The 66,991-nt window shown below is 45.3% G+C and overlaps 10 protein-coding genes across 14 annotated transcripts in view; 3 read left to right on the top strand and 7 right to left on the bottom strand.

Moving 5' to 3' along the window:
* Positions 1 to 646, top strand: part of LOC120654951 (FBD-associated F-box protein At5g56370-like) — a 3,804-nt gene extending 3,158 nt beyond the window's left edge. Inside the window, exons 5-7 of one of the 2 annotated variants that reach the window (XM_039932633.1) lie at positions 10 to 159; positions 254 to 365; positions 487 to 646. The gene's annotated coding sequence lies outside the window, so the exon portion shown is untranslated. Of the gene's footprint in view, positions 1 to 9; positions 160 to 253 lie in introns of both variants that reach the window. The other variant, XM_039932634.1, reaches the window with a different exon arrangement.
* Positions 647 to 1,617: 971 nt separating this feature from the next.
* Positions 1,618 to 2,671, bottom strand: LOC120654953 (putative SERF-like protein). Its single transcript, XM_039932637.1, has 3 exons — positions 2,443 to 2,671; positions 2,218 to 2,317; positions 1,618 to 2,102 (listed from the first exon to the last, which is right to left on the bottom strand). The coding sequence occupies exons 1-3, from the start codon at positions 2,447 to 2,449 to the stop codon at positions 1,994 to 1,996; spliced, it is 216 nt and encodes a 71-aa protein (XP_039788571.1). The 5' UTR covers positions 2,450 to 2,671; the 3' UTR covers positions 1,618 to 1,993.
* A 3,073-nt stretch (positions 2,672 to 5,744) lies between these two features.
* On the bottom strand, positions 5,745 to 8,197 carry LOC120654950 (protein YIF1B-B-like). The gene is made up of 5 exons (XM_039932632.1): positions 8,044 to 8,197; positions 7,118 to 7,293; positions 6,933 to 7,031; positions 6,679 to 6,830; positions 5,745 to 6,523 (listed from the first exon to the last, which is right to left on the bottom strand). Exons 2-5 carry the CDS (start codon positions 7,286 to 7,288, stop codon positions 6,142 to 6,144), a joined length of 804 nt encoding a protein of 267 aa, XP_039788566.1. The 5' UTR covers positions 7,289 to 7,293; positions 8,044 to 8,197; the 3' UTR covers positions 5,745 to 6,141.
* Positions 8,198 to 9,053: 856 nt separating this feature from the next.
* Positions 9,054 to 13,006, bottom strand: LOC120654949 (SWI/SNF complex subunit SWI3B-like). 2 transcript variants are annotated; one of them, XM_039932631.1, is made up of 5 exons: positions 12,716 to 13,006; positions 10,830 to 12,630; positions 10,183 to 10,315; positions 9,687 to 9,787; positions 9,054 to 9,580 (listed from the first exon to the last, which is right to left on the bottom strand). In XM_039932631.1, the coding sequence occupies exons 2-5, from the start codon at positions 10,956 to 10,958 to the stop codon at positions 9,380 to 9,382; spliced, it is 564 nt and encodes a 187-aa protein (XP_039788565.1). In that variant the 5' UTR covers positions 10,959 to 12,630; positions 12,716 to 13,006; the 3' UTR covers positions 9,054 to 9,379. The 2 variants fall into 2 exon arrangements, with proteins under 2 accessions (XP_039788565.1, XP_039788564.1); XM_039932630.1 differs by lacking the exon at positions 12,716 to 13,006 and having other exon boundaries at positions 10,830 to 11,210; positions 11,658 to 12,133.
* Positions 12,063 to 12,956, bottom strand: LOC120653249 (SWI/SNF complex subunit SWI3B-like). The gene is made up of 3 exons (XM_039931026.1): positions 12,716 to 12,956; positions 12,227 to 12,630; positions 12,063 to 12,068 (listed from the first exon to the last, which is right to left on the bottom strand). Exons 1-3 carry the CDS (start codon positions 12,954 to 12,956, stop codon positions 12,063 to 12,065), a joined length of 651 nt encoding a protein of 216 aa, XP_039786960.1.
* Positions 13,007 to 13,252: 246 nt separating the features above from the next.
* On the top strand, positions 13,253 to 16,017 carry LOC120654948 (bZIP transcription factor 50-like). Its single transcript, XM_039932629.1, has 3 exons — positions 13,253 to 13,730; positions 14,684 to 14,904; positions 15,456 to 16,017. Exons 1-3 carry the CDS (start codon positions 13,342 to 13,344, stop codon positions 15,728 to 15,730), a joined length of 885 nt encoding a protein of 294 aa, XP_039788563.1. The 5' UTR covers positions 13,253 to 13,341; the 3' UTR covers positions 15,731 to 16,017.
* Positions 16,018 to 16,273: 256 nt separating this feature from the next.
* LOC120654947 (mediator of RNA polymerase II transcription subunit 18-like) lies at positions 16,274 to 19,871 on the bottom strand. Its single transcript, XM_039932628.1, has 6 exons — positions 19,496 to 19,871; positions 19,231 to 19,284; positions 17,526 to 17,625; positions 17,394 to 17,451; positions 16,966 to 17,322; positions 16,274 to 16,862 (listed from the first exon to the last, which is right to left on the bottom strand). The coding sequence occupies exons 1-6, from the start codon at positions 19,868 to 19,870 to the stop codon at positions 16,760 to 16,762; spliced, it is 1,047 nt and encodes a 348-aa protein (XP_039788562.1). The 5' UTR covers position 19,871; the 3' UTR covers positions 16,274 to 16,759.
* Positions 19,872 to 27,755: 7,884 nt separating this feature from the next.
* LOC120654946 (brefeldin A-inhibited guanine nucleotide-exchange protein 1-like) lies at positions 27,756 to 35,872 on the top strand. 3 transcript variants are annotated; one of them, XM_039932625.1, is made up of 12 exons: positions 27,756 to 28,858; positions 29,941 to 30,258; positions 30,458 to 30,803; positions 30,902 to 31,324; positions 31,392 to 31,684; positions 31,767 to 32,040; positions 32,196 to 32,695; positions 32,791 to 33,112; positions 33,265 to 33,613; positions 33,728 to 34,386; positions 34,619 to 35,403; positions 35,497 to 35,820. In XM_039932625.1, exons 1-11 carry the CDS (start codon positions 27,861 to 27,863, stop codon positions 35,228 to 35,230), a joined length of 5,094 nt encoding a protein of 1,697 aa, XP_039788559.1. In that variant the 5' UTR covers positions 27,756 to 27,860; the 3' UTR covers positions 35,231 to 35,403; positions 35,497 to 35,820. The 3 variants fall into 3 exon arrangements, with proteins under 3 accessions (XP_039788559.1, XP_039788560.1, XP_039788561.1); XM_039932626.1 differs by lacking the exon at positions 27,756 to 28,858 and adding an exon at positions 29,040 to 29,208 and having other exon boundaries at positions 35,497 to 35,872; XM_039932627.1 differs by lacking the exon at positions 27,756 to 28,858 and having other exon boundaries at positions 30,085 to 30,258; positions 30,448 to 30,803; positions 35,497 to 35,872.
* A 426-nt stretch (positions 35,873 to 36,298) lies between these two features.
* On the bottom strand, positions 36,299 to 36,882 carry LOC120653926. The gene has a single exon (XM_039931592.1). It carries the CDS (start codon positions 36,865 to 36,867, stop codon positions 36,559 to 36,561), a length of 309 nt encoding a protein of 102 aa, XP_039787526.1. The 5' UTR covers positions 36,868 to 36,882; the 3' UTR covers positions 36,299 to 36,558.
* Positions 36,883 to 38,752: 1,870 nt separating this feature from the next.
* Positions 38,753 to 41,699, bottom strand: LOC120654945 (mitotic spindle checkpoint protein BUBR1-like). The gene is made up of 11 exons (XM_039932624.1): positions 41,361 to 41,699; positions 41,153 to 41,212; positions 40,892 to 41,036; positions 40,632 to 40,789; positions 40,031 to 40,112; positions 39,890 to 39,956; positions 39,758 to 39,809; positions 39,495 to 39,663; positions 39,312 to 39,397; positions 39,132 to 39,212; positions 38,753 to 39,045 (listed from the first exon to the last, which is right to left on the bottom strand). Exons 1-11 carry the CDS (start codon positions 41,597 to 41,599, stop codon positions 38,985 to 38,987), a joined length of 1,200 nt encoding a protein of 399 aa, XP_039788558.1. The 5' UTR covers positions 41,600 to 41,699; the 3' UTR covers positions 38,753 to 38,984.
* Positions 41,700 to 66,991: the final 25,292 nt, after the last annotated feature.

Here is a 66,991-nt window from a genome sequence, read left to right as displayed (position 1 = left end):
TTGGTGAAGGATATGGTGGAAAATTCAGACAATCAAGGACTACCATTCTACAGCAGCTGGATACCAGTTTCTACAGCATATTTGCTTATATATTTCCTTTGGTTTGCTCCTAATCCGGGCCTATCTTAATTTGGCCGGTGGACTTTGCACCAATGGAATGTAATTTCTTTTGTATATACTTTCGACCAGTGGAGTAGCTTGTTAAGTCAGGACCGATGAGAATGACTGATCAGATTTTTTTTATCTTATGCAGCCTCCTGAAAGAGGGTTCATCTCTGATGATGATGATGATGAGCACATCAAAAAACAAACTTAGTGGTGGCAAGCTGAGGAATCTGGTGTCAGGTCTTGACCGAGATGTTGAGGTGTTTCGTATCAGGCTCTCCAAGGAACAAGATGGCATCAAAGAGTTTCACAATCTGTGAGGCTTCTTGAAGAAGATAAAAGCTAAAGAGGTGGTAGTGTGGTTTTAGACTTTTGACTGAGTGCCATTTGCTCTTCCACAGCACGTTGTCCAGTTGTTCATATATTTCTCCAGATCAGAGCCTGAAACTGTTTTCGTTGCTGCCAGTTCTTCTGCCACAACAGTATTGTGCTCAATTATACTTTATTTTATTGAGGGTATCAATTGTCACTTGTCAGTTAACCTTTTTGCCAATTTGTTTTGTTTGTAGCTGTGTTGAATTTAAATAATCTTGCAATTCTACCTGTGGTTCTGTTTGAATTTCTGTCTACGCATTTAGAATTTCCCGTAGAGAGAAATGTGCTGTCGCAGTATCCTACAAGGTTCACTATTCTAGATCTATTTCGTATTCATTTGTTCCTTACAACCGTACTCTAATTCAGGAACTGAAGAGTTCCATGTGAAATCCCCATTTGTACCGTGAAGATGCCTATGTTGGAGGAAATTTCACATATGCAAATAGCCACATAGGCAAATTCGAAAGACGAAACCAAGTAATGAATTGTAAGGGAACTGATAATAATAGAAAGATGCGTACATCTTCAGTTTTCTGAGCTAGATTGCTTGACCTGCAATGCCAATCAAGCAAGCCGGTCACATCCAGTAGCTACCTCAGCTCCATGATCGGGGACCGGGGTGGGTATGATCTCGTCGTGACACTTTGCAATGCTCAGCAATTTGACGGGCTTACAGCTGAAACAGAAACAAAAGAAAATGTCTTGTCTGACACTACCTTTCAGTTGCTATTTGCTAAGATCAGCAACTCAATTAGAATTATATGGTAAGATATGTCATCAAGCTAGCGTCAGAATGCCTTTTGGTACATTAGAACCGTGGTGAACTAAATTCTGTTCTGTTCTTGACAAGCATAAGCTATTTAAGCAGCTAGATACTCCCGTTCTTTTTTATATGACACTATTGACTTTTTTCTTCAACTTTGACCAACAATTATTTAATTAATCAGTTAGTTAAATGAAGTGAAATGAGTACTTTTACGTCTATTATCAAGAGTCTCTTGAATCTAACTTGTAGATTTGACTATTTGCATAAATATTTATAAAAAAGACGAATAGTCAAACGAAGAAAAAAAGTCAATAGTGTCATATATTTAAAAACGGAGGGAGTATACTCACAGCATTAAATTACGCATAGGGTTGACAGTACGCAAAACAACAACATAATCTACTTTCCAGTTTCAACATGCTAGTAGACTGTTGTTTACAGGCATGCTAGTAGACTGTTGTTTACAGATGGCAAGAGTTCAGTAGCTCATGCGCCCTGTATGCTAGTTATGATACTCAAAAGATCCATCAACAGCAAAGTCACACAGATCACGGAACACAAAAGCAACAAAACATGACCTACAAAACCAGATCACCACTTATTATTGTCATCACCAACTCATGATGTATCAGGTAGCTAAAAGCTCGCAGACAACGAGTTTATGACCCAACAAACATCGCATCTACGAAGATGCGAAGGTAAGCATCGATAATCGTACAGAGGTTGCGCCGCGCCTGTTGGTGGCGCCTACTTCTTGCCGCCACCCTTGTTCTTGTTGTCCGTGGAGGTACCGGCGGCGCCGGCCGCCGCCTGCTGCGCCTTCTTGGCCGCCTTCTCCTCCAGCGCTTTCTTGTCCCTGTCAGCGAAGATCCAACAAGCCGGATCGGAAAAGGGTCAGCAGGAACCAACCGAGATTCGATCGTATCGGACACAGAACAAATCAAGTAAGAAACGTAATCGACGAGACCCACCTCTCGCGGCGCTGCTCCGGGGTGAGCCCGTCCTGGGACCCCTTGGCGTTGGGCTTCCGCGCCGCCGCGCGCTCGCGGTCGCGCTCCCTCTGGCTGCCGCGTTCGCAAACGCGAGTCAAGGACGAAACAAGATAGCAAGAACAGAATCCACACAACAACAGATCAAACAAGCAGCAAATATAAGAAAAGAAAATGCGCAGATCTAATCGGGGTTGGCAAGGATATGAGTCATCTCGGCGCCCTTGCCTCCTGGAGGCGTCGATGTCGGGCTCGGGGCGCAGGGCGGCGGCCTACTGGACGGCCTCCTCGCGGGGCGCCGGGCGGAGACCTGGATGGGGCCAGGCGCGCGGCGGCCTGCGGACGAGGGCTGGTGGACGTCGGCGAGTGGAGATTTGGGAGAGGTGGGAGCTGGTGGGAGGGGGGCGTGGGGAGCGTGGATTGTGCACGACCGTCCGATCCGGGACGGCAACTATACCACCTGCGCCGGGAATCGTAAGTTGGTCCCACCACCATCATCTGGGGCCCGCAATTTGCCTGGCGCTGATGCCTGGCGACGGAGTTCCAGAGGGGCAGCCGGGCACAGGTTCTGTGTTTGGTATACCGTACGTCCACCCTCGTGGCTTCTTCGTCCGGAGGTCTATTTCTCGCACCTGCTATGGAAATAAATCCCATGGCAGAAGGGCGACGGTGCTCCGCCCCACCATGGCTCCCCCGCCTCCCAGGCTCCGGCGCCGCCCTCGCCACCTCCGCCGCCGCCCTCCTTAACCGAGCTCGTCGTCGCGCGCCATCGTCTTCTCCTTGCCCCCGCCGCCGGCACCGCCCACCGGGTGTCCAGCCCCGCCCGGCCGGCGCGCTGCCGCGCCCGCCGCCGGCCGAACCGCCGCCACCGAGCCCTCCTCTATGGTCGGCGGCCATGGAGCCGCCCCACCTCAGCAACCCGGGATCATAAGGCCGCCGCCGCCCTCCACCACCCTGGCCGGCGAGGTCACCGGCGGCAGCTCCACCCACCAACCACACCTTCCCGACCCCCTCCCCTAGCTGGCTAGCTCACCGGCTGCCGCGCGCCCCTCCCGGGCTCCCCTGCCTGAGGTAGAAGATGAACAGGGCAGGCGCGGCTGCGATAGGACGGAGGAAAATTGCGCGCGTGATAAATAGAAATTTTGTCTTCCTCTATTTAGTTCGCGAAATTTTTTGGGTTTGGATACTGTAGCACTTTCGTTTTAATTTGGTAATTAGTGTTCAATCATGAATTAATTAGGCTCAGAAGATTCATCTCAACATTTACAGCTAAACTGTATAATTGGTTATTTTTTAAAGCTATATTTAATGTTCCATGCATGTGGCCAAAAATTCGATATGACAGGGAATCTTGAAAAATTTTGGGAACTAAACATGGCCCTAGTCGAGTTGCTCCTTGTAGACCAGTGAATCACGGAAGGGATGTCGACTAGCGGAGATGAGTATAGTTGTCCATGCAGTCCGCAGCCTGTTGGCCCGGCCCAAGCACGGCCCGGCCCGCTCTTCACCGTGCTCGGGCTAGCTCGCCCCCGTCAACCGTGCTCGGGCTTGGGCTGTCACCCCAGCCCGTGGGCTGGCACGGCCCTCCCCGAAGTTAGCAGGCCGGCCCGATGTTGGCCCGCATACCCCAACAGTCGGGAGCTCATAATGTAATCCCCCAAGGCCCCAATCCCTCGGCCCAGCCCAGCCGCCTAGCAGCCTCCACCTCCCTTCCTCTGACCCGCCCCCCCCCCCCCCCAACTCTCCTCATTTCCTCGACCACCATCGCCGCTCGCCCGCTCGACGCTCCCCCTCCTAGTCTACGCCGCCGCTCCCACTACTCTCCTCCACCTCCGGCGCCGCTCGGCCGCTCCCCTCCCACAGTGGACCGAGCCGCCTCCTCCCTAGCTCCCTCCCTTGCGGAGGTTGCCTCCCCTCCGCGGCTCCGCCCAAGCCTCACTTTCCTAGTCTTCACCGCCGTCGGTGCCCCTCCCCCTCCTCTCCTACAGATCTCCACCGACGGTGTCGTTCCCCCCTCCTCTTCTCCACCTCCGGTGCCGCTCGGATGCTCCCCTCCCATAGTGGACCGAGCCTCCGCCTCCCCTCCGCCCGAGCCTTCCTCCATAGATCCCAGGGGCCGGCTCCTCCAGACCTCGGCGGCTGGCGCTTCCATAGATCCGAGCGACCGGCTCCTCCATAAACACCGACGGCCGGTGCTTCGGCCAGATCCCGGCGGCGCCTCCACTGCTCCATCGGGCCTAGACTGGCACGGGACTCGCTGGGCTGGCACGGCACGAAATGGGCCCGTGGGCCCGTGCCTGGGCCGTTGCTGCAACCCGTGGGCAAGCACGGCCCGTCCCGATGGATTATAGTGCTAGGGCCGGGCTGGGCCGCCCGTTTGGACATCTATAGAGAGGAGCAAGATGCCCTTGTGAGGTCTATCCTTCCAGCAATGACGGCCGGAGAAGAGGGAACAGACGGAGATGATGAGCCCATCAAAAACAAACTTAGTAGTGATAAGCTGAGGAATCTGGAATCTGGTGAAGATGTTGAGGTATTTCCACTGGCGGAGCTTAGTGCATTTGAAAGGGGGCCATTGCCCCCTGACTTCTGAAAATCTGCACTAAATGAACAGTAAACCAGCTACTGTTTATTGATTTTCAAGACAAAGTACTATAGCTAGCCCCCCTGATTACTCGCTCGAGTCCGCCACTGGGTGTTTCGTATCAAACTCTCCAAAGAACAAGATGGCACCAAAGAGTTTCACAATCTGTGAGGCTTCTTGGAGGAGAAGATAAAAGCTAAAGAGGTGGCAGTGGTGTGGTTTTAGGCTTTTGACTGAGTGCCATTTGCTCTTCCACATCACCTTGTCCAGTTGCTCATATATTTCTCCAGATCAGAGCCTGAAACTGTTTTTGGTGCTACCCGCAGGGAAAAAAAACTGTTTTCGTTGCTGCCAGTTCTTCTGCCACAACAGCACTGTGTTCAATTATACTATATTTTATTGAGGGTTTCAATTGTCACTTGTCAGCTAACCTTTTTGCCAATTTGTTTTGTTTGTAGCTTTGTTGAACTTAAGTAATCTTGCGATTCTACCTGTAGTTTTGTTCGAATTTCTGTATACGCATTTAGAATTTCCCTAGAGAGAAATGTGCTAACTCAAAACGCAATATCCTACAAGCTTCACTATTTTAGATCTATTTTGTATTCATCTGTTTCTTACTACCGAATTATTATTCATGAACTGAAGAGTTCCTTGTGAAATCCCCCTTGTATGCCTACATTGGAGGAAATTTGATATATGCACATAGCCACATATAGGCAAATTCGGAAGACGAAACCAAATGATGAATATTGTACGGAAACTGATAATAGAAACCAAGTGACTCTTTGCAATGCTCAGCAATTTGATATGATTCAATTAGATTCTCAGGTGAAAACCTCTTCCTTTTCAGTGAAAAACTACCAGACAACATTTACGACAAATCGTTTAACAGACATCAGGTTTGAAATTCCAGAATGCGACACAATTAGATCATCAAACAACACGCAACTCAATCTGATCACAAAACAAATCCATCCTAAACAAATTTAATTGAAACTGAAAATCATGCAGTACGGTCATTAAAATCAAGTCAGGATTCAAGCATCGTGACACATGGTAAATAGATCCAAAGAGCATACACGAAGCAGTTCACCTTGATCCTATCCCAAGCGTCATGGTTACAGTCACCTCCCACTGTTCCACAGGAACAAAAAGAGGTACTCAGCACGTCCGTTCATCTGCTTACCCATAACTATAGCTAACAGTTCTGTACCATCTCCACAATAGCCCAAGATTCATCAGCAAGCAAGAAGTGCCACAGGTCTATTCTGCTTAACAGCCTCTCAAAAATGATTCTTGTGCCCTGACCATAGGATCAAAGATCAGCCGCTGATCCTGCCGAGCCAGAACAGCATAGGGAACTGCACAACTGCCAGGAAGAGTAGGAAGTAGTGGTTCCGGCTAGGGTGCCTCTCATAGCTCCTTGGCCCACCCAGAAGAACCCTCTTCATGGTCTTCACAAGGAAGACTCCCGTGCAGATGCAGAACCATGGCATGATAAAGTAGTACAGGTAACTCCAGAAGATGCGGGCCAGCATTGCGAGGGATGTACCAGCGAAACCATATCCAGCATACGCCACGATATCCAGCAATGGTGCCTCACCGCTGCCCAGGGAGTACAGCAGACCTTTGATGAGGATAACTTGCAGAAACCAACCAAGTATCCCTTTAGAGAACTGTAGGGTCAGCGCTTCAGGGGTAAACCTGCATCACAAAGCAATAGCCCCAATATGAATCACCAAATCATGTAAAGTGCAGTGGTTCATATATTTATTTGCTTTCCTGTTTGTGCTGCTAGTAAAATGGTCTTCTGTAATTCTAGATAAACTCAAGAAGTGTTCCGTGTAAAGCGTATGAACCTGCCAAGAACTCCCAAGGCATAGCCAGCAACAACAATGTAGGTGCCAAATGCCATCAGAGGGATGTACAGATCAGGTGCATTAATATCCTGGACTGGAGGTTTGTAGGATAGCCTTCCTCCTACTGGTTCAGTTATTCTTGTCCAGTGACCCTTAAGTAAGGCAATAAAGGCCAGACACATGTTATAAAACTTCACAAAGTCACAAAATGCAACAAAAAAAACAGAGATAAATGAAAGATAGCCAGCTCTTACTCTGTGCAAAAAGGGGAACAAGATGACCTTCAGTTTGTTCCGCACATACTGGCTGTTAACTTGAAAGTAGTACTGTGGGTCGGACAAATATTGTGTAATCTGACAACAAGAGAATGATGTTTAGCCTTTCTAATTATGAGGCAGTTACATTGATCTCTAAACAAGAAACCTGTGAACAAACTTACATTGCTTTGCATAAACTCAGAACTTGAATCTAAAATCCTCCCTCCATATGCTTCTAGTCCAGTACGGATCAGTCCTGATCCGGTACCATGCAGGGCACCTCCAAAAGGGTTTGCTTGTGGATTTGTAGGCCTACCACCTAGGCCTCCCAAATCACTATTCATCGCTGCCATGGTACCTAAATAAATAGCAGTCAGAGAAGAAATCATTTGACAGACACAAAGTACGGCCCACATTTTACATCTCATCTTGAACTGTATAACCTACTTCTACAATATGATTTTGTGTCAATCAAACTTCTATTGGCCAAAAAGAACAATTGGACCTGCATCAATTAACAGATTGCTGATTTCAGATTGCATAATCTGGAGCAATCCTAAATAAATAACAAATTTAGCATCTTCCCAATGCAATTGAAAATTATTACTGGCATTGCCGATCAGTATTCAGAACATATTATAAAAACCTACCGAGGAACCAATGGTAATTAGATATGCAAAGAAATGGCAATCTAAAGCCTAATCAGATTTCAGAAATTGGAAATTGTATTTATTCTAACGATCAGGCCATCTTACAACTCTTTTTGGGATGATACACACTTAATGATTCAGTGATAAAAGAGCCAGAACTACAACCCTGCATTGCATTTCTGAATCTCAACTAAACGCTACAGAAATTTGCATCTTCCAGCCCTGTGTGGCTGCCTATCATATCTACCTCTTTGCTTAGCCATATCATCATCAAATGTAGGAGCGGACCCGGCATAGGACACGGGTGTACACATGTACACCCGATAATTTTTGCAAACGAAGTCTAAGTTAGCAGGTAATACATTGTAACTGGATTCAGATCCGAATACAATAGTTTTGTTAGGGTTTGGGGGTGCTCCGTCTCGCACAGCAGAAGGAAAGGGAAGGGGCGGGCATACCTGGAGGATGCTCGTCGCCGGCAAAGCGCTGGGCGAAGAGGTGGCAAATGGCGCCGCCGCTCGCCCAGTCGTCGCCGCCAGGGAAGGAAGAGCAAGGAGGAGAGAGTTCGATAGAAGGGAAAGGCTTAAGAAACAGATCGCGAGCCGAGGTCAGGAGCCGAGCGGGAGGGCTGTCGATGAGCCGAGCTCGAGCGAGTCAGCCACCTCAAGCTGGAGCATCCCAAGCCGAGGTCCATGTGAGCCGAGATGTTCTTACCTTTTCGGAGATCACGGCACAGCAACTCCATAGCAGCACCATTACTATACTCGGTGATAGACGATAAGACGCATATATAAGAAATGTATTTAATTTGATAAATAAATACAAAAAGCATATCTGGATATTTAGTTTTATTATTTTATACCTATTTTAACTTATACGATACAACTGCTCGCTAGCTAAAGGAAGGCTCTAACCTTTAGCTACATTATCTTAATTTTCGATTATTGGATATTTAATATCGAATAGCTTTCGCGAGCTCCAGATTAGGCCCAATTTCAGATTGATTCCTAGTATAGCTCAGCTTGACGAGTTTTTAGCAAGTCAAATTTGAGGAACTATAAAACTAAATTACTCTGTGTAATATTACATGTTACGAGAATATTTTGCATCATTAACAACGTATGCTCTTAACTCTGATACCTGTAGAGGGGCTATTTCTTAATGCCCTACATTTTTTGAAAATTGTACTTACTCGTCACCCGTAAAATACATGATGTTATCTTTGGACCATGCGTATTTACACCCAAGGTTGTTACGCATGAAAGTTACTCAAAACAAATGATGTTCAATGACTTATAGCTACAAACTATATTAACATTCTCTTAGGCTAGTTAAAGCGCGACAAACAATTTGGCACATATTTGCTCTAGATAATTGGGTATCTAAATATCCCGACTAGCTGAATTGCTGAAGAACAAAAAAGCCCAGTATATGGAATGATTACTGATTAGTTGACGCAAACACCATCACGACTGAGGCCGATTCAAACCATTACCACTTCATCAATTTACAACTGCTGATCCATGCTACTTTAGGTCTTCTTTTGTGCAATAAGATTTGAGGAAAGGAAATCAATCATTCTCATTAGCTAGATTGTAAAGAATTGTCATCGCCCTTGCTTCCTATAACATCTGAGGCGAACGCACATGGATTGAACATACAACTAGAGTCAGGCAACCGAAGGGGGAAATAAGTTAGCTAAATGGTGCAGACCTATGTCCAATTCTCACAACTGTCGTTCCAGTCAGGCTGAGGAACCATTTCCAGTTTCGATAAAAAAACCCTCTATTTGAATCAACTTATGTTAATCATGGGTTTTGGCTCCTCGTCATATTTGCTCTCTGCGGCTACAGCTTGGGGCTTGCGTTGATGTTGCATGATCGCCAGTTGATCTGTGAAAAGCAAATCCCTAAGGCAGCGAAGCTGCTGTCGCTCTTTCTCCATCAGCATCTCCTTATGCTCGAAACGGCATATTTTATCTTGGATTTCCTTCATCTGAGAAAAGTATTACAACAAAAAGAAGATAGAAACAAAGAAGTCAGTACAGAAATCAATTTCTACTAGTTATCATTTTACAGTCCTAGTGTTGCCATGTTGGTACCTGGACGTCCACTATATCGGATAAAGATTGCTCTATGCCATTCCTTTCTTTTTCAAGTTGTGCCCTTGCATTAGCGGCAGCCTCTTTCAGCAAATCATTGCCTGAAAGCCCATTTGTGTCAGATGATACTGAAGAGGACAATAATGTTAGTAGTATGTATGAATCAGGCAAGAAGCAATATTTTGAAAATGGATACCGTTCATTGTTTAAGTGTCTATGCGTGAATAATTCAGGTATAAGTGCGTTTACTACAATTTACACATGGCACAATGCTATAATAAGTGTTATGACTGAGCTTATAGCTCCCAGTTGAATGTTCTTATTATGTACAAACTGAAGCCATCCACACAACAACACAAGATTCAAACTTGCACCAACCATCATTGTCAGCATTGCATTTTGCACATTGATGTGCAAATCAGTATGTACAACATCAATATGCCAGAAATTGCAAAAGAAAAGACAAAGGCATGGTTTCGGAGAGCAGAGCTGATACCTTCTTCCCTGGTGCTATTTATTGAAGAATCAATCTCTTCATCATTTAGATCAATACGGGATTGTGCAGAAATAGCTGCTTGAGCAGCAGCTGAGGCAGCATCAGAACCCACAATGGCCGATAAGAATGCAACCTGGGAAAACACTTCAGTTACTCAGTTTTCTTCCTCAGTTCTCCATATTCAAAGTAAACAACAATACGGTACAAGGCAGCTTATGAAACATGCCTGCCACCAGCATGCACATAGGAGGTAGTGTAACACGTTTGTGCAGTGTGCACACCTAAGTCAGGGATCACTTTCTAAAATGTTATGCCAGAGGTTGTTTAAACATTATTGCAATGTTTCAATAAGTTTCATGATTTTTTTCCTGAAGTAAAGAATTATAAATGCGAGGAACCAAAGGCTACCTGAGTAAATGGTTTGTACATCTAATAATGACACTGAAACAAGTGCAGTTTCCAGGTTGCATTCTTAAACACATGAATCGACTCAGAAGTTAAAACTCACAAAAATGGTTGCTCCTAGCCAAGTATTGGCAAATATCATTGCCGTCTTTGCACAATGCTCATATAGCCTAAGCAAATGGAATACTGCTTAAAAGTACTCTAGCAGCTACCACATCAGGGTAAAAAGCAATGATACAGACCTGAGCCAAAATCGGATTGCTTGCATCTGCCAGTGGACTGAGGCGTAGCCGTTTTGAGACATCTGTTCCAGGTTCATCAGTAGTATCATCATCATTTTCAAACCCCATTCTATCCTCCTTGGGTCCCATGAACTGTTCTCCAAAAGGTAGACGGATGAATCTTGCAATGCAGTCTTTTTCTGATCGACTACCAACATGTTCAGACACCTTCTTCCAGTCTTCACCATAATGCAAGACAGCCTCAAGCAAGTGAAGAGTTTCTTTGTCTGTCCAATCAGACTTTGAATCTTCAGTAATTTCAACTTTGTTGAAGTTTGCAGCAGTCAGACCTGGCCGGAAGTTATTACGGAAAAAGCATCTAGCACAGAGACTTATATCCGCCTGATCACACGCAAAAGGTTAAGATAAACAACTTAGTAAGTCTTCGAATTAGAATATCCAAGAAGTCAACAAAAAAGTTTCAGCCAACATGGTAAGAATGGTATGCGATCAGCCGATCATAATAGTTGAAATGATATTGGTTGCTCACTTCAACTGACATGAATTTGTTCTGTATTGTTGACAGTCCTCATAGCATGCCCATGCCACTTTTATGGTGCATAGAGCGTCTAACTTCAATGTTCATTCTAATGTAATGATGTTTTGACCACAATCACACTCTCAGTAAAGAAGCAATGAACCATTGCGGCTACTACAAAAGCTGAAGCAGCGCACAAATGCCTTAATCACTTTTTATGTGCCTACATGAGAAATATTGTTCTAAAATAGGGCTACTGGGCTAAGTACAACAAAGAAACAAAATTTAGGAATTCCTGAAACAACACCCACCATTTATCAACAAGACAACAAGCTTGTTTGCCCACCAGTTTTAAAGACCTTTCTTGACAACAATAAGAAAGATAAATACTTCAATGTTAGTAGGTAATTCTGTGCACAAAAGTTTCACCATGCCCTCAGTTTAAAATTCATAAGCAACTAAATATAACAATGATCAAAGAAACATATGCTTATGTACACCATGGATTTTGTCAAAAAGGCTGCTCGCTCACTTATCCTAATACCCTTTGCAGGAGACATGTCAATGGAGATAACATGGACCAACCAGGAACACATCCAACCCCCGCCAAATGAATTTCTTGATACATGGCTGAACTCATAACTACAGAACTATTTTGCTCCTTCTATTACATATCAAGAGAAACAAAAGATGCGGGTTTTGCAGCCCAATTTATCTTAATGCTGCCAGCCAAGAAAAAAAGTGATTTTGTACTGCAGTGTAGCTAATTGGTGGTCCATCCCAAATATCCGTAACAGAAAAATTATGCCATGTTACACATATGTATATCCGTAACGGAAAATTCATATATATACCAAGTCCACAATTCAAAAACACTCACCTTGTCGCAGGCAAAGTAAGCAAGCCCGCACACAGTGCGGCACCCGGTACAAAGCTTCCTGGGTGCTGTTGCCCCAGAAGAAATCGAATGTGGTGCAGCCTCTTCCCTCTTCTCTTTCGCCTGCTTTGAGCCTGACGGCAAAGCACCGTAGTTGATGAGCCCCCATTCCTCAAGGAAGTCGAATACGCGGCGGATGGAGCCGACGTCGCCGACCAGTCCCCGCCTGGACTCCGTGAGCGTGAGCCGTCGACCCGGCCGCGCCCGGAATCTCCGTATCAGACTGTCGCGGTAGTACTTGTACGCGCCCGGGCCCCGGCATCCGGACGCCGCCGCGGCCTCCCCCTCGAAGAACTCCGGCAGGAGGCGGCGCTCAGTGTCGTGGATGGAGTCGAACGAGAACCACGCTGCGAGGGGGATCCCCGGTTAGGGTTCCAAGTTTTAGCTTCCACGATGTAGGCGCCCCCGTGCCAAGGCACGGGCCTGGTTTACCTGAATAACTCGGGATGGTGATGATGTAGGATGGATCCTCCGGTCCGGATGCGGCGGCAGCGGGGGCGGCGGCGGAGGTAGTGGACGAGGGGGCCGGAGGGGCCTCCGACTTGACGGGACCCAAGGTGGAGGGGGCCCGGGGAGCGGGTGGCACGACGGGCCGAGGATGCGGAGCCGCTGGTGTCGCTACGAAGTTGGCGTTGGCCGCCCGCGCCGTCACCGTCGCCGTCGTCGTGGCCATCGGAGGCGGTAGGGGAGAAGGTGCGGCGGAAGCGTGGTCGAATTGGGTTGGGTTTGATAAATGAGTCTGATGCGTGTGTATTGGGCTTATCCGTTGGGCCCCCAGTACTAGATGTGGCCTCATAATAAGTTGCCCACACAAAGCAAACGCAACTCCATCGTCTCAAAAAAAAAAAAAGCAAACGCAACTCCAAGATGACGTGGCATTTTCCGCCCTCCCCATTGGCCGTGCCACGGCATCACTATCAGTAGGTCCACTGGACCGTGTCCTTCCTCAGAAAGCGATAGCCCCGCAGAAGAAATGGGTGCGTGTTTATTTTTTTTCATTTTCAGTGAAAAAAGAAGAGAAGACATGCGTGTTCGGCCCTAGCCTGGGCAACATCGCCATGGCCGCGGCGGGGGTTGGGGGAGGAGGGGACTACGACCTTCCCATCGAGGAGGTCGACGCCGTCCTCGCCTCCTTCTGCGGCGACCCCGCCGCCGTCTTCGCCCCGCTGCCGGCACCGGAGGCGGAGGCGGGGGCGTCGTGGGAGCTGTTGGCTGCTGGGGAGGGGCTGGGAGAGGTCGAGAAGTTTCTCATGGAGGACTACGAGGGCGAGGCAGGGGTGGACGGGGTTGATGAGTTCTTGGACGGCGTCCTCGTCGGGGACGGCGAGGACGACGGGAGCCCCAAGTCCACTGTAGAGAGGAGCGCGGATGGTGCGTCCGCAAGGGAGGGTGAGGAGGTGGTGGGTGCGGATGGCGACGATGATCCCGACAGTAAGAAGAAGAATAGGTATTACTCTTTTTTCGTATTTCTAGTTTCTAGTAGAAAAACAATCCGATTCTGAGCAAATTTCGTGTTCTTTTCAAGTAAAAAATATTTTTTCTCATCTGCCTAGGAATATTTTTTCTCATCGTGTTCTTTTCAAGTAAAAAATATTTTTTCTCATCTGCCTAGGAATATTTCTATGCCAAAGTTTGTCAAGGAATATCTGATTTGCCACAAGAATTATGTGCAATATAAACCGAGTAGAGGGTAATTGTGCATCAATTTGTGTGGGAGGAGCTGCTAAATTTTGGTTTTTCATAAGTATCTAGCTCAGTCTGTGTATGTGGAAGTTGAATGAAGCGGATTAATTGCATGGTTAGTTTCTTCATGTGAAAATGCAAATGTAATGTTCTCTAGAACTGACTGTAAAATAGTTATGTTTAGTGTTGGGGAAATATTGAAATAAAGAAGTAATATAATACATAATAGAGTCCCATTGGCCATTGCTCGGTTTGTAAAAGTTTGCAAAAGATAAAATACTTCAGCTCTTTTCCTCTGGCCTCTCGTTGTTGCTTAGTTGAGGTTTCAGACTCATTGGGTTTGTTGTTCAGAAATGGAAGCAGCTACATGCCTCTATCCCTTCATTATTACTTGTGAGTTTGAGGACTTTATGAGCTTCTTTTCAACTCATTTCCTGCATATGGTGATGCCACGGGCTTCTCCAAGCCTCCATCTAATAAAAGCATTGTACACTTAAAACAGAATTAGAAGAAAAAAATGTATGATTGTCTGTGTATATTATGTTGCCTCTTTGTGCACATCCACTACTACTGTAAATATCGGTTGAGAGGTTGTCGTAATCATTATAAATAGGTATTGAAAGATGGGTAGCTAGAGAATCATAAATGATACATTTGTTTGCTTTGTTTGGCAAGGCAATATATAATATTAGTGTCTTTCGTGTTGTGTTTCAACAGACGAATGAGGAATAAGGATTCTGCCATGAAATCAAGGGAGAGGAAGAAGTTGTATGTAAAAGACCTGGAGATGAAGAGTAAGTATCTGGAGGCAGAGTGTTGCCGCTTAAGCTATGCCCTCCAATGCTGCGCTGCCGAGAACATGGCGCTTCGCCAGAGTTTGATGAAGGATAGGCCAGTTGGTGCTCCCACAGCCATGCAGGAGTCTGCTGTACTCACGGGTAAGATCAGACCACATATTTACATTACTTCCCCTCAATGTATCATTCTTGTATGCAGAATGTCTGAACATTTTTCATCATTCTCCAGTGCTATCAGGATGGAGTATGAACTTTGCATCATCCTTTATGCTAGTTTAGTTTTTAGTAGTCCTTGGAATAAATCCTTCTACTGTAAGCATCTTTTTACCTTGTAAGGCCCTGAATTTCTTGGTTATGCCCAATAGCACCACGATAGCTAATCAGCTATTCAGTTCCACATGTTCAAATTGCCAATAAATCTTCGGCTTTATTGTTTTTCCTGATAGGGCATTTTGGCATTCATTGATGTTTATTATTTTTTTACAATTGATGAAATTATAATCCATACTCATTTAATATAAAGTAGGACATGTACATTAATTTCTCCTGGTAATCATGTGAAAGACGAATGTGAGAACTGACCATATTTCGTTCTTTTTTGTGTGAAACAAATACTGATTTTTACAATAGCTAAAGGTTGTTCACTTGTTTGTTATACTATTGTCTCTAATGCAAACATTTCTTGTGTGCAGAAACCCTGCCGCTGGTTTCACTGCTTTGGCTAGTGAGCATCGTGTGTCTATTCCTGACCCCCGGCGTGCCCAACAGAAGCCTAGTGGCTCCAAGCATCCTCGGAAGAGATCTTGTAAAGCTGGCCAGAACATCAACAAACGGTGTAAAGATGTTCCGAATGACAACAAAGGGTGATGATCCAAGGAGTTTGGAACTCGTTCTCCTTGGGAGACGCTGCAGAAGCACAAGGGCAAGGATCAGGTCACCTTTGTTGCCTTTGGTATGCGGTAGCTGATACCGCTGGCCATCGTGCAATCCTTCGCTGAGCTGTTATTAAACATGTTGGCACTTGGAACGCCTGTATGCACATCTGTTAATCTTTGTTCCGCCCTTTTCTTGACACCTTGTTGATGTGCTTTAAGAAAAAGCTGTAGTAGAAACTGGTGTTTAAAGTCCAGATGATCAAAGCAGATAGGTAGAGGGATTAGCAAGCTGGGTGGCAACAGTTGATGTAGCCCTGAACCTTTCAATCTTTCTTGTTGGCTACTTGGCCCATAGCCATAGTTTCTTTTCCCCCACTGACACCCTTGCGAATGGCAATAAATCACCTGTCACTGACTATCGGGCCCAGCTCAGTAGTAACAGGGGTGGCAAAAAAGTTATTTATGCCTCTGGAACTAGATGCGAGGTCGTGATGGATCCTGCCACCAGCAAATAAGATCAATGCAATGTGAGCTCGTGAAGATGATCCTGCCTCCAGGAACGAGGAAATGAGATTGATACAGGCATACAGCCCCCGGTTCGTAGGCCGGTACGGTAGTTCAGAGTTGTGTGCATGTCAGAAAAAAACTGTAACTGCACATATAATAAATACCTCAATTATACAGGGGAGTATCATCGGAAAAATGCCCTATCATATTCTACGTATCAGTCCAACATCACTCCAATTCTTAAAATTAGACAATGGCACCAATAGTCATCTATCTCGTGAACATCACAAAAGATGACCAAGACGGAAAACACTACTCAACGTGCTGCCCCATGATGTCCCATACACCAAGCACTTGCAGCTTCGTTGAGCGTTACTTCAGAACAAGTGCCGCAATGAGATAACGCCAGCTAAATGATTTAGTCAATAAGAATACTAAAATCAACGGGTAATCGGGTATACACGACAGGTAGGTCTCTGAGACCGTGCAGCTACAAGGCACGACATCAGGTCAACCAATTGGGTAGGCATAAAACAGTACCAGCCATAGGCACCGCCAGCCATAAGGCAAAACTGCAGCAGCACGAGACCACCTCAGCATCCAACAAGACCACTTCACAAGGTTTTGCCACCACCACTTGACATTAGCGAGGCAGCAGCGGCACCTGCAGTTGCCACAATTCCAGTCGAATGTCCTGGTTTTGACAGATGTAGCAGCCTGCAGCGTTGTTTGGGTAATGATTATTAACAGAAAACATGCTTGATTCATTCATATTCATCTTCGAATCGGAGTCTATGAATTCAAGCTAAGGGATACTCACGGTGCAAGATATTCACAGAATGCAGTGACGGCTGAAACAACATCATTATAATTGTCCGCAGCGGCAGGAGCTGTGATTTCCACTAGCTGTATGCCAGGAGTGACCGGCACAGCTTCATCAGTTGCATGGAGCCTTGGCATCTTGTTAGCAGATGTAACAGTAACAGTGATCTGGGCACCCCGGTGGAAACGAAATGCAAAACCGATTTTCAAGATTTCATGGTCTAGCTTGTACCCTAAAGTGTAGAAGTAGTGCAAGACATTCTTGCTAGCTTTGCTCTCTACAACTGTACGAACCAGAACTGAGATTTGCTCTGCACCAGCACCTCTCATGGCACCACCAACATGTCTTATGGTCCTACAGTCTTGCCACAATTAATGACAAATATTACAAAAAGGAACTTTTAGCAGCTTAACACAGTTAGTTACCAGGATGGTGTGGCCTGAGCTAAGTCACACAATAAACGAACCTCTGATGGGACAACACCTGTACGATTGGAAGATGTCAGTTAATATACCACTTGTGTTAAAAATGAAAGAGCAGACTAATCACAAACTAACCTAGATTGGGCCCACTTTTAAGACAGAGCTCATGCACCCTAACACGCTCTTTTGGGACACCAGAGAGACCCTGGAGAAGAACCTCAAGAGCCTCAACATGCTGCAAAATGGGTGGATCAATCAAATATTACACTACTATTGGCAGAGCAGTTCCGGAAGAAAAAAAAAGGCAGAGCAGTAAAATGAAGGCTAAATGATATTCGATGCACAACACACCAACTCGATATACAAATGAATTAAGTTCATCTCCACTGTAAAGCACAGTGATAGATCATAAGGATTTCCAAACGCATATATTAGATGTTATTATTATATTAACATGCCAAGCAGAAAAAAAAAACTTTAGGGTACAGAAGTAGTGCTTCAGACTGAGGAAGAAATGATTGACATGTAGTGGTCCACATGATCTATCTATCACATCACTGAAATATAATTGTTTTCATTATTATTTAGTATCAACCTGTGCTGGAGTGAACAGAAAAGTGACCACTAACTAGTCATGGAGGCAGCGAGTCAAAGATAAGCTCTAACAACAATTTTTGTTATTTGTGTACATTAATCTCTAATACCATTCCACACTTACTCAAAAATATGGCTAGTCAATACACTTTCTCAATCTCAGGTACATAGTACAGAGATTCGAACGGTCATTACACTCTATGGTTTGGTTCTCTTTACGAGGTAGGATCACCAAAGTTTGGTTGACTGAATCTAAGATTAGCATACAAATTATTTAAATAGTTTATTACAAGTCCCCATCAGAAAGCAATTGATAAATTAGTGTCTGAAGAAACAAGAAGGCAGTTATCTTTACTACTATATATAAAGCGCTCTGTAGAGCACGTTCTTTTGCCTAACTAATTATATGAAAAGATTGCCCACTGGGAGGGGGCCAACCCTCCTAACCTAAAAATCTGTTACCGAAAAACAATAATTGAAAAAAAAAGAAACAAGATTCCTTTCTAATTTCTGTAACAAACAAATCAAAAAAAAAATCTTACCTAAAAACCCTCTCACAGCAAGAACAGAAAAGATCACCTTGCCAACTAACAGATCGGTTTCTAAAAAGTCAACCCTACCCAGAGAAAGATCCTTCTCTCTCAAACACAAATATGTTTTAGTGAATCCTATCCCCTTCCCATGCTTAATGTTTTCCAATGCACACTACATCCTTTCAGTCTCTCCAATTTTACCAGTCATTGACACAAACAAGATGCTACTTTCTGTGTCAGAGATTGCCAGGATCTAGTGCTGGAGTCAAGGTCAAAGAGTAGGCTGAGCAGTGGAGGAAGTGAGATAACTATACTGGAGAGGGAGCTCAACAAAGCGCACTCAACGCAGCTAATGGAGTGGAGCACACTAAACTCGACATTGTACATCAATACAATTTTTTTTATCAGAATATTGACTGCAATGAGAATTCAATTAGTTATGCTGAAATGTTCAATGACAAAATTAATATTCTAAATCAACTCATATAAACTTCTCTAATGAATATTAACATTCTAGACACCAAGTTTTGAAAATACTTGTCAGACCTAGATGCAATCAGTGAGCGCGAAAGCTTATGCCAGATCAACAACCTTAGAACACAACAGATTAGGCTAGTCAACTGATAAGGAAAGGGCTCCTATGCTTCAAAAGTTCGAATGCGTGAAGAACATTGCATAAACCATCATTGCCGATTTGCATTATGGCACAATACCTGGGTCTCGATGATTCCCTGCACCACGCACTCCATCAGCCTTCTAGTGGTAGACTGAAAAAACAACAAACATCACAATTCCTCCCAGGACGGCGCTTACATGGAGGGATGGGAATTTAGGCGGGCCCATGGGTGTCCACATGTTGACCGATAATTTTTGCAAAAAAAAAGAAAATAAATCCGAATACAGATAGCTTACACTAGGGTTTGGGGTGCTCCGTGTCACACAGCAGGAAGGGAGTAGAAGGAGCGGGCATAAGCATACCTGGTGGTGCCCGTCGCCGGCAAAGGACACCGCCAAGACGTTGCGCGGAGGCGGAGCTCGCCCAGTCGTTGCCGCCAGGGAGGAAGGGAGGGAGGGAGGGAGGGAGGCTGCCGACTGCGGCAGGTGCGGCGGAGACTGAGCAGCGGGGTGTCTGGGCCAGCTGTGGCCGGAGGATGCCGGAGAGCGGCGCCTGGATGAAGCGGGCGACTGCAGCAGGGGCGGCGGAGAGAGAGGGGGAGAACGAGAACGGGATATAGAGGAGGGGACGGCCGGAGGGGGTGAAGCCGTGAAGGACTGAAGGGTGAACGCCCAGCACCAACAGGCGAGCTGCGAGCCCGCTACGCGCTCGGGCCTCGGGCGTCTCGTATTGCTCATTTCATTCGGCAAAGGGAAAATTGCTCTCATACCATTAAAAAGATCGCGATTTTCGTAAAATACCACCGAAAGCGCGAGATCCCGTAAAATACCATTGAAAGTTACATCCATTATCCAAATTTAACATTCTGTTAGATTTCAGGTCTGGATCTGTTAACTTGGGCATATATACCCCCAAACCGTTTTTTCACAGGAAAACAGGCACAACACATGAGAAAGAAGCATAGAGCTAATACTTGCACCATTTCAACATAAAAACATTATCAATGACAACATATGCATTGAAAATTACGAACCATAACTAGTGGTTCTTGTTAACACATCTAAAAGCCAACAAATTCGCACAAACAAGTGGTCTGGTTCCATATATCTTACACAAGGGATCCCCTTACACAAACAGGAAGCACCTAGTCCAATTTCAGCACACTAATTGTTTTAGATCAGGAATACACCACACACAAATTTTGTACTAACAATACAGTACAGCAGCCATGTTTAGTTTATGATACGCCTCCTAGCAATGCCTCCTGGTGATATGTCTAGTTGTGCAACTATGCTTCTGGTCATGGGCCCTGGACTCAATGGTGAAGCGGAAGGTCTTGTTGGAGTAGAAGTAGAAGCTGCCATCCGTCTTGTTATTGGTTCTGGACTATCTGGTGCTTCAGAGACTAAGATAGTGGAGGGGGTTGATGCTGCTTGAGCCACTGAAGTAGTGTTGCTTGATGTACCAGCCTTCTTGGACTTTTTGGAAGTCTTCTTGGATGTTGAAGTACTAGGCTCTCCTTTTCTCTTCCTACACAACAACAATTTAGTCAAGCCATTATGCAGCCATATAGAGATTTCATAGTAACAAAATTGAAGGGAGTTTCAGCTTACTTAGATTTAGCAGGAAGTGAAGGTGGTAATTCGGCACCAAGTTCAGTAGGGGGCTCACGACATCCCTTCTCAATATGACCAAACTGGAAGCATCTTTTGCATTGGTAAGATCCCCTTTTACCTGGCTCACCTCGACTCTTGATCCTTTTCACTCTTGGCCTACCAGCAGACCTTTCTAGCTTTGGAGGCAACATCTCAAAACCGGGAGTACCCACACGCCATTCTGATTTGTCAACCATTGGATTAACCACAAATTGATATTTAGCCTTGAAATGCTCAAGTGAGTAGTAATCATGCACATAATTCTCTAGTTTAACCCTTCTAAGAGAACCTATGAATGAGATAGCATGGGTGCAAGGTTTACCAGAAATCTGCCACTGACCACATGAGCATGTTTTCATATCAAGATCCACAGCATGCCTCGAAGGGTAGTTGTCCTTAGTCAATCCAGATACCTCGTCCTTTAGCCCACCACTCGCCTTAATCGTGTACTTCAAATTTCTACTCTTCATCTCGAGCTCATTGATAATACTAGGAAGAATTAGCCCTTCAAGTCTCTCAGCTATATGTTGCCTAATTGCTATCTTTTCCTTGATCACCCCCCTGATTGTGTCCATAAGAACATCCACAGGCAAACCTTTAGTCTCCCTAATCCAGCTGTTGAAGCATTCTGATATGTTGTTGTTGACATAATCAACCTTGTATTCTCCTGAGAACTTAGCACGTGACCAGATCTGTTTGTGCTCTGCTTCTAAGTAAGGAACAGCATCTGGACAATTCTCTACAATTTTGTCCCAAAGCCTCTTATGCCTTTTAGCTGAACATGTCCAAGCACATGGCCACATGTATTTCAACACATCTCCTTCAAAATGCTTTCTAAAATTTTGCATGAGGTGTCTAAAACACTCTCTATGCTCAACTTTATCTTGGAAGACTTTGTGGACTGCTGTCTCTAAACCTTTGCAGGCATCAGTGTGGATGGTCAGTCCATGAGGTATTCCAATTGATCTCTTCAATTGCATCAAGAACCAAGTCCAATCAGCCTTTGTCTCTTTGTAAAAAATCTCATATGCCACCGGATACATCCAATTACGACCATCAATTGCTGTTGCTGCAGCTAGCTGTCCATTATATTTACCGTTGAGATGAGTGGAGTCAACTCCAAGATACGGCCTGCATCCAGTAAGGAATCCATCCACACATGCTTTGATAGCAACAAATATCCTAGAGAAATAGACTCGGCCATCTTTCTTCTTCTTGCAATAAATCTCTAATATGCTGCCAGGACATGTTGCTTCTAGCTCCGCTTTGAAATGGCACAACATTTTGAAACTGTCCTCCCAAGTGCCATGAAGTCCTACTAGAGCACGTTGCCTTCCTTCCCACACCTTATTATATGATAGTTTGATTGGAAATTGTTGTTCAAGCTAATCTTTCAATTTTTTGGCTCCCATGGCTGGATTGGACTTGAGTACCTCTTTTGCCCTATCAGCAATCCAAATTTTGGTAGCTTCCTTACCCTTCACCTGACTTGTGCTAGCACATGTATGACCTTCTGAAATGGAAACAATCTGAAAAAAAATAATCAATACATGAAAATAGACAAATATATACAATCTAAAAATACATGTGGGTAGACAAATCTGAAAACAGTGCATAAATACCATAAATGTAGGGCAGCCAAGCAGTTTCTTTGCATGAACTTTCCATTCACAATCTGAATCTGCGCATCTTGCCCTATACCTTGATTTGTCACTATGCTCTACAAATGTCTGAAACTCCCTTTTAATGGCATATTGTTTGATAACCAGCATGAATGCATTTTTGTCAGCAAATGTGGAACCTGCCTTTATGTCAGGGTTATCTTTGTCATAGGTAGTGTGTGCAAAATATGGAGCATCTCTCATCATAATGGATTCATCACTTGGTACAGCATCAGGATCAGTGTCTTCATAGACCTTTTCTTTATTCTTTTCCTGCTGCACTTTCTCATTACTTCCTCCTTTTGGTGCCTTTTGCTGCTTCTTGAAATATCTCCATTCTTCATCAGCTCCAGTAGGATAATCTCCCTTAGGGTCAAAACCACGCGCTATATAGTGTTCCTCCTCCTCCTCTATTCTATCAGGACCCGCTGCTATAATCTCAAGTTCCAGTTCATCTACCCATTCTTTGCCTTGATATTCTGCAATCACACCTCGAGATGAGACCTGTACCAAATCATCGGCATTACTGACCACAAGTTGCTGCTCATTTCCTTCAAACTGACCATTTGTAAGGATCACCGGGGTGTCCGACCCTAGAGGGGGAGGGGGTGAATAGGGTCGCTAATCGCTTTTTAACCTAGGGCTCAAATCTAATTGCATAAGATAAACCTAACTCGTCCTACACATGCTAGTTATGACTAAGGTTTATCTATGCTACCCTCTACTTACCCCAAAAGACTTGCAACCTATAGCCAATCCTAATCAAACTTAACTAGGAAAGTAAAGGTAAGCAAGAAAGAGTAAATGCGGAAACGTAATGCGGTAAGTAAAGCGGTAAGGGAGAGGATATGCAAACTCCCGTGAAGACACCAAGACACACGATTTAACGTGGTTCGGTTAGGACACCAAAGTCCCTCCCTACGTCCACGGCCACTTGTCCAACACGAACAAGTGTGATGCCGAGTCTCTTCGCTTGATCACCGTCTTGCGTTGGCCACCAAGGCACCCCGGCAAGCAAAGGCTAAGTGCCACCAAGTCACCAAGACGAGGTCACCACCACCGTCTATCTCGAAGCGTCACCACGGCACCGTCTTCACTATCGGAGCTTCTCACCAAGAGGGGTCTCCTTCCCCGCACAAAGTGTCGTTGCCTCTCCACACCAAGTAGGAGGGTCACACGACGAGTACAAGTGTTTGCTTGCCGCAGCAAGACTTCTCTCAAGGGAGCTCTCGCAAGAACTAATCCCTAATCAAGCACTAAGCACTCTAACAAGTGTGCTTAAGCCTATATGATGTACAATGAAGCTCTATGGTGGTTGGAGATGATCTTTGGCTCTTGTATACTTCCTTAGTCTCCAACCTTATCAAATGAGCCGTGGGGTGGCATATATATAGCCCACACACCCCAAACTAGCCGTTGGAAAAAGACTGACAAAAAGCTCTATCATCGGTTAAACCGATGCTCCCATTTTTGTCATCACCGGTTTAACCGGTGAGTGCATTTTCCAACTAGCCGTTATACTTCCACGACTACCTCAATCGACCGACGTAATCAACCGATGCAGCGTCGATTTAACCGGTGAGTGTAGTTGCTGAAAAACTAACTCTCTGGACAACTGCACCGACGTTCACCAAGAACCAAACGTCGGTTTAACCGGTGTATAGAATTTCCTGTCTTCATCTGTCAATGCACCGATGTATGCAATTTCTTTAGCGTCGGTTCAACCGGTGTAAAACCCTAGCCTTGTGTACTCCAAGTCAATTAACCGATGAGTGTAAAACACCCAACGCCGGTTAATCCGGTGCCAAGTTCATTGCACCGATGAGTACAAATTTGCTCATCAGCGGAACCCCCGTAGGGGCGGCCCTTCGGGCCTTGCTACGTCTATCTTCCCTTTGTCATCACTTGAACCTAAAAACCTGAGAATATTTATCTTAACAATCATATTAGTCCAAGTGTTGTGTGTGTCATCAATCGCCAAAACATTATATTGAAATATGGCATGAGAGGCCATTTTCGCTACACCATCATCATTTATCACTAGGCTTTGATCCTCCATTTGAGTCATATTCTGACCATGTTCACATCTATCAATAGTCATGATAAACTTCACAAGTTCTGAAGCCCGCAACAAGTCTATAAGCTGCTGATCAGTTGCAAGTCGACTTGTTTGACCATTCTGATCCTCAAACCAAAAATTTGCCTCTTGATTAATTGACCAATGGAAGTGTTCTGCAACATCATTCTCCATATCAATGATGGAGTACTTCTCTGAATCTACCCACCATTCCAATTGTCTGCCCTTCTGGTACACAAATCGACCATCCTCAATTGTTGAGAAGGAGTAGACATCAACCACAACTCTACAAGCATCAATCTCATCGATCTTGAAATAGTAACAGTGCACAAATCAACAATATTTCTTATCTTACCTACCTATCTGTCTTATTTGTTGCAATTTCTAGTGAATCACTACTGACCATATCCAATGCATACCACAATCGGTCCGAATCTGACCAACAAATCCGTTTCCATCTACTATCAACCAACAAATCCGTTTCCATCTACTATCAACCTGAGGAACTCTAAACCTAGAGGAATCATGTGTAGTAACAGAGAGGGAGGGATGGGAGAATGTGAATGATTCTTACCCTTCAGGGAGCTCTGTTGGCTCCATCTCTGCTGGCGGGCGGCGCCCCAGCTTCACGTGCGCCGGCCTTGAGGCCACCCCTGCCGGGGACGCTCGGGCGCGCCCCCTCTTGCCCGCCCAGATGCGTCTGTGGCAAGGTGGCAGAGCGGGACGCCGGCGTGGGGGCCCGACGCTGGAGGGACGGGGCGGCGGCGACCAGGGAGGGGGGCGGGATGGCGCTGGCGCGGCTGGTGGAGGCGGCGGCGGCGTGCTGCGACCCGACGCAGGAGGGGCGGGGTCGGCGTTGTGCAAAGAGATCTCGCATGCAAAACCAGCAGGGAGCGGTCGAAAGAAGCAGAGGATAAGGTTTCTATGGGGCCAAGGGCAAATGAGTCATTTTATGTCCTTCTTTTCTGCTGAAAACTAACATAATGCTAAATTTGGGTAACGGATGCAAATTTCAGTGGTATTTTATGGGGCCTCGCAATTTCGGTGGTATTTTACGGAAGTCGCGATCTTTCAGCGCTATGAGACCAATTTTCCCTTCGGCAAAACAGGTGGGGAACATATCTGGTGGAGACCACAACTTCGTGAAAACCCGTGTAAACTACGGTAAAAAAGTCGTCTAAATTCACCAAAAAAATCACACATATAGATGATATGATGATACACAATCTTGTAAAATATCTTATCCAAACTCGACTTCGTTTGTGAGATTATTTTTATATCTCACAAACGAAGTCGAGTTTGAACAAGATATTTCACAAGGTTGTGTATCATCATATCATCTACATGTGTGATTTTTTTGATGAATTTAGACGACCTTTTTGCCATGGTTTGCACGAGTTTTCACGAAAGTTGTGGTTTGCACCAGATACGTTCCCAAATAGCTGTCCCTTCAACTTTACTTCAAGACTTAAGTTCATCCCTTAATTTTTTTAAAACAATTTAATCCCTTAAATTCATCCTTATATTAATGTGATGCTCCATAATACCATGAGACTAACGCGAAAAGTCCTCTTTACCCTTAGCTATTTTCTCTCCTTCATAATTTGCATGCTGAGCAGTGCTACAGAAAGTTGATCAACATGTCCATGATGTTCTTATATGATCAAGATTACACTAAGTATGAAAGGACATTTTAATAAATACGAGACACAACAAGCTTGGAGAAACAACAATAAATCTATTATGTCATATCATTAGTAATTACGATAATATAATAATAGAAATTGAGTATGAGAAGAATGAAGTGTAAAAATGACTTTTCACATCAGTCTCATGTTAGTAGAAAGAGCCACATCACCACATGGACAAGTTTGACCCAAAAATAAAAATTGTAAGGGACTAAGATGCCTATTTTGCCATTTCATTTTATCGGTTATTATCATTATCTATCTTTGGAAGGTTACAAATGCATAACGAAATTGGTTGTTTGCCTTTTTAATCCAAACAATTATAAATTTCTAGTATTTTGATTACTTTTAAAAATAAGTATTTCTCATTTTCTTGAAAAGATAGAAAAATTGGAAATAATTTATTTTCTCTTTATAATTGGAAAACTACAAGGTCAGTTGGTTCAATTCACCGTGGATATAAACATGTCATACCGAATAATTTTGATCTCCAAGCGTTATCGTGTTGGGTCAATATTTTTATACTGCCTATTGCTCTAAGTGTGTGGTTATTTAGCATATAGCCAGGACATGACATTTTTACGAATTAAGCCGAGCAAATAACATTTTCAAAACATTCTTATCCTAATTATATAATCCGTACACATGCATTACAAGGGAATTTAACCAAATTACAGAATCTGACATGATGATCTAACAACAAATATTTTTATTGAGCTGGAAGTCTAGAATTATATAATTATGTATATAAGCAAATTATCGCCGCAACACTTGCTACAAGTAAGAGATTACCCAAAATAAGTCATGAGTTATTCTAGAGAAGAAAAATAAGTTATGCCAATTAGACTCTATAGATAACAAACTTAAAGATAGTGCTAGTCCAATTCGTACTTAAGGAATGGCATGATCCCCTTTTCACAACTCAAGTTGAGTTTGTAGTTGCTGCGAGCGTATATACATATTCACTACACCTATGAGATGTGGAAAATATGTTGGATTGTGATTATGCCCGGTTACAATTTGTATGTTGCAACAGGTTTAGGTAAGCATGACCGATCATGATCCACCTCTTTTATATTCTACCCACTCTAGGATATATCTTTTACCTTAGGAGGAGGCAAACCTAAGGAAATACTTCAAGAGCTATTTTATTTTTATTTTAGGCTGTTACACAGAGTTATATTTGAGAACTTTTGATTTTTTGGAGTCATAAAGACGTTGACAGTCATATTCCACTCAGAAAATCATGTTGGAGAAAATGAAATCGAAAAAATATATTGTCATGAAAAACATATAATGAATTAATGATTGATAGTGTGAGACAACTTAGACAAGTGCATGAAAATGCAAGGAGAGGAATGGTCTCCCACTACAAGCATGAACCATGAACGTAGTTTTGTTCGTGCTTGAAAAACTAAAAGTCAAACACCATACCAAACATAAAATTTTCAATTCCACCTCTTTTCGAGTGCCCCCACGAAAGGTATTCCAGTCCTACCCCTCCCTCCCTTCCTCCGATTCCTCCCCCCACGCACCCGTCACCTCCCTCCTTTCCCATTTCTTTCACCTCCCTCAGATCTCCGCGCCTCCCCCAATGACGTGACCACCGCCACGACGGCGACGACCATCGCGTAAGCCCGCTCACCATGGCGACCCCCACGGCGCCATTAGGCGGCGCGTCCCCGTCGGGCCGCGTCCTGGGCCCCGCGCTGGACCGGATCATCAAAAACGCCGCGTGGCGGAAGCACTCGGCGCTCGTGGCAGCGGCGAAGGCGGCGCTCGACCTCCTCTCCTCATCGCCGGCCTACCCGTCGCCGGACCCTACCTCGCCGAAATCCTCGTCGCTGCTCGGCCTGGCCCCCGCCGCCGCCGACGCGGCCCTCCACGCGCTGCTGCTCGCGCTCGAGTCCGCCTCGCCCAAGGTCGCCGACCCGGCGCTCGATTGCGTCGCCAAGCTCCTCTACCACCACCTCCTCTTCGGCGACCTCGGTTGCGCCGGCGGCGGCGACGATGCCTCTTCCCCCTCCTCCCGCCTCCTCAACGCCGTCCTCGCGTGTGGCGCTCTCTCCGATGACGCAATGGAGCTCGCCACCCTCCGCGTCGTTGTCGCTGCCGCGCGGTGCCCCACCGTCGCCATCCGAGGGGAGGGCCTCGGCCAGGTCCTTAAGACCTGCTACAACATATACCTCAGCAGCAGCAGCGGCGCCAATCAGCTCTGCGCGAAGCTTGCGCTCGCGCAGGTGCTGGTCATTGTGTTTGCGCGTGTGGAGGTGGACACCATGGACGTGCGCGTGCGGACGGTCTCGATCACAGATATGATGGACATGTCTGACCGCAGCCTGAACGACTCCAGCATCGTGCAGGTGGCTCAGGGGTTTATAAATGAGGCTATGGAGGGCAGCGATGTCCCAGAGCCAGGATCACCTGTGGAGCAAATTGAGGTGGAGGGGAAGGAGGATGATGGGATGAGCAAGACCAGGGAGGATGGACTAGCACTCTTCAAGAACCTGTGCAAGCTGTCAATGAAGTTCTCGACACCAGATAACCCCGAGGATCAGATGTTGCTGCGAGGCAAGGTGTTGTCTCTTGAGTTGCTGAAAATGGTTGTTGACAACGCTGGCCCTTTCTGGAGAACAAACGAAAAGTATGATCCTCTACCTGCATGTTTCAATTTATGCATTTCAATTATTGAACTTGTCGCAATGCCATATAAGAATATTGTTGCAGTCAAGTATAAAATGACTATTGGGAGGATGGCACAGAGTGTATAATGTTGAAATCCATGGAGCGTTCTTGTTCGCTAAAAGATGTTCCAATACGCTTACGCCATATTATCTCAGATAATTATGGATGTGCCTTTTATTGCTATCATGGCATAATATTGCTCTAATATGTCTGCTGAACTATGTTAACATGTTCGATAAAGAGTTCTGGAGTTTTACAGATCATGAGGCACGGGGGCTACTAGATGTTTACATTTGACTGGCTAAAAATGTAAAATCCTACGTCTTTTGCAATTTCCAAAAGTTTAATTCTATATCAAAAGTGAAAGGTATAGAAGCAAAAGGAATTAAGGAAAAAACAATGCCAATAGTTCTTAGGTAGATGCTATTACTAGTACTTTGTAAAAGGCTAGGATCTAGGTGGATGGTAGTTGGCGGATGTTTTTTTTGAGAAAAGTGCTTATTATTTATTTGTCAAAACCATTGTGTGTATTCTGAATTTGTGTTCCCGCCTATCATGTACTTGGGACCTGCTAGAATGGTTTGAATGAGATCCATGTCTTTATTTGGGTTTTTGTTAATTTTTCTCCAGTATTTTAACTAAAAGACTTCATAAAATAAATGTTCAGAGGACAAATAGTATTACTGAAAAGGGGGGAAATGAGATAGTATTACTGCATGATGCTATGTGCCATGATAGTCGCTTAGTAAAAAAAGGGACGCAAAATGAATGCCATTCTGCATGTGACTTAACTTTGTACTAGTCCTAAAACGAAATGGTTAATATGTTTTTTTGAAAAAGAAGAAAAAATCTACATTTTTCTTTGCCAAATAGAAATGGTAATTCTGAAATATGCTATTGTTCAGAAAATATCTTACAAGCGTGCGCGTATAACTATTAGCCTTACAAAGTTTTGTTTAGGATATTTATAAAGGAGTGTAGAAGTTACTGTAATCTTGACAGAAAATAAAACTCTGGATTGATAATTCTTTTTTGAATTAGGTACCTTGGAGCAATCAAGCAATATCTTTGTCTGTCCTTGTTGAAGAACAGTGCTTTGTCCACAATGAGTATTTTTCAGCTGTTGTGCTCCATATTTGTGGGCTTGCTATCAAGGTTTAGATCTGGGCTGAAAGAGGAAATTGGAATATTTTTTCCAATGCTTGTCCTAAGGGTTCTTGAGAATGTCCATCAACCTAGCTTTCTGCAAAAAATGACAGTTTTAAACTTATTGGAGAAGATCTGTAAAGAATCTCAGGTTCTTATCGATATCTTTGTGAACTACGATTGCGATGTAGATGCACCAAATATTTTTGAAAGGTATGCAACTTGGTACTTGATGGATGGCACCTTTTGTTTGTTCTTAAATCTTTAAAGCAATATTGGTTGGTTTCTTGTTCTTTATGGCAGCTCACTGTAAGGATTGATGCATTGACCTGAGGACAGCTTTTTAAAAACTATATTTCGTTATCTTTTCATCATATATTAAGGCACCTCTAATTCCAGTAGATGTTTACAGGGCTGTCAATGGACTTCTAAAAACTGCTTTAGGTGTTCCTCCAGGATCTACAACAATATTAACTACAGCCCAAGACCAAACTTTTCGGATTGAGTCAGTCAAGTGCCTTGCAACCATAATCAAATCAATGGGGTCATGGATGGACCAACAGCTGAGAATTGGTGAATTTTCACCAAAAATTTCTGAAGCTTCTTTAAGTTCAGTGAGTTCAATAGACATTCCTAACATCCTTATTGGAGAAGATGGGAGTGGAATTGACTATGAACTGCAATCGGACTCTGGTAGCCCAGACGTATCTGGTGCTCCCTCCCTTGAGCAACGTCGTGCTTTTAAAATTGAACTTCAGGTATGTGTTATTTCCATGCTTGGTTAGAACATGAGATTCTCAGTATTAAGTATGATTTTACTTTTTTGGACTAACGAAGTATAAATTTCCTTCTCCAGAAAGGAATTTCCTTGTTTAACAGAAAACCTTCCAAGGGTATTGATTTTCTCATTAAAAGCAAGAAGATAGGGCATTCACCAGAAGATGTTGCTTCTTTCTTGAGAAATACTGCTGGTTTAAATGCGACAATGATTGGAGACTATTTGGGTGAAAGAGATGAATTCCCTATCAAAGTTATGCATGCATATGTTGATGCACTGAACTTCGAAGGTATGGACTTTGGTGAAGCCATTAGGTATTATTTGCGAGGCTTCAGGTTGCCTGGGGAAGCACAGAAAATTGATAGGATCATGGAAAAGTTTGCTGAACGATACTGCAAATGCAATCCAGATTCCTTTACCAGTGCAGATACTGCATATGTTCTCGCATATTCTGTAATCATGCTCAACACTGATGCTCACAACACTATGGTTAAGGATAAGGTAAGCCAGATGATAATAAGCATCTTCCTTTCATGATTAGTTCATTTATGAGATTTTCCCTGTGCAGATGTCCAAGACTGATTTCATTCGCAATAATCGAGGCATAGATGATGGAAAGGACTTGCCTGAAGCTTATCTGGGTACACTATATGACCAAATTGTCAAAAACGAGATCAAAATGAGTGCTGATTCATCAGTCCCACAAAACAAACAAACTAGTACTGTGATGAAGCTATTAGGTTTGGACAATATTATGAGCTTTGTTAACTGGAAACAGGTTGAGGATAGGGCAGTTGGAGCAAATGACATGCTCATCAAGAACATACAAGAGAAATTTAAATTAAAGAGTGGAAAGTCAGAGTAAGACAAACGCAAACTATCACTTGGCAATAGTTTTTATCAGCTGATGCTTGCAGTTAATTGAATCTTGTGGTTTTTGTAGGTCTGTGTTTTCAGTTATTACTGACACAACAATTTTAAGATTCATGATGGAGGTTTGTTGGGCCCCAATGATGGCCGCATTCAGTGTGACACTTGACCAGAGTGATGATAAGGCTGCCACGTCGCAGTGTTTGCAGGGATTCAGATCTGCTGTGCATGTTACCTCTGTTATGTGCATGCAGACGCAGAGAGATGCCTTTGTGACATCTGTAGCCAAATTCACATATCTCCATTGTGCCGTGGACATGAAACAAAAGAATGTGGATGCTGTGAAGGTGGGAATCTCAGTCAATCCATAGTATTCAGTATTGACTGGATTGTATTGCTTTATCCTATCATTTATCACTAACACATGAATTAATATTTGCATGTTAGATATATCTCTCAATTTTGAAGCGGGTCATGAGTGTTTTGCTTTGTTTCCTGACAGGCTATAATATCCATTGCAATCGAAGATGGTGATTATTTGCAGGAAGCTTGGGAACATATATTAACATGCCTCTCGCGGTTTGAGCATTTACATCTTCTTGGAGAAGGAGCACCTACTGATGCTTCATTTCTCACAGTACCACTGGTTGATTCAGAAGAAAAAACACAAAAGTCTGCCTCTATGTTATCAAAGAGAACTAATGCACTTCAGAATCCAGCTGTAATGGCTGCTGTTAGAGGGGGTTCTTATGATAGCACAACAGCCAAAAACAAAGCATCGCCATTGGTTACTCCTGAACAGATTAATAATTTCATATCAAACATAAACCTGCTAGACCAAATTGGCATTTTTGAGTTAAATCACATATTTGCTCATAGCCCAAGACTAAATAGTGATGCTATTGTTGCTTTCGTGAAAGCTCTTTGCAAAGTTTCAATGACGGAGTTGCAGTCTCCTACAGATCCTCGTATCTTCTGCCTAACAAAGATTGTTGAGATTGCGTAAGAACATTTGTATTTAAGATCTATGAACCTACACCCACTTCAAGCTGCACAAATTTATTCCAAATGTTCTGATTCAAAGTTTCATTGTGCAGGCATTACAATATGAACCGCATACGTTTGGTTTGGTCCCGTATTTGGAAAGTTCTGTCGGACTTTTTTGTTTCTGTTGGGCTCTCAGAAAATCTTTCAGTTGCAATATTTGTTATGGACTCTTTGAGGCAGCTTGCCATGAAGTTTCTGGAAAGAGAGGAGCTGGCAAATTATAATTTCCAGAATGAATTCCTGCAACCTTTTGCGGTTGTTATGCAGAAGAGCAGTGCTTCAGAAGTACGCGAACTTGTAGTTCGATGTGTTTCCCAAATGGTTCTGAGTCGTGTGAACAATATAAAATCTGGATGGAAAAGTGTTTTTACGGTATGTATGATATTCTATGGTTAGTTTTAGTATATTATGATGATATCTTTGCATAAGTTCATGGGACCTACAATTAGCTGTTCTTAGGAAGTAAGCCAGAGTAACTTTTAAAATTTCATCATTCATATTAACAACATTTTTTCTACGTACAGGTTTTTACTGCAGCCGCTGCTGATGATCGAAAAAGTATTGTTCTGTTGGCATTTGAAACTATGGAAAAGATTGTTAGGGACTATTTCCCTTACATAACTGAAACTGAAACCACAACATTTACTGATTGTGTTAAATGCCTCATTACATTTACAAGTAGTAAATTTAGCAGTGATGCCAGTCTCAATGCTATTGCATTTCTTCGGTTCTGTGCTGTCAAACTTGCCGAGGAAGGATTTATTTGCAATGACAAGGATGCTGACCAGCAACCACATAATTTAGATTCTTCAGATGGGAACATCACAGTGCATAAGGATGATCATGTTTACTTCTGGGTTCCTTTGCTTGCTGGTATAGTAATTTTTTTCTTCGCAAAATTACATCATTCTTGTTGGAATAATTCAGGAATGTATCAGTGTATCACATTTGTACTTAACATATTTTGATTGAATTTTATTTTTCCAGGTCTTGCTAGATTGACAACTGACTCGAGACCAACAATCAGAAAAGGTGCTGTGGAAGTGCTCTTTGACATTTTGAAAGATCATGGGCACCTCTTTTCTCAGTCCTTCTGGGCTAATATCTTCGAATCAGTTATTTATCCCCTATTTAGTAGTGAAAGCTTTGCACCAAATGGTCAGATTTCAGATGTAAATAGTACTGAGGATGATTCCTGGAATTTCGAAACTAAAATGGTGGCTCTAAAATGTTTAGCAGATTTGTATATTACATTTTTTGAAGTGATGCGGCCGGAACTTTGTACAGTTACTTCTGTTATTACAAATTTCATCAGAAGCCCGAATAAACAATCAGCTAGCACATGCATATCAGTTTTCCAGCGTTTAACAGAAGGGCTTGCTAGCAAGCTCTCCAATGATGAGTGGGAGAAGATTTTGCTGTGTTTCAAAGAATCAGCAGCACATACATTTGTTGTGTTCGACAAAATAGTTAGGATGATGAAAGACATTGAGATTCCAGATAGAAATGAATCTTACTCTGAAGCTGAACAATATTCAGATCATGACGTATACAATGATGATGAAGAGGAAGCTAATATGGAAACAGCATCTTATGCTATTGTCAGAATGAAGAATCATATGTCTTTACAACTCTTAATTGTTCAGGTAATATATAAATCATGTGGTTTTTTGTTATTTAAACTAGGTTTTAGAAATCCCCTTAGTTTGATACCACGATTTTCTTTTTATTTTTCTTTTTTAAGAATAGACACAAAGGCATCCAATTAAAATAGGAATTAAATCTAAAGAAAGAGAAGCCTACATGCATTTTTAATTTGCCAATGTCAACTTATTACACTCAAAATATTTTCCTGGCTTCTTCCTGGCTTCCATGCAGGGCATCGTTAAATTGTATGAGGTGCACAGGAGCTTTCTATGCGCTGAGCATATAGGCATAATGTTGCAGATGCTATCTGCCATTTCATCTCATGCAAGTGAAGTGAACTCTGAATCTAACTTGCACATAAAACTACATAAAGCATGTTCCCTTTTGGAGGTATCTGAGCCAGCGGTCATCCATTTCGAGAGCGAGTCCTACCAGAGCTATCTGAAGCTTCTGCAAGCTATTCTTCATGACAACCCATCTTTGTCAGAAAATATGAATGTGAATGTGGAGTCACAAATTATGCTTGTCTGTGACAAAATATTGCGAATGTATCTGACCTGTGCAGGGCATGAACCATCTAATGATGCTTCTGGTAGAGATCCAGCTTCACACAGGTTGCCTCTGGGTACTGCTAAAAAAGAGGAACTGGAGGCTAGAACTTCGTTGGTTCTTCATGTAATGCGGTTATTGGGCGGTTTAGAGAAGAATTGCTTTAGGAGGAACTTGCCCATGTTTTTCCCCTTATTAGCTAATCTTATTCGCTGCCAGCATAGCTCTGGAGAAGTTCAAGTTGCACTGTATGAAATATTCCAATCATCAATAGGCCCCATAATATCAGCATAGTATATATTATTTCCTCACAAGTTGTACAATTTTGTCAGTCCATTTTCGTAAGGTAGCTCATTTGATAGTGGTTACATCAGAATATGGTATAAGAAAAGAGTACAGATTTACAGTATTGTAAATGACTCATTGTTGAGACCTATCACCTGTCCCTCAGGATTCTGGTGTTGAAGGTGAATTCTCTTTCTTATTCTCCGCCAACTTCAATATGTTAAGCTTCCAATAAAAAGTAGGGGATTAATTTATTCGTGCCATATGTTTTGCAGCTACATGTAATGTTGACCCAGATGCCTGAAGAAGGATTTTGAGGTGCATTTGCCGTTCTTTTCTAACATTCATTTTATTCAAGAGGCATGTCAAAGCAGCTGAACATTGGAACAAGGCTCCCTAATTTTTGGCCTGCACGGACAGCTCTGAAATTTTGCAAGAGGTGGTTTGCTTGCCACTGAGATTTTGAGCATACAGTTTTGGTGTAATTTCTCTTTTTGATAATTGCTCTGTATAGTGCCCTCTCCTGAACCGAGGCTACAGTGAAGAAGGGCGTATGTCATGTTGCATTTTCCCCTAATCTGCCGAATCTCTGGGAATTACCATAACTGTATCTACACTTTAGTTAATATATACTTTCATTCTCAACAGCAATGGCCAATGGATACCCCAAAGCTGTGTCTGTTAAGGAAAGGTGAGCAATATAGCCTAGGAGCAATTCAGCACTGTACGTCTATATCTCATGATAGCTTTTTGTTAGCTGGGACTCGAATTTACAATGCTTCCAACAACCATATTGAGTTGCATGCACTGATGAAGGCAGATGGATTGTCACTTCAAAAATTGTGTTAAGAAGGTGTCTGTTCTGGTAAAGTCAGCATCACACTCACACAAGACGCCTCGTCCTCAAATTTGTTTGTACTATGCAGGGCCAGGTCAACCGCCCTGGATGGAAAACAAACCGTGAGTACTTCTCGGTCACCATCCATGACTCTAGTTCACCCAATCCCTTTTTGAAAACCACCGCCCGGAAAAGCAACAGCATACGTTTTCTTATTGGCAAGAAAATGACATTTCACCTTTCAGTAGCCATATAAAATCTCTTCTTGTTTTATTCAAGAACTGAGCTCTCCTAACACACATTTGGTCATTCCTGACGAACCCTTGATACACAACAAACAGTGGTAACTAACAAAACTGATATATATACAAACTACAACAGCAAAACATTTTGGCCTTGCTTGGAACGCAAACGTAGGAACTTCATGGAAATTTCACAAGATATGCAGCCCGCACAGAATGGGAAATTCTTCGGTTCCAAACGGCGCGGAGAAGAGCAGCTAGCAAGCAGTCTTGTGATCATCAGCAAGGTAGGATCTCTTGATGAATTCCAAGCAGTCGGCAATGGCCTCTGCCTGGAAGGAGTTCTCCCTCTCTGCTGTCCCAGGCCGGGGACACCGGCCGGCGTGGCTGAGCATCTTGTGCGCCCTCGCTGTCGCCGGCGACCACCTCCTGGGGCAGCAGTTGATCTCCTCCAGGCACCGGACAAGGAGGGCGGCGAGGCCGAACAGCCTCACGCGCAGCCGGAGCAGCGAGCCGAGCCGGACGTGGCGCACCCGGTGGCCTCGGCGGCTCGCCTGACGATTCATCGTCGCCTGAGAGGAGGGTATCTGAATGGAGCAGGTGCACACGGTGGATGCGTGTGACCTTATATAGCAGTGTACCACATCTGGGTCCAACCAACCGGCCATGTCACATAGCAAGCCATGATGTAACGCAAGGGTACAAAGGATGTGGATCAGGGCAGCCAGCCGCGGTTTTGTATACATTATCACCTGGTGAAACTACTTGTCAATGTGCCCTAAAAATAATCTAATTGTCATTTTCATGATGTGTAGAATGGAAGATCCTCTTGGCTGTACCTGCTCTAGGACTTGCTGTGGCCTTTTTGATGTCCTGAGTGGTATAGTACACTGGTTGCTAACTTGCTATTGCTACTACAATATAGTACATGCTATGTTGGAACATTCACTTTATAGATGGGGTCGTCGATCGAACTCGATACGAATTAGTGTGCTCTCCATGGTCTCTTGCATAGTTAATCGACAAAATGCAGAATTATAATACAAGAGCTCAGTATCAAGGACAATTGAAAGTCTTACTGATCCAGGCGTGTATACCTGAATTTCTCAACGTCTGGACTCGTCTCACTCTCACTCTGACTGTGTGATCTCTCCTCTGTTGCATCAAGGTCCTTGTAGAACTGAGGTTGAAATGGCAATGATCAATGATCTCGCCATTTTGTTCTGGTGGCCATGAGGCCCTGTCTGGACATCAGAGTTTCGTGTTTATATTGATATGTCTGACAGAAAAGGCGCAAGTTGTAGTCCTGACAAAATTACCTGACCCAATGTGCCATGCATCCACTTGCATGACACTATTCAGTCACGTTTTGTTTGGTTATAGCTTTATTGCAAATTATTTGGAGACTGCTTTACTGATTCTTTATTCGCAGGAAAACAATCACCCACTTACTCCCAACATATTCTGTCTGCTCTGTAAACTTAGAGGGAAAAAAACAAGCAGAAAAGCACCAACTAACTCTGTTACGCGGATACTTCTAGGAGGCGGCGTATCAGTATCCGACACGTTTCGGATACGGATACCCTCGGATACGTTTCCAGACATATCCTGGAAATGCAGATACGTTTTGTGTTGGATACGTAAATCCGACACGTTTGGGCCAGATGGGATACGGCCCAATCCATCAGTCGGCCCAATTAGCCCACCCCATGTCTGATTTTAGACCTCCACCTCCGTGAGACCATGACCTAACAGCAGCCGCCACAATCCTCGACTCCTCGTGCTCCCGTTCCTCCCTCACGCCCGACCTCTTGTCGCCCTCTGGATCTGGTGGCCGCCGGCCGTCGGCGAGCTCCTTCCCGGCAAAAATCAGTCGCCGACGAGGCTCTCCCTTCAAAACAAGTAAGCTCTTCCCTCACTGGACAGCTACCCCTCGGCCTGCTACGATGCAGAGGGAGTAGAGCGGGGCTGGAGGGAGAAGGAAAGCACGGCGGCGACGGGCGACCAGCAAGCGGGGGCAACCCAGCCTGGGCGGGAGAAGGCAAGCACGGCGGCGACGGGCAACCCAGCCTGGGCGGGAGCTCGGTGGCGACAACGCCCTCGCTCATGCTCAGCTGGCGGCGGTGTTGCTTCCTTCTGGGAGGAGAAAGGCAAAGACGTGGCTCTAAGCTGAACCCTACTGGGCCAAATGGGCCAACCCATGTGGAAGGACTCCCAGACTGCCAGCCCAACAAGTCGTTTTTATCTTTGTTGGACAATTAATCATGTAGATGACCTGTTTGCTTAATGCTGATTATGTGATATTATATATATAATTATTAATACTAAATTAACCTAGCCGTATCCCCGTGTTTTTTGGGGAAGTGCGTATACGCGTATCCGATGCGTATCGTATCCGATACCCGTACCAGTATCCGTGTAACATAGCCAACTAAAGTTTGTAAAAGCAAATTACTTTGTGAAGATAATAAGCACTCGACATCTGCAGGTCTATCAACTTATTGTAGAAGATTACAACACTTAATAAGCCAACCGGCTCATTGCTTGTCTAATAAGCTTTAGAGGCTAAAGCTTATTTGGTCATTCAGGCATAACTGAAAAACCTCACAACAACCAAACAACCAAATCAAACAGGTTAAGTTGACACAATTGAAATGTTCCATAAAAATCAGCCAAATGCTGATTATCTAAGGCTGCTCAGAGGGAAGTTGTGCAGTGGATTCTCTTTAAGCAATTCAGTTTCCCTGTTGAAACAAATCGAACTGGTTAATACATTGACAAAGAAAACGAAGGATAAAAAACGGAGCATACAAAGCCAAGCCCCACTTACTTCTTAAGGCTTTTGCTTGTTGCTTGCCTGAGCTTCAGAACAGAAGGATTTGGGCTCTTTGGTACCATCCGAGTTGGTTCCCTAGAGCAATTGAAAGTTTTTTTTAAAATGATTTCCACAATGATAAAGTTTGAAAATCCTTAAAAATCTGAAGTATAAGCTAGGATGTCAATAACATACTTTGCACATTCTTCGTCCACAAAAACCTCAATTGAAGTGGCCCGGGTTGGCTGAACTGCTCCTCTCGCTCCTACCTTTTGTGGAACCTGCACAACAATGTGATATTTTCAAAAATTCGTTACTCAAATAGTTCCCAATACAAGTATCACATTGTAGAGAATTCTAGTAGCCTGGTGAAAATACCTTGTGACACGCCCATTTAGTGGGCATCATGTTATTTTCTTTGTTCCTATCTGCTTGTGTTCCCAGGGTGCGCCAGCTCGCATTTTCTTTTCTCCTTGTTCTGTCAATGACCTGATTTTGTAACAAGTTCTCATCTTTGTATACTGAAAGTGGTTTGTTAACGTCGATTCTGCAAGTGTGCAAAGGCATAATCAGTGACACAACCAGAAATAGACCCAGGTTTTGTTGTATGCTTGACTTTCTTGCATTGTATTGGTACTAACCTTTGCAGTGCCCTTGGCCTCCCAAGGTGGGAGTTATCTGCTTGCTGATTTCCTGTCACGCCAAATACAGTATTAGCTTGCAAACCAATTGAGAAGTTCATTCTAAATCACTATGCAGCTGAACAAGCTTACTGTTTTCATCACGTTTCAAGCTTGTCCCAAAGCTACGGATTGGCAGATCATTTGTCGTATCATCTTGCTATAGAAAGAAAGGGCTAATTCAATGAAGATACTGGATCCTAAATAAAAACTGCTGCCATTTATATAGCAAACCTCAGAGTGTTCACTCTTTTTGGTAGATCTTCGAAGAAATGTCCTGTATACAGCTTCCAACTTCTCCAGAGGCTTTGCTTTTCTGAGAGGGAAAAATGAATATAAACAATTCCATCTATTCATATGCTATTAAGTATTAAAACAAATTCACAACTTAAAGAGAGGTAAGCGGACACAATGATAAGGAAATCAATTCTGAGTATTTATCACGCATAAGAACTGGCATGACTAGTTGAAGGCATGCCATATCTAAAAGAATAGGAACAATAAGGCTACAATAAATTTAGTATTTTAGGTTTGAAACTAAAAGGAATCATCTGTGTCCGTCTACATTGGGGGTCGTGCATCAAATTAGCAGTTGATCATGGTATCTTCACGAGCGTCTGAATGTCTGATTCAAGAAGAAAATTGCATACTGATTCTGTACCCATGATCTGTACGGCAACCAAGCACAGAAGAAATATATAATTTCCCCAAATGTCCATCACGACAGGGCAGCATTTCTGGATTGGATATCTGGATTATAACAAAACAATCTACTGGGCAATTTCAAATCCAAGAGCCTTATGAACAACAAGTGACAGTCTCGTGGAAATCTCACCTAGCTATACCAAGGCCAAAGATCTCATTAGCTTTCCTCAGCTTGTTCTTTGATTCTAACAGCGACGCGTAGGACATGTAGTAAATGGCATGGCTCTGTCCAATCTGGTTCGCCTCCAGAAACCTGTATATGACCTCAGCATCAGCGCAATTCCCGGCCTGCAAAACAAAACAAGATCGGCTATCAAACAGACACATGAGATGCCTCCACTTTCCAGAAGAGAACCAGAGAAAAAAAATCAATCTTGGATCCCCACGCACGTATTCCAACCACACTTTGAGGAAGCGGAGGTCGTCCTTGTAGCGCTCGTCGTGCCAGAAGGTCCGCACACACTGCTCGTACAACACCACCAGCCCCGAGCACTCGCCGCCGGTAGGGAACGACTCCTGAACCCACTTGATGCAGCTGAGCGAGGGCGAATCAGAGAAGAATCAAATATATGAGCAATCTTTCGGCTTGGGCAGCTACCACGAACCAAGAAATCTGACAGAGGCGAGTTAAGGGGATGGAGAAACGCTTACTCCAGCCACGGTTGGAGCGGATCCTCTCCCTGGTACTCGTAGATTGCCTCAATCATCCTCCTGGATAAGGCAAATCAATCAAATGATTAACACACAAGGTAGATTGCAATATTGCAGCAACTTGCCCCCTCTCCAGATCAAGAAACACAGATCAAATCAAACCGTACTCTTTTCCATTGCTGGGAGAGAGGGAGGGACGGCGACATACCTGCGGGCTTCGAGGAGGGCGGCGCGCTGGGCGGGGTCGACCTGCGCCTTGAGCGCGCGGTTGAGCTTGGACACGTCGCGCCCGCGCTTGAGCGGCCGCACGTTCTCCTTGAAGGTCTCCCACTCGGCGCCCACAGCCACCGGCGCCGCGGCGGCGGCGCTGCTCATCCCCATCAGCGCCAGCGTCTCCTCGTCGAGCACCGCCACCATCTCTTCCGCCGCCACCGCCGCCGCCGCCATGTTTGGTGGGTGTGGGTGCCGCTCCGGCTGCAATTCGAACTCGAGGGGATTTGACCGTTGCGTTTAGGAGCGGACCAGCTGTGGGTCAGGTTTTTTTTTGAGTGGAGCTGTGGGTCAGGTTTTAAACGGTAAAGGGTTTGCGTAAAGTTCGGGCTTCAGTTTGGGCCGTGGGCTCTTAAAATAGTCCGATCCGTAGATTGTTTGGGCTGGTTTGTGCCCACGATAGCCCAGCTAAATTTTGGCCGAGGATTTGCTCGACATGAGAAGCGTGAATTGCCTGCAGAACTGACTGGAAAACATTCTTCAGATCTTTTCAACTGGAACATACAGACTTTTACAACCATAACAAACAATCATTAGATTAAACATCGAGATCTGCTTAATTTTTGGAACGATAGAACATGAGATTATTTCTCGATTCTGTGTGCTTGACTTGAGACGTTTCGCGTAACCACTTATATTGTTTGTCCATTGTGCCCGCTCTATTCTTCTGGGCGTCATTCATCTTCTGGCTTTACTCCTCCACAGGCAAACTTGAGTGTAGCTCGACCCATCCTTAGCGTCCTTTATCGTCGTCCAGCTTGATCGTTGAAATGGAATAGGATCCTGCATCTACCAAACTATCCCCAAAGACGGGATAGGCTCACGTCACCATCCGAATGCAGCTTTAAGTGAAATGCATGGATATAAAAGAGTTGCTAAGGATAAGGCTAGGGTTTTTCCTATGCAACTGAAGCAAATTCGTAGCATCAGCAATATCTCCCGACACGGGCCATTCCGGCATCCCGGTCAACTCACTCCTTCCAGACTAAGCATAACTCACCATGAACCACCCAAGTCGGTACGAGAACTCCCTCTCCTCGCACCTCAACTGCTATCAAAGTAGGCCAGTAGACTAGAGGGAGGTAGAAATATCCAGTGACACTAACTAATGGAAGGAACAGAAAAGTAGGGTCGTACATGACCGAGTACGCGGCTATACATATAGTTTTTACTCTGCAGAAGTTGTACACCTGGACGCATTCGAATCAAAGCCTGCCGGAATCAAACCAACTGACGACGAGACACCGGTCTACCAAGAATGAGAACTAGTAGCCATGGCACCATCCTGTTTTTCCGGGTCTGGGCGCGTCCTCCCGCGAGAGGTCGCCTCGGGACTGTGAAGCCTAACTTGCGACTTGGGGGACGCGAGGTCAACACCTCCTCCCCCCTGCACTGATACCGTATCCTCCTACAGGCTTGGTACCACACTTGCTAGCTTCGGACCGGATCCTTCCGCATAGAGGATAAGTGGTGTGCACGTTTACATAGTCCCACTAATCATAGTTATCCCAACTGGTTGCTTATACGCCGAGACAAGCATCTTCGTCACATGTGCGTATCTGCCACAGCAGTCTGCTGTGGGCACCCGTCACAGGTCTCGCCCCTCTACTCCTCTAGTCCACCACATCTTCCCAAAGGAAAATATGCACCTGCCACAGGTGCTCCGCAGGATGTGCCCATGCACTTCCTCGGTCCATAGGACGTGCCCAACACACGCCCTAGCCCCTGACCCGAAGATCAGGTTAAATCGCTCGCCCCCAGCTAAAATTCTAGTCACCAACTCCTCTGAGGTTGATCTCCACTCACGCCAAGACTATCATCACATATTTCCACATGACCACATGCAAAGCATCTCAACCATTCAACATGGTATAAGTAGGAATTCAAGAAATTCAGGTATAAAAAATAGGCTATGCATGTTTATCTCATCATAAACAATAAAGCGATAGCAATACTAACAAGCAATGCCTACTGGGATTTCAGATCATAGATGGGCGTGAACCTAGCATGTTTTCATAGTCCTTCTGGGCCTCCGGGGTCTTCTGGTCGTTCGGGACGTCGATCAGCTCCTCAGCATCAGGGTCCTATTTGTAATTACGTATAAATGCAGGGGACAAAGTGCAAAAGTGCACAAAGGTATCCAAATAAGACCCAAATCACAACAAACCCTATGCTAACTGGTAGATCATGATTTTAGAAGAATTATGAAACTGGTTTCATATTTTTCGGAGGTCCGGTTAGTTTGTTATGAATTTTCTAAGCTTAATCTATTTTCTGAATATCACGCAGGTTGACACGTTGCAGCCTCTGGGCATGCCACATGTCATGCTAACATCAGCAGGGGTCCAGTCTGTGCTGATGTCAGCATGGTCAATGCAGACGTCAGCGTTGACTGGTCAATATTGACCAAGTCAACGATCAGCGGGGTCCACATGTCAGTGACGATGTGTCACTGACGGGTGGGTCCTAGATGTCAGCTCGACCGAAAGAAAAAAGGGAAAGGGCGGTTGGTTCAAGGGCCGAAAGTGGTGGTCGGCTAGGCTCGACCCACATCGGCTCTGGGTTTGGCTCGGGCTAAAATAGGAAAAAGGCTAGCTCGGCTTGGGCTGAAAGAGTGAAGGCTACGGCCCATCAGTGGCCCGCTCGACATCGGCCGCTCTTATAGGCGGGCCCCATCTGTCAGCAGGCGTGGGATCTGGTGTGGTGGCCCAGATCCGGTGCGGCTAAGCGGCATGTGGGTGTGCGTGTGGCGTGTCCTCCTCTGCGCCGACGGCGACGATGGCGGGCGTCTTTCGGCGAGGCACCGGCGGCGAAACTTGGCCAGGGCTCGGCGAGGTAGTCCGGCAAGTTGAACGCGAGACGGGGCAGTGATAGGATCTACCTTGGTGGCTCCACTTCCTTCCTCGGTGGCGGCGATTCTCCACCCATCTCTGTTCCTTGAGACAGCGACGGCGAGCTCGGCGGTGATGGTGGCTCCCGGCGATGTTTGCATCTTCTTCCCTTCTTCTTATCCTTCCGCGGCTCCGGGTCTGCCCTTGCTCGGCTCCTCTCCCCTGATGCCTTGGCACGGCGGCGACGACGGCAAGGAACGGCGGCGCGAGGTGCGGGCAGGGACGGCAGACGCCAAGGCGGACGGTGCAAGAGCCAAGGCGAGGCATGGGCGTGCAAGGACGAGCTACGGCGGGGCTTATGCTTGCATGCGAGCCAGAAAGGCGTGGCGGGACACAACGTTCACGGTGGCGGCGGTGGGGCACGACCGCGTCGTAGCGCGAGCGTTTCCGCGAAGCGGTGGTGCGGTCCGGGTTCGGCGAGGGGCAGGGCCAACACACAGGGGTGAACGGGGAAAAACGGGGGCAGCGTGGTCATACCTCTAGCTCCGGGATGGATGGCACAACGCGGTGGCGGGTCGGAGCATGGAAGGCATGTTGCGGTGCCGTGCCGAGCTGCGATGCTAGCGTAACCGAACAGGCGCCGGTGTGACGGGGTCCCGGTGGCGGCGGCGGCACGGTGTAGCTTCCCCGGCGGTGGTGTGCTCCTCTGCTTCTGGGCTTGTTCGGCCGCAACACGTACTCCTCTTCCTCTCACTCGACTTCGGGTCCTTGCTCGGCGACAGTCACTCCCGGCGGTGATTGTCCTCTTCCTTTGCTTCTCCCTGGTGCGGTGGCGGTGCTTCAATTGGGGAAGGAGAGAGATGGCCTGGAGGCGGCTAGGGTTCGGGGCTGTGCCCAGGGTTCTTATAGGGCGGCCAATTAGGGCTCGCGTGGCCAAGGGCCGACGAATTTCGGTGTCCGAGCCGGGATGCGTGGCGGAGCGGCAAGGGTTGTGGCCGACAGGGGCAGGCGGGGCTTAGCATGAAACGCGGCGGGCTCTGCGGCACTGCAGGGTGGCAGGCGGGGCTGTGCGTGGTCTTGACGTGGAGCATAGGCAGGCTGCGCGCGCGAGTGCGCGGGCATGTGGCTACGGGGAAAAAAAGCAGAGGAGGTACGGCGAGAGGCGTGAAGAAGAAAGGGAAATAGGGATGTGGCCGACTGACGTGCAGGGCCAGGCGGTCAGCGGTACAGGGCGGAGTGGCGCGGGCGCCTTTGGGCCGACGCGCAGAGATAGGCCGGCGGTGGGCTGGGTTGCCTTGGCCGCTGGTGACGGGCTGGATCGGGCCATACGCAGAGGGTTTCGGCCTGGTGCGCGTGGCTAGGTGGGCTGTCAGACAAGAAAGGCCGTGTGGGAGCTGGGCAGGCCGGGGTTGCAGGCCGATTAGGTTAGGGGGCTAGTGGGTTTTTGGTCCAATTAGTAATTAGAGTTTGTTAGGATTTGGTTTAATTTGAATGGCTATATTCAAATTAAAACCCACACAATATCACAAAAAATCATTCAAATCAAATTTAAACAAGGAAGATTGAAAAGATTCAATAACTCCAAATATTCACACTAAAATTTACAGTTCTTAGGTTTATTTGATTTTAGTTTACTTGGAAAAAGAGAGAGAAGATAAGATCATCCTTAAATTATTCTAGCTATTATCGCATGCACATGAATTTTTTTTGAAAACTCGTATTTTTGGAGTATAATATTCTGTACGAAAATATGGGATGTTACAGTTTCAGTTCGGTTCGGTTTGGCTCGGTTCTAGTTCTCGATTCTCGGTTATATTTGCCCGGCTGCGCCGTGATGGCAGTGGCCGGGGACGATGGGGGCGTGGCCCGCCAGTGGCGGGTGGCATGGGTAACCCCATGTTCCTAATTTAATCATCGTTTTATTTTATACATGTCTGGTTCATGGCTTATGTGTGTTGGGCTTATTTCTATCGAGATCGCCCTCTTGCTTTACGACGTGACCTGCATAATTCTTCCAAGGTAGCTTGCAGTTTGGTGCTGGTTAACCAGACCGGTGTCCTCTGTCAGTAACCTGCCTAGACCTTGGAGAGCTTTCGAGCTTCTGAGACTTGGTTGGATGGAATGAGTTCTCATCATTTGTTTCTGATTCTGACTGGGAGTTGTCGCTTCTTGGATCAACAACAAATGGTACGATAAAATCAAGCAGATCCACTATTCCTTTAGCTGAGCAACAAAAATAGAAATTAAAACCAAAGGTTGCAGAATTGGCAAGCATATGTATGTCATGTGTGGCAGCATATATATAGCTAGTGTGTGGCATTAGTAGCGGCGTGTGCACACAACACTACATGCACATGCACACACGCACATGCACACGCACGCGCACATATACTCGCAACAAAAGTAAATATCAAGAAACAAAACCACATATATAATACTAGAAGAATCCAGATACCAAACTTAACAAACCTAAACATATTCAAGCAAATAATTTAAACATGTCGACATTTTTCCAATTTCATCATCATTTTATTTCATGCACGTCTCGTCCATGGCTCCTGTTTGTAGGGCTTACTTCTATGGAGACCTCCCCTTGTTGGACGATAAGTGGCCTGCATAATTTTTCCGGAGTAGCTTGCAGTTTGGTGCCGGTGACCCAGACTGGTGTCCTCTAGCAGTAACATGCCTAGACCCTGGTGAAGTTCCGAGCTTCTGAGACTTGGTTCGATGGAATGAGTCGTCATCGTCTGATTCTGATTCTAACCCTTATCCGGAGCTGTTGTTTCTTGGATCGACAACAAATGTATGCTAAAATCAAGCAGGTCCACTATTACTTTAGCCTAGCAATAAAGAAATAAATTTAAACCAAAACCTACAGCAACAGCAAGCAAGTATGTCATGTGTAGCATCATATATATACCTAGTGTGTGGCAATAGTAGCACTGTGTGCACATGGACATGCAGACGCACATATACTCGCACCAAAAGTAAATATCAAGAAACAGAACCGCATATATAATACCAGATGAATCATGATGCCAAACTTAACAAAGCCAAACATATTCAAGCAAACAATTTAAACATGCCGACATCTTCCAAATTTCATCATAATTAAACTTAGAAAAGCCAAATATAATCAAGCAAATATTATAAACATGTCTACATGTTCCGAATTTTATCATCATTTTATTTCATGAATGTCTGGTCCATGGCTCATGTGTGCAGGGCTTACTACTATCGAGACCTCCCCTTTGCTGGACGACAAGTGACATGCATAATTCTTCCGGGGTACCTTGCAGTTTGGTCCTGGTGACCCAGACTGGTGTCCTCTAGCAGTAAGCAGTCTAGACCCTGGTGATGTAGCTTTCGAGACTTGGTTGGATGGAATGAGTCATCATTGTCTGATTCTGATTTTGACTCTTCTTCGAATCTATCGCTTCTTGGATCGAAAAAAATGGAATGATAAAATCAAGCAGGTCCACTATTCCTTTAGCTGAGCAAAAAAAAAAAGAAATTAAAACCAAAGGCTGCAGAATTGGCAAGCATATGTATGTCATGTGTAGCATCATATATATAGCTTGTGTGTGACATTAGTAGCAGTGTGTGCGCACAACACAACACGCGCGCGCGCACACACCCACGCATGCACGTGCACATATACTCGCACCAAAAGTAAATATGAAGAAACAAAACCACATATATAATACTAGAAGAATCAAGATGCCAAACTTAACAAAGCTAAACATATCCAAGCAAACAATTTAAACATATCGACATCTTCCCAATTTCATTACAATTAAACTTAACAAAGCCAAAAACAAACAATATAAACATGTCTACATGTTCCCAATTTCATCATCATTTTATTTCATGCATGTCTCGTCCATGGCTCCTGGGTCTAGGGCTTACTTCTATCGAGACCTCCCACTTGCTGGACGCCAAGTGACCTGCATAATTCTTTCGGGGTTGCTTGCAGTTTGGTGCTGGTCACCCAAACTGGTGTCCTCTAGTAGTAACCTGCCTAGACCCTGGTGAGGTATCGAGCTTTTGAGACTTGGTTGGACGGAATGAGTCGTCATCATCTGATTCTAACTTTGACTATTCTCCGGAGCTGTTGCTTCTTGGATTGACTACAAATGGTATGCTAAAATCGAGCAGGCCCACTATTCCTTTAGCCTAGCAATAAAGAAAGAAATTAAAACCAAAGGTTGCAGCAACAACAAGCATATGTATGTCATGTGTAGCATTATATATATAGCTTATGTGTGATATTAGTAGCAGTGTGTGCACACAACACGCACACACATACACACATGCGCACATATACTCGCACCAAAAGTAAATATCAAGAAACAAAATCTATATATAATACTAGAAGGATCAAGATGCCAAACTTAACAAAGCCAAACATATTCAAGAAAACAATTTAAACATGTCGACAGTTCCTAATCTCATCATAATTAAACTTAATAAAGCCAAACGTAATCAAGCAAACAATATAAACATGTCAACATGTTCCCAGTTTCATCATCATTTTATTTCGTGCATGTCTGGTCCATGGCTCGTGTGTGCAGGGCTTACTTGTATCGAGACCTCCTCCTTACTGGATGACAAGTGACCTTCATAATTCTTCCGGGGTAGCTTTCTGTTTGGTGCTGGTCACCCTGACTGGTGTCCTCTAGCAGTAACCTGCCTAGACCCTGGTGAGAGGTTCCGAGCTTCCGAGCCTTGGTTGGATGGAATGAGTCAGCATCATTTGATTTTGATTCTGACTCTTCTCCGGAGCTGTCACTTCTTGGATCGACAACAAATGGTATGCTAAAATCAAGAAGGTCCACTATTCCTTTTGCCTAGAAAAAAAAGGAAATTAAAACCAAAGGCTGCAGAATTGGCAAGCACATGTATGTCCTGTGTAGCATCATATATATAGATTGTGTGTGACATTAGTAGCAGTGTGTGCACACAACACGACACACACACATGCATGCACAGGCACACACACATACTCGCACGAAATGTAAATATAAAGAAACAAAACCACATATGCAATACTTGAAGAATCAAGATGCTAAACTTAACAAAGCCAAACATATTCAAGCAAACAATTTAAACATGTCAACATCTTCCCAATTTCATTATAATTAAACTTAACAAAGCCAAAAGCAAACAATATAAACATGTCTACATGTTCCCAATTTCATCACCATTTTATTGCATGCGTGTCTCGTCCATGGCTCCTGTGTGTAGGGCTTACTTCTATAGAGACCTCCCCCCTTGTTGGACGACAAGTGACATGCATAATTCTTTTGGGGTAGCTTGCAGTTTGGTGCTGGCCACCCAAATCGATTCGTCTATGAGTGCCTAGTTGAGACAGGTTGCCGATGGCTTTAGCTATAGGATCAAGTCATCTAACATTTATGATGTGAATATATATCGCTTCCACACAACGAGATACAAGCAGAGTCGGCCCAATCGAAGAACCACTAGTACCAGAGTTTTTACGCCTGGCCAAGATGGGGTCGAGTATTACAAAAGAGTTGACAAAATGTATGAACTCAAGTTTCATGGTTCCATACCACTCACTCCATTCATATTCAAATGCCATTGGTTTGATCCTACATTAACGAGGTATACCCCTAATGTTGGCTTAGTTAAAATTCGATAGGATTCAATGTTACCAGGTGATGATGTCTACATTGTGGCTCAACAAGCCACACAAGTTTATTATCTCTCATACCCGTGCCAAACCGACGAACGTCTTCAGGGTTGGGATGTTGTGTACAACGTATCGCCACACGGCAAACTGCATATCTCAAACAATGAAGACTACAACAATGATAGAGAGTTCTTTCAAGAAGAGGGGGTAGAAGAGAGTTTCGAGATAGACTTATCTGACATGATTGGAATGGAAGTCGACACAAAATGGTTGTTGACGAGGAAGCTGGAGATGAGGTCGAAAATATTCATGACTTAGAATTACTAGAGCGACTGCAATTAGGCAGGGACAGTGAAGACAACATTCCTCCTTCGGATACTGCTGGTCATGTTGACATAGCTGATAGCGATGATGAGGATTATGATCTAGCTAATCCCGATCATGATGACTATTTATAATACATGTATGATACACAATATTTAATACTATGTTAATTTCTAGTTATGTTTTGTTCATTTGCATCTATTTCTAAGTATGTTTTGTTTATGTTTGCTGATTCGTTCACTCTTTTTGATTGCAGGTACTTAAACAAAGATGCCAGGCAGTGGCAAGATGAGTTTCCTGAGCTCCTTCTACAGGGGGCGTGGTGCACGGCAATCGGCACCTGAGGGGACAGTGCAGTAGAGGAGTCCGAGAGTTGTAGTGGACGGAGAGGTGGTGGAGGAGTGGGAGGGATAGGGAGAGGGAGAGGAAGAGGTGGAGGAGGAGGTAGTGGGAGAGGTGGTGGAGGAGGGAAGGGGGGAGGAGGGAGAGCATACCTTCTGTTATAGAGGAGGAGGAGGAGGAGGAGGAGGAGGAGGAGGAGGAGGAGGAGGACTAGCATCAGGAGGAGGAGGGGCGGCAGGAGGTATGTAGGAGGTGTCGTTGCATGGATCGTTACAACTCCCGCCGCGGCCGATACCTCTTGTGAGACGGCCGATGATTCGATTAGCAGGGTCTCGGTAAGTAACTTTAGATGTTATCACTTTTTTTATATCATATATATGTTGAAAATTACAATACAAACTAATACTTTAGATTAAACACTTTTGTAGGCATTGGGTGATGGGCAGGGAGGTGACCACAAATGGAAGCCCAATGATATCCTGGGTCTACTGTGTAAGGAGCACTTCCCTGGGCTTGTGATGCATGCCGGGGTCCTGGAGCCGGCGTACACATGGAATCACTACATCGTCGTCCCAGATATAGAAGATCGAAAAGGTAGGAATTCTAGCACCAAGGCGAGGCGGGTGATCAGGGAATTGTGGGTAAGTCATCCTCGCACTAAAGTGGTCAATATATCACATTCATTTGAAATTCTTGGAATAATGACTGCAATTATCGGGTCTATATGCAGGATTTCTACATGTGTGAGGAAGGACATGAGGCCAGGGCGGCTCAGGTGGCTCACACAACCTGTTACAAACTGGTGAAAGACATGCACTACGAGGCACATGTTCAGGCCATCATTTCATACTACGCCTCATACGAGGAAAGGAGGGTCAAGAAAGTAGAAGCAATGAATGTCTTTCTCATGCGGGATCAGTACTTGAAGGTAAATAAATAACATCTCTACTCATTTTCTCTTGATTTTTTTGATAGAAATACTTTAAGGCAAATCTCTAAAGCTTAATTAGGTGCGGCACCCCAGTTTAAACCCTGGGTGCTGGCAAGGGCGCGTGCTGTCGGTGTTTACTGCCAAGCCTGCTCAGGGATACCCTTAGCAGTAGGGTTTGTAGGTAGGGATCGACTGCTCTAGAACTCGATGGTACAAGGAACACAAATATTTAGACAGGTCTGGGCCGCGAGTTTGCGTAATACCCTACGTCCTGTGTGGTTTGTATTGCCTTACGTGTTGATGATTATTATTTGGAGGGGGTCCCTGCCCGCCTTTATATATCCGGGGGACAGGGTTACATGGAAATTCCTAGCCGAATACAGTTGGAATCCTACTACAACACAATCGGGTAGTTTCCTTTGTACTGCACCTAGTCCTACGCCTATTCGAGTAGTTACAAAAGAGGTAAGGTACATCCATGAGCTATCCCTTACTCTAGAACATTCTATGTCTATAAGCAGTCCCGCTGTCCTGGGTCTGACAAGCCCCTGAGCTCTTCGTAGCCGAGTCCTGCAGGCGTCGAGTACTTGGCTGGGCGTCTTCGAGTACTTCAAGTAGTCAGAAGGTCCTTCCGGTTGCTTCTGGTCCTTCCTTCAGATACGTCGAGTAGTCCTTCAAGTACTTCCATTTGCTTCGAGGCTGTGAGGTGCTCAAGTTTCGAAATCTTGAACATATATGGTGCGCGAAGTACTCGCGCTCCATATGGAGTAGCCCCCGAGCCTTAGGTTAAATCGTAGAATCAAGCTGAGGGTCACTTCAATCTTTTTACTTCTTTTATTTTCTAAAAAAATTGAAAAATAAATCTCTGATGCCTATATTCCGCAGCCCCCGAGCCTTAAATCAAAATCTTTTTTGCTGCGAGTAGCCCCCGAGCGTAGATTTGGAATTAAGGATTTAAGACGTGGCATCAGATTTTATCCTTCTAATTATTTGTAGGATTCATCAGATCCGGAATCTGAAAAGACCTCTTTTTCGGGTAAAATACGAGAAAAATGATACAATTGGATCCACCACACTGATTTCACCCGAAATAACTTCAGGAATAAATCCCGAGATGTACGGCTCTGTATTCAGTGCTCACGTGGGACGTTATTGTTTGGGGAATCTGCATTATTGCATCTTTGACTGCGTCCATGAATTCAGCCATGAATGCGTCCGTGAAACGTGCACTATTGATTCACGGGTTCTCCTAAGTAAACCCCTTATGGCTATAAAAAGCAGGGGAGAGGTCCTTAGCAGAAGCACCGAAGTGTAGCAGCCATGGCTTTTCCTTGGTGTTCTTGCTCTCGCCCTCCTGAGATTTGTGTAGTTCTTCCCAGCAAAAGATGCTAGAAGAGAACTTGCGAGTGACAAGAGAAGTCTCTGCTGCCTCCTCCTGCATCCCCAATGTTCTCATCGGATCCATGCTGGACATCATGTCCTTGTATCTTCCAATGAGGTAGGTTTGGGGTCGCTGGGTTGAGTCTTGTTGTGTCACATCCTTGGGGTTGCCTATTTCTAGGTGCCCAAGAACTGACATCTCTGGCGGGGAAGCTTAATCTTGCCACAACGTATTCTGGGAGAAGGAGAAGTTTCTCCAGAAGATGCTACAAGAGGACTTGCGAGGTGATTACTGTAATCTGCCTCCATACTCTTAAAACTTTTCTTCCAGAGTACGAGTATCATTATTCCCTTAGTGGGAATAACAAGTTTGTACTTTGTCATGGCCTCGGACCGATCTAGCTGCAGCAGACACGACTAGAAGCTCCAAGAGATCCAGACGATGGGCATGCAGGTCCGAGTCATTGTAAAGTTTAGTTAGGAAAAAGTACTCAAGTTGTAATGTCGAGTAGTTGTACTCTGTCGAGTACTTATCCTTGTTTTGGAATGTAATCCCAGTTAAAGAGTGTCGAGTAGTCGACTAGGGATGTGAGTGTTTTCTTTTCCAGAATGTAATCTCAGAAAAAGGAATGTCTCTTTTAAATCCCGTTTTTTTCGCGATTTGTAACTGACTTTTGGCCCGCTGGGTGTTTTTACCATGTTTGCCACCGTCATTATAAAATGAAACGGTGACTTAGGTTTTACCCCACCGGCCGCCACTTGTTTTTACTGCTTTAGATATGTCTTTCTGCTCTCGAGCTCGCAGATCCAAAGTTCTTGCTTCATTTTGCTCCCCGCTTTCGCCCTAGGGTTTTCGCCAGTGTATGCGCGTGAAGCGATTCGTAGATTTCCGGATGGCCCCCAAGAAAGCGACCAAGGGGAAGGGTGTGGCTGCATAGCCAACCCATGATGAGGGTTGGAACACAAGTAAGTGTTCTCAATCTGACTTAGATTCTCTGGAGTCGCAGGGTCTTTTGGTTCCCAGATCTGTTATCCAATGGCGTCCTGCCATGGGGAAAGATCATCCGTATGAAAATACGGGGGAAATCATTGCTTTTACCTCATACTTGGAATGAGGATTGGGGTTTCTTTGCTCTTCTTTCTTTTCTGGACTCCAGCGCTATTACAGGATCCAATTGTATCATCTGACCCCAAATTCCTTTGTTCATATTTCCATCTTCGTGCATTTATGCGAAGCTTTTCTGGGCATCGAGCCCCATTTCGAACTCTTTCGCTTCCTTTTTCATTTGAAACCGTAGCCCGACAGATTCGTCTTAGATGTAGTGGGAGGCGCGGGTCTCCAACTTAAGCAAAGAAAGGATAGAGTATATATCCCTTAGACCGTCCACAACGGCGGCCGGTATCACGCCCGGCACCGTCCTTTAGGGGGGTCATCTCCTCCTCCAACCGCTCCAATGGAGCACTGTAAAAGCCCCCCCCCCCCCAAAATGGAGGGCGATGGCAGGACCCTCCACAGTTGGGGGCATACTGACGCACTCCAACCGCCCGTGGGGCCCAGGCAGAGGGGGAGCAGGATCCGGCGGACCATGGAGGGCGCGAGCTGCCTACGGCGGCGGGTCGGGGAGACGGCGCAGGGTGGTCTGCATGTAATTAATAAAATAGGCAATTGTAAATTTGATTCTTATCTTAATTAATTATTTTTCAAAAAATATATTATACACTCTAGACTATCATTGGTATTCCTATCCAGATTTTGATTAATAACAAGTTATTTTAATTTTGAGGGGGGAGAGGTAATTAGAGGGGAATAGGTAGTTGGAGTTAGTTGGAGAGGGAAATATAAAATATTGGATGGTGGGGTATAGGGGGTGTGGTATGGAGTGTATTGTTGGAGAGGATTTTGATATGGAGTGCGGAATCTGTTTAGAGGGAGGAGAATATTCCTTTTAGGGGGTGGATTTTAGAGGGTACCATTGGAGACAGTCTTATGACCTTAGTAATAAAGTAATCGAATGGAAACCCAAGTGGTTCTATATCGAGAACCAGTCGAGAAGTTTTCCATCCATTACTCCCGGTCCTCCAATCCAATGGCCCGAGTGGAATAAAAAACCAGTCGACGAGAGTCAGATCTCTGAACTACTCGAGCGGATTACCATCTTGAGACAAAGCTTGTTAACTGGAGAGGCGGTCATATTTGACTGGATGAAGAGAAGGATCCAGCCATTGCAGGCTCGTGAATCGTTTGGATTCCAGTATCAGGAAACAACTGATCTGTCAAGATACTCGAAGGAAGAGATCTCGGATGATGTAGCTTTTAGTCGAGTACAACGACTTCTGAAGAATGTAAAGAAAATCCCGGTTGTTCCTGGTACATTTTCTGCTGCGAATCTGCCGAAACAGGTACTTGATAAGAGTAGTCAATACGTAGAAATCGAGTACTTTACCATAGTGTAAATCTGATAGGATTTGCTTTCTGTAGGAGGACGTGGATCGCTTTAAGAGTAGTCCTTCGCTACCAGGCATTTATTCGCCCTTTTGTTCTTCCAATTTTCTCGATCTGTTAATCAAATCTTAGTATGCTCATATGAGGTTTCATATAAACAGGACTGATGTTCAGACTTGGTTGTGCAGATGAGGCAGCGTCTGGGGAAAGGAGTGATGGGGAGCACAGCCCCACTCCAAGTGCTGATGACCAGACCGAGCGCCCAAGGAGTACTCGGTCAGTGGCGAGGAAGCGTAGCAGCTCCTCCCATACTACTAGCGATAGGTAAGTAGCTAGTTATTTTGCAATTGAGTACTTTCTAGTTGTCGATTTGCAAGTTTTGACTTGTGTTTTTGTTTTTCCCAGTCTGGCGGCTATGATGCCATGGACCTCATCATCTGGGGATGATACTGTGGTGGGACAAACTGTCCCCTCCACCACAGTGGACCCATCAAGTGGGATCGGAGCTACTCCTTCCGCGAGTAGTTCCGATGTGGATAAGACCGTCGATGCGGGTAAGCTGGCTGTGACCGCAAAGCCTGCTCGCAAATTTGGCATCAAGGGGTTTGCCCTAATAAGAGCTCCTGCGTAAGTTCTTTAGAACTTGTATGTGTAGGATCTGTTTTAAATCTAGTAGTTTGTAACTACTTTGTCTTTGCAGAGATGCGGTCCTGGGAGAGGACGTGGGGGCTGAGAGCCACTCGGCTTCTCAGCCGGGGCTGGAGAAGCCCCGAGTACTCCTGAGATGAGTGCTCATGATGCAGAGGTGATGGCCAATGATATGCTTCTGGATTCTCCATTGCTCGATCCTGAGAGGGCCAATGAGGAGATCCCGGAGGATGGTGGAAGCAGCAAGCTTCCAGGAGAAGGAGAAGGCGAGAAGCTTCCTAAGGGAGGTGATGATAAACAGCCTGCGGAGACCCCTGCAGGCAAGCTTGCAGTGCCTTGTAGAAAGGTATCTTTTTGTTTGCTCTTAGTGTAATTAAGTAGCATGTTTTTCCTTTAGATTCCCAAAACACGGGGAATACTGTAGGAAGGATTGAAGAAGTGCCCAAGAGGGCTGTTACTGAGGTGGTGGCAAGTACTTCCCAAGTCATATCGGGAAGTGACTTGCCAAGAGAGAAGGTGGAGCTAGCTGTCAAGCTGCTGGAGGTAAGTAGTCGAATGCTTCGAGTACTTTTAGAGCAGATCGAGTAGTATACTGATCTTTTTGTTTTGCAGGAGGCACTGGGACGAAAGGGTGTCCAGTCGCCAGATGAGACAGAGCTGAATGCTCTCAAGGAGAGGGTTAAGATGCTCTCATCTGAGAAGACTGCTCTTGAGGGGAAGCTGAAAAAGCTTTCCCAATCTAAGAAAGGTTAGTCTTTAGCATTTGATATGCACTCGACTAGTAGATCTGCTTAGTGTTTATAAGATTTTCTTTCTATCGAGTACACAGCTTGTGCCAAATCTTTAGAGATTCAAGAAAGCTTGGTACTGGATTTAAAGATTCTTATGTACCGAAACATAGATGAAATAGAGAAGCTTAAGAAGATCAAGGAGGACTCTGACCGTGAGGCAGCATCAATGCTGCAACAACTCAAGACTTTGTCAGAGACTCAAGACTCGATGCAGCGAGAACTCGTGGAGCTGAGAGATGTCAGAGATGCTGCCCTGGAGGTGACCGAGGCCATGGAAATCCCACAAAAGGATGGAGATGAGCCGCTCACACTGGCTGGGAGGCTTCGCAGGGTATTTGGAGCCTTCGAGAGGTTTGTCTCCCACATTACTTGCCTGTACATAGGTCATGTGCTTGGGTTGGTAAAATCTTATTGGCCGACCACTCGTCTGGATGCTCTTGGGCGAGGAGCCAAGGCTGACTGTACATATGATCAATTCCGTAAGTATTTAGCGGAAACTTCCAGGGTGGTTGATCAGATTGTAGAGTCCTTGAGCAAGGCAGAGTCTCCTTGAACTTTTCTTATAATTGAGTTGGCGTGTGAGCCGGAAGTACTTTGAACAAATATTGGATATTTGTGTAATGTTAAGTACTTGGTGGTAGGATTGTGGAATCCTTTTGTTGTGTGGAGTAGTTGTACTCGAGGGTTCAGAGTGTAGGCAGTATCGGGCCCACTCAGTCATAATAGTGGATACGATGAATTGTATCCGTAGGTGCCTTAATAGGCAAGGCATTCTCGATTAGGGTTGATTTTTTATGATTCTGGACTGAATCTGTGGTGCTAACTGGTTAGGATTGAATCCCTCGGGATTAACCAAGTGGGAATAGCACTTAGAAGGTGAAATAAGCCGTAGCCTAGAGTAGATTTCCTTTTTTGGAGGAAATTTCTCAATTAGCACACAGCTAATGTGGACTTTGTTGTCCAAATCGGGGGGAGATCTCTTTTAGAGTATCTAGGAGGTATAAGAAGTTTCTTGATAGATAAGAGGACAGGCAGTTCTTGACAACTACTTAGAGTACTAAGGGAAAGTAGGAGTTCTTTTTGTATCTCAAGCAAGCGAGTAATACCCGTCAAGTACTCGAGGCAAAAAGATTCCATAACGGAGATTCCCATAGTAAACTAAGCAAGCGGGAGACTTGTGTCGACTTATTTTAGAGTATTAAGAACTCATCTGTACTCCTTGAAGGGTTTACGTGGTTGACCAGTTAGGATAGACCTTGTTTGGTTACCCAGATAGTTGCAACTGTTTGCGAAACTACACGATCGTATCGAGTAGTATGTCCCATTAATGGACTAGATTGATTTCTAGAATAGGACTGTTAGGATTGAACTCCATCGAGTTAACCAAGACGTGAATATTCTAGAAAAATCCTAAACTTACTCGAGCAGGGCGAGTAAGGTGTCTTATTTGAGGACTGGAGTAACTCTAAGGCAAGTCTATTAGGTACTAACCCCGTCGGGTTGTCCAAGATAAAGGTGCCGAAAGAGTAACCAAGACCTACTCGAGCTAGCGAGTAGGGTGTCCTTTAACCAAGGACTGGAGAAATCCGTAAGACAGAACTGTTAGGTACGAACCTTGTCGGGTTGCCCAAGACGTAAATGTCGAAGGGATATCCAAAACTTACTCGACCAGGGTGAGTAAGGTGTCCTTTTAATCAAGGACTGGAGTAATCCGTAGGACAGAACTGTTAGGTACGAACCCCGTCGGGTTGCCCAAGACATAAATGTCGAAGGGATATCCAAAACTTACTCGAGCAGGGCGAGTAAGGTGTCCTTTTAATCAAGGACTGGAGTAACTCTTAGGGCAAGTCTTGCCCAAGATGAAGGTGCCGAAAGAGTATCAAAGACCTACTCGAGCAAGGCAAGTAGGTTGTCCTTTCGGAGGACTAGAGTGTCTTTTAGGACAGAACTGTTAGGTACGAACCCCGTCGGGTTGCCCAAGATGTAAATGCCCGAAAAGCACTCAAGTGTGAACCATAAAGACTACTCGATAGCTGCTCTAATGCTGAGCAGGACTTTCGAGATGGGGTTTTGGTCGTGTGAGCGAGAGCCAAGTAGTCGATATAGGAGGAATCAACTTTATTTGGATTTGTCGAAGTTACAATAACTGTAAAGTGACAGACTCTGACTCTTAAGACCTATCCCTTGCTCGTTGGACGTGAGTAATGGTTTATATGACTGAATTTATTTGAAGATAAAACTAGTCGATACAAGAGTCAACTAGATTTGTGGAAGGGTCTCCTTCAGGAGAGGTGCCCCAAGGGCCTTGCGGAGTGAGTCACACTGGAAGATCGTGTGGGATCTCTTTGGGTGGATGAAGCACTTGCGTAGCAGTACTTTGTTGATCCTGTTTCCGCTCTGAGACGATTCACCTTGATGCTGGGTGCGTGGTTTACCCTGAGGACGGGCACTACTGGTTGCCGGCTTGTGCTTCTCGAAGGTTGCGGAAGCCTTTGGCGGGATGCGGTAGTTAGAAGAAGGGCTGTACGCCTCAACTTCCTGCCGTTCCTTTCTCCTTGAGATGACGATGTTGCGCGCATCACGCCCAACATTGATTACACTGCGGAGGTCGTAGTTGGAGTAGTCGTAGTTGTCGCCTTGTTGTTCTTGTAGGGTGTTAGCGAGGCGCTGACGCTTGAACACCCTCTTCTGGTTGAGCTGGCGACGACGTTCGTAGAGGTCTTCTACTGATTTTGCTCGTCCAGTTGGACAGTGATGGTCACCGCTGGAGGAGGAGGAGCAGGTAGATCCTCATTAGTGATAGCTTGGGCTTCTGTGGTTGTAGGAGGAGTAGTTTCCATGTTGTTGGAAAGGTACTCGTCGAAATCATCAGAATTGTAGTCGTCGAGGTTGAGACTCTCCGTGGGATCACCCTCAGGTTCTTCGGCGATACGAACCATGAGGATTTCACGGCAAAGGTCTTGAACTTCTTGGTTTTGTTTGTCTGAGGACAGATCTAGAGGAGTGCTCTGTTGGTAGGGCAGATCCGCTGGCTGTGAGCACGAGGCGTTGGGATCTTGTACCTTCCTGAGATGCACAATCCGTCCTTGCGGCGTTGCATATATAATCAGGTTAGGGATGGGGTCCTGATCGGACTTGAGATTCTTAACCGAGTTGGACTCGACTTGTTTACTGTACTGGTTTATGTTATCCAGCTGATCCTCCGGATCGGAAGAGTACTCAGATTCGGAGTCGGTTAGCCCACCGATTTTTGAGTATGTATGCTTTGGGTGAGTGAGAAGCGGTATGCTCATCTCTACACGGAGGGCGTTCTTGTTCATCCAGTGTAGCCATGATTGAGTAGGAGTCAGCCCCTCAGGCTCCTTGATCCAGGGTTTGTCATAGATTGAGTCGCTGGATTGTTCTAGAGCCTTGGTTTTTTCCTTTTTTAAGCTTGGCCAGTTCCCAAAGAGTGTCGGCGTGTTTGGGCGGGCTGGCCATAGCATCCATGAACAGCTCGATGTTGTCTGACCATTCATCGAGATCGTCGAACGATTCAAAGTTCTCGAGACCGTTCATGAAGCAATCAAAGTCCTGATCGAATTTGGACTCGACTGGTTTCGGAGTCCGAGTGTGAGTAGGTTTCGGTGAAGGGCTCTGAGGTATCCTGGAGATAGACGGTCCCATCCGAACAAGCCGGGGGTTTGTCTCACCAGCTCCCCCGCATATTCCTCCTCCCGATTTCTGCTCTTTGTTTTGCAGAGTGCTTTCAACCACCTTAATGCAGTCGGCAAGCTTCGAATTTATCCGATCGATCCTTGAGATCATATCGCCCGACCTCTTTTGCGGTGGGTTTAGTGCTTTTGGGTTTTGCTGTGGCGCAGATGGGCTGAGAGCGGTTTCTGCAAGTTTAATGCAGCCCTCTATCGATCGTGAAACTTGATCCACTCCGGCGAGTAGTTCTGAGTTTTTGATCTTTGGGCGTTTGATCGTCTTGAGATGAGCCAGGTATTTTCCAAGAGTTTTGGAAAGATGAGGCTTTTCGGAATCAGAATTTGTGTCGAACTCGACCAAACCAAGAGTTCGGTTTTGAGTTGTCACGTTTTTCGGGTTGTCCGAGTCGAGTTCGGGTGGAACTCTTTTCTCGTCGAGATCCGCGGACTCGCGGATGTCAGCGAGTTGGGAGCGGGTTTTCGATTTAGGCGAGTTAGGCATGACAAGTTGACTGGAGAAGCCTCCCATTCCGTCAGCCGTACATGCCCAAGATCCGAAAACGAGGGTTGTGCCTTCCGGCACGTTGTTGGCGTCGCTTGATCCGACCATCGAATTCGTTGGTGAACTTGCCGAATCCCCTACCTGGCGTGCCAGCTGTCGGTGTTTACCGCCAAGCCTGCTTAGGGATACCCTTAGCTGTAGTGTTTGTAGGTAGGGATCGACTGCTCTAGAACTCGATGGTACAAGGAATACAAAGATTTAGACAGGTTCGATCCGCGAGTTTGCGTAGTACCCTACATCCTGTGTGGTTTGTATTGCCTTAGGTGTTGATGATTATTGTTTGGAGGGGGTCCCTGCCCGCCCTTATATATCTGGGGGGACAGGGTTACATGAAAAGTCCTAGCTGAGTACAGTTGGAATCCTACTACAACACAATCAGGTAGTTTCCTTTGTACTGCAGCTAGTCCTACGCATATTCGAGTAGTTACAAAAGAGGTAAGATACATCCATGAGCTATCCCTTACTCTAGAACATTCTATGTCTATAAGCAGTCCCGCTGTCCCGGGTCTGACACGTGCTGGGCTATGATGGTGGATAAGTGGATCAGCGAGGAGTGGGCCCAGGAGCACATCTTATGCCGGGAGCGCCATTTGATGATGTTAGGTGCACCACATCAAGAAGGAAGCCGTAACCTTCCGAATACGAGGAGGTTTGGGTAAGTGAACTCACTTCTTCATTTTTTCTAACGCTAAATTCTGCATTCTTACTAATCATCTTGTTGTTTTCTTGGCAGTCAGCGTCACATGAAGGCCAGCCTTGCAACGAGTTCATGTCATACACCATGGCTCACAAGGGCAAGGCGACGTCCAACATATCCTACAACCCGGCGGATCCACTCGAGACCTATAGCAACCCCATCATCTACACCCGCATCACAGAGTACACGAAGATGGGAAGAGCGCTCCACAGGTACACATGGGATCCGGCCACCGCACCACTCTCTGGAGAAACCATCATGAGGGTGGGAGGAGGGAAGAAGCATGGCCGGTACTGGCTCGCCGACAGCATAGTTGACATGGCCAGTACACCCATTCTCTCACAGCTTCGGGCAAGGACCACCGACTCGTCCGCGCCCATATGCCCACAGCCTGAGACTTCAGTGGCCAGCATGCGCACAATCTAGGTTAGTTCTGTTCCATTCGCCAATCTTTGCTTTTTACGCACCTTTGCTTCGCATTGTAACATTAGGGTGAAATCTTGTAGGCCCAGATGAAGAGAGGAGGAAGTGAGAGGAGATCGAGGCGAGGTTGGAGCAAGAGAGAAAGCTGAGGGAGAAGCAGGAGCTGAGGTGCCACCAGGAGCGGGAGAGGATGATCGAAGCTGAGCGGCAAAGGTACGAGGCCTCGCAACAATAGATGCAGACCATGTTCGCCTACATTCAAGGTCTTGGCGCGTCTGTAAACTATCTACCGCCGCTGACGGTGCCATGGCCTCTGCCACCTCCACCTCCGCCACAAATGACCTTTGCACCAATGTCTTTTCTTCCTCCTGGCCCTGCAGTCACTCCCGTGAGTATGAATGTATTTGCTTGCATGCACATACAATAAATATTGACTCAAAAATGTAATCGTGTATCTTCTCCTTTTTGCAGAATCAATCGGGTGCGACATCGAATGATCCTCCAGATGAGCACTCGCCGGCGACGCACTGGCCAGCTTGGGGATCTGACTGGTGAAGATTAAGGTATTGCTTGATTTGTTGGACTTGTACGGGTTAGACGATTTACCCGGACTGCTTGCTATAACCAGGATCGATTACACTGGAACTCTCGCCAAAAGACGAACACAGATGATTACAAGCAATAAAAGTGTTCAAATTAATTTACAACAAGAGTTTAACATAAGTCTCCAAATTAATTTACAAGAAGGGTTTACAAACTAGGTTTATATTTCAACCACAGAGTTTCAACACAGCGGAAGTAAAGCCGAGTTTAAAACAGAAACCCGAAATACAATATGATAGCTGCCATCGACGACAAAAGACGAGCTTCACATCTTGCCCACTGATGTGAGGCCAATCTGCCCATACTTCACGATCCAACCCAGAGGAAGAGGCTGACCAATCCAAGACGCGCAAATCTCCTTGAAGTCCTCCGGAACACAGCCTGCTCAGAAGGGTTACAACCAAAACCCTGAGTACTCTAATACTCAGCAAGACTTATCCGACTACTGGTATATACTTAGCCGACTCCTAATATGCAAGGCTCTTTGGCTCTGTAGTTCTTTTGCTGAAAGACCGCTATTACTGGATCCTTATTTTCAGCCTTTTAGCTCAATTTAAGTTAACAACTATAACTAGGTGTGCATATCCATCTAGAGCATGCATGATTGAGCACATTATCTTTTCAGAGAGCCACACCCATAGTTCCCACTTCCGCCTTCCATTCTCATTTCAACCTTTACTACGATGCGACGAAGTAACCAAGGTTCTCATAATCGCGAGTCACGGCGAATCGATCCGATTTAACCTTGCAAGGTGGACCTAACTCACATGCCAAGTGCAACCCCATCGGGTCACACCAAGCAACTGTTCCCATGATTACCCCGAAGCCTGAATCAAGCCCGCCAACACCCGGATGAGGAGTCCCACACGGCGAACACCCAGTGGACCCGCGGACGACTACAACACCCATCATCCCTTGCCCAGCATCGCAGGTCAAGAATCAGATTTCATTGCAATATAGGTAATTAGCTTGCCGGTTTCGACTACCTCCTACTTCCGGCATGCGGTTAGTACTGTTCAAACTTGGTCAACACGGACAGCAATGGTACGGTCCTCAATCGACACAGGCGGAGACTTGCTTTCCAATCCTTCTATATTCATAACCAATTTCCCTCCGCCTGGTCTCAGTTTTTCCTTTCCTTTGGATGCCTTTCCTCGTAACTTACCATAACCAAAATGAAATCCTATCTCGTGAGTGACAGGGAATCACTCATCTTCTACCGTATCCTACTTAAGCATGGCAGTACTATCGACCTATCATGCTAGTAAATTGACTGAGGGACTTAGGGATTATGCAACTAGGATTCCAAGCAACTCCTCGAAACTTAATGCACAAGTACGTAATTAAATACATTGCATAGGTTTAAAATAAAGGTTATGCATCGGGGCTTGCCTTGCAAGTCAGCGGGGTTAGCAATTTCTTCTGGAACGGGTTCAACTGTTTCTTCGGCCTGTGGCTCTCCTGCTTGCTGCTCCTGGACCGGCTCAGCAACCAGCTCGTAGACTACTTCGTCTGCGGTGTCTACACGTAGAAAAAGATGCCATGCAAGAGTTTAAACAACAGTGCGATGAGGAAATGCATAAGTGCTCATTATGCGATGCCGCGCGATGCAATGCAAAAATGAGGCACAGATAAGACCAACAAGCATTACTAGATATCTACAACAATTAAAACTATACTGAAAAAGGTGGGTGCTAGTGGGTGGGTTCAGAACTAAATTCAATTTAGCCTGAAGTATTTCCTTCCAATAACACTACTAAACTCATTTAAGAAAGCTAGGCACATACATAAACAGGAAGGACTAAGTTAGAGATTTCATTTAACTAATAAGTAAGCATAAGCAAGTAACATAAAAACAACTACATATGGTCCTAAAAGAACTATCACGATCAGCAGATGAACAAGAATTAAGTGCTGAACACTTAAATAGGCAAGAGGCATTTCTTAGCAACAGTAGAATAAAGGAAGACTAAAGCTAGGAACTAAATAAATGCGAAAACACAACTTTCTGGCATAATCTAGTAACAGAAATTTACCAGCATGACAAGCTATTGATAAATCATGTAACAAAAAAATTTACTAACATTTATAGATAACAAAAAGCATTTAATTTAGCTCTAGCAGGATAAACTAAACCTAAAAAGATTTACACAAAAGTGCACAACACCAGCATATAAAATTTTTTACAGTGGATTACACATGTAAAGATTAGGCTACTGTATAAATGTCATGATTTTTAGAGCAACAAAATAGTAGATATAAATTAATTAAGCTTGAGCACAAAACAAATTATAGCACAAGCAAAACTAACATTTAACATGAACTAATATTTTTCCTCTGAAGATCTTGATTCAAGTAAACTAACAAAATTTATTTTGCATTTTTAGCATTTTTCTACATTTTTCTACACATTTTCAAATATTCAGCCAATTTAAACAATTATGGAAAACCCTAAACCCTAAACCAGGGGCTGACAGTTGGGCCCCACGGGTCAGTGGGACGCCTAGGCTAGCCCCTCCTCTGCTCGCGCCCGCTACGGCCGGCGCGCAGCCAGGCGCGCGGCGGCGGCGGCGTTGTCGCCGGCGGGCGGCCTTGGCGGTGGCGGGGCGGGGCAGGCCCGCTGCCAGAGAAGCCAGCCGGCGCTGGTGCGCGCGGCGGTGCCACGCGGGCCCGCGCAGGGGGCGGCTGCGACGGCGGTACAAGACAGGGGCGGCGGCGGCGCCCGGATCGAAGGGAAAAAGGGTCGGGGTGCATGAGTGGGTCACCGGGATGCTCACCGTGCTCTCGGATTGGACGGAGGAAGGCCGGAAGAGGGGCTCGACGGAGGTGGCGGAGCTTTGGTGGAGAAACAATGGCGGCTGGCGGCGCGGATGGCCGTTAAGGCCAGGGAAAGGGGTCGGCCGGGCTCGGGGAAGGGCGGAGGAGGTGCGGGGTGAGGCGAGGAGGGTCGGGGCGCGGGGAATCGAAAAGGTGCGGCGGGTTTGGCTGGCATGAACGCCGGCGGCGAGCTCTGCTCGGGCTCAGCTCGGCACGAGATCAAGGATGAAGAGGAGGGAGATGAAAAGACGAAGACGGCGCCAGGACTGGATAAGCACGAGCTCGGACGGCGGTCGAGGCGCGATGGCTGACGCGTGGAGGGCTCGCCAGCGGCCACAGCGCCGGTATGGGCGACGTACGGGCACAGTGAAGAGTACAGTGACCAGTCAATGATTTTGAGCTGATTTTGACCGTCCAAATCTCCAAATTTCATATTGTCACTTGAAAATTGGCCAAAATAGAAGTTGTAGAGGACAAAATGATCTACAACTTTGGTTTTGGCCGAAAGTTGATTCGGAGCTTGGATTAGGGAGAAAAACGTGCTCGAACTCGGCTGAATGTAAATACACTATGCAACTTAATTAGCGCTAATGACCTTGATTAATCTTGATTAGCAACTAAACACGTGATTAGCACCAGAAATTAATCCTAGGGTGTTACACTTTCCGTCTGACACTCGGCAAAGTCGCCGTTACCGACCGTTTGGCCAGTGCCCTTGCTTTATTTTGCCGAGTGCTTTTTGGCACACGGCAAAAGTTTTGCTGAGTGCCAAAAAAAAGACACTCGGCAAAGACTTCTTCACCGCCACTTCTTTCGCCGTGTGTAGTTTGCCAAGTGCCGCACTCGGCAAAGTCTTTGCCGAGTGCGATATGGGCTTTTTCGAGTGTTTCAGGCACTCGCCAAACTTGGGGATCCGGTAGTGATGTAATAATCTAGTCCCTCCAATGTAAAGCTTTAATTCCTTTTTAATAATCTAGATATAATAATCAAGTTCCTGCATGAACTCCTTGCCCACCGTCGCACCCAATTTACCCACTCCTCACTTGCTTCATTGCTACATACGTACATGCATAGTGATCTATCTGTAAGACACCAATAATCACTAATCTATAATGATCTATTGGTGGCAGCAATATGTTTGCTGTCTCCTAGTTTTACATTCACTGTGAAATGACAAATACTTTTGAGATGTGCTCTGCGGATACAAATTCTTTTTATGCCGATGATTTGGGTTGGCGCGGCCAGGTTGGATTGAGATGGGCTTCCTCGCCCTTATTTTCCTTCAAAAGTTAAATTACAGGTTGGCAATGACATGGTCTTTTGGCATCAAGTATATAATGGAGTGACCTCTCCTGTTGCAAAAACAATGGGCTAGTAGAGAGCAGGAATGCAAGCGATTCTAAATAAATAAGGGTGCAAGTTATCTTTC

This window comes from Panicum virgatum, chromosome 1N, assembly GCF_016808335.1.
Source record: "Panicum virgatum strain AP13 chromosome 1N, P.virgatum_v5, whole genome shotgun sequence".
Taxonomy (NCBI): Eukaryota; Viridiplantae; Streptophyta; class Magnoliopsida; order Poales; family Poaceae; genus Panicum; species Panicum virgatum.
Note: the sequence above shows the minus strand (reverse complement) of the source record. Positions and strands in the feature narration are given on the sequence as shown.

Excerpts from the sequence above, each read along its gene's own strand:
- LOC120653249 (XM_039931026.1), bottom strand. The coding sequence starts at position 12,956 with ATGGCCACGACGACGGCGACGGTGACGGCGCGGGCGGCCAACGCCAAC. Across the intron at positions 12,631-12,715 it reads CACCATCCCGAGTTATTCAG|CGTGGTTCTCGTTCGACTCC; the intron begins GTAAACCAGGCC and ends TCCCCCTCGCAG.
- LOC120653926 (XM_039931592.1), bottom strand. The coding sequence starts at position 36,867 with ATGAATCGTCAGGCGAGCCGCCGAGGCCACCGGGTGCGCCACGTCCGG.
- LOC120654953 (XM_039932637.1), bottom strand. Across the intron at positions 2,103-2,217 it reads CCGGAGCAGCGCCGCGAGAG|GGACAAGAAAGCGCTGGAGG; the intron begins GTGGGTCTCGTC and ends CTTCGCTGACAG.
- LOC120654945 (XM_039932624.1), bottom strand. The coding sequence starts at position 41,599 with ATGGCGGCGGCGGCGGTGGCGGCGGAAGAGATGGTGGCGGTGCTCGAC. Across the intron at positions 41,213-41,360 it reads GCCCTCCTCGAAGCCCGCAG|GAGGATGATTGAGGCAATCT; the intron begins GTATGTCGCCGT and ends TGCCTTATCCAG. Across the intron at positions 41,037-41,152 it reads CCGCTCCAACCGTGGCTGGA|CTGCATCAAGTGGGTTCAGG; the intron begins GTAAGCGTTTCT and ends GCCCTCGCTCAG.
- LOC120654950 (XM_039932632.1), bottom strand. The coding sequence starts at position 7,288 with ATGGCAGCGATGAATAGTGATTTGGGAGGCCTAGGTGGTAGGCCTACA. Across the intron at positions 7,032-7,117 it reads CTGAGTTTATGCAAAGCAAT|ATTACACAATATTTGTCCGA; the intron begins GTAAGTTTGTTC and ends TCTTGTTGTCAG. Across the intron at positions 6,524-6,678 it reads GCCTTGGGAGTTCTTGGCAG|GTTTACCCCTGAAGCGCTGA; the intron begins GTTCATACGCTT and ends TTTGTGATGCAG.
- LOC120654948 (XM_039932629.1), top strand. The coding sequence starts at position 13,342 with ATGGCCGCGGCGGGGGTTGGGGGAGGAGGGGACTACGACCTTCCCATC. Across the intron at positions 13,731-14,683 it reads GACAGTAAGAAGAAGAATAG|ACGAATGAGGAATAAGGATT; the intron begins GTATTACTCTTT and ends GTGTTTCAACAG. Across the intron at positions 14,905-15,455 it reads GGAGTCTGCTGTACTCACGG|AAACCCTGCCGCTGGTTTCA; the intron begins GTAAGATCAGAC and ends TCTTGTGTGCAG.
- LOC120654949 (XM_039932630.1), bottom strand. Across the intron at positions 10,316-10,829 it reads GCAATCCGATTTTGGCTCAG|GTTGCATTCTTATCGGCCAT; the intron begins GTCTGTATCATT and ends GTGTTTTCCCAG. Across the intron at positions 9,788-10,182 it reads AAATAGCACCAGGGAAGAAG|GCAATGATTTGCTGAAAGAG; the intron begins GTATCAGCTCTG and ends ATGGGCTTTCAG.
- LOC120654947 (XM_039932628.1), bottom strand. The coding sequence starts at position 19,870 with ATGAGCAATACGAGACGCCCGAGGCCCGAGCGCGTAGCGGGCTCGCAG. Across the intron at positions 19,285-19,495 it reads CCGGCGACGGGCACCACCAG|TCTACCACTAGAAGGCTGAT; the intron begins GTATGCTTATGC and ends TTGTTTTTTCAG. Across the intron at positions 17,626-19,230 it reads AGGGAATCATCGAGACCCAG|CATGTTGAGGCTCTTGAGGT; the intron begins GTATTGTGCCAT and ends CCCATTTTGCAG.
- LOC120654946 (XM_039932625.1), top strand. The coding sequence starts at position 27,861 with ATGGCGACCCCCACGGCGCCATTAGGCGGCGCGTCCCCGTCGGGCCGC. Across the intron at positions 31,325-31,391 it reads ACACTATGGTTAAGGATAAG|ATGTCCAAGACTGATTTCAT; the intron begins GTAAGCCAGATG and ends TTCCCTGTGCAG. Across the intron at positions 33,614-33,727 it reads CTGGGTTCCTTTGCTTGCTG|GTCTTGCTAGATTGACAACT; the intron begins GTATAGTAATTT and ends TTATTTTTCCAG.